The sequence below is a fragment of the Equus caballus genome, chromosome 29 (assembly GCF_041296265.1).
Source record: "Equus caballus isolate H_3958 breed thoroughbred chromosome 29, TB-T2T, whole genome shotgun sequence".
NCBI lineage: Eukaryota > Metazoa > Chordata > Mammalia > Perissodactyla > Equidae > Equus > Equus caballus.
The window spans coordinates 37,052,766-37,124,854 of record NC_091712.1 but is presented as its reverse complement, the minus strand read 5'-3'; the positions used below and the strand labels follow the sequence as shown (position 1 = coordinate 37,124,854).

At 39.8% G+C, this 72,089-nt stretch overlaps 2 long non-coding RNA genes across 2 annotated transcripts; both read right to left on the bottom strand.

Moving 5' to 3' along the window:
• Positions 1–17,447: 17,447 nt before the first annotated feature.
• On the bottom strand, positions 17,448–26,192 carry LOC111771211 (uncharacterized). Its single transcript, XR_011433828.1, has 4 exons — positions 25,966–26,192; positions 20,113–20,228; positions 19,316–19,462; positions 17,448–18,137 (listed from the first exon to the last, which is right to left on the bottom strand). It is a non-coding gene; the product is annotated as an uncharacterized lncRNA (long non-coding RNA).
• A 15,485-nt stretch (positions 26,193–41,677) lies between these two features.
• Positions 41,678–50,253, bottom strand: LOC102148311 (uncharacterized). The gene is made up of 3 exons (XR_289751.4): positions 49,778–50,253; positions 49,054–49,129; positions 41,678–42,445 (listed from the first exon to the last, which is right to left on the bottom strand). It is a non-coding gene; the product is annotated as an uncharacterized lncRNA (long non-coding RNA).
• Between the last annotated feature and the right edge of the window lie 21,836 nt (positions 50,254–72,089).

Here is a 72,089-nt window from a genome sequence, read left to right as displayed (position 1 = left end):
ATCTACCCAAATTATTTGTCTCTTCATTAATATACCTTGGAGCACACTTTGGAAAATGCTGAATCAGTGTGATTCTTTTTTTTTTTAACAGGAGAAAATCAAAGTTTAATAACATCTATACATGGAAGAAACCCAAGGAAAACTGAGTAACTCCTGAATCAGTGTGATTTTTAATTCTCCCTCTCTCCCAATAATCAGAGAAGTTTGTACTAATCCTCCATGGAATTGATTACATAGACGTGCAATAAATAAATTCCATAATTTACACAAAAACATATCAATCTGAGAAACCCAAGGGAACATACCTTGAATACCACCTGGTAATCTGATGTGTTCATTGGTCCAAAATGTTTTAACCTTTCTTCCTCTCCTCATTGTAAAGTTAATCAATTTATTTTAAACCAGATACACCTAAAGTAAATATCCAATCCTTACCCAAATTTTGCTCATTCATCATGACCTGTTACCAAATCTCTTACTCAGGAAAGAAAGATAGGAACTATTTTTATAGAAACGAGGAGCCCTTCATGGAAGAGACAGAGGCATTTAGATAGTCAAGGAAGCTAATAAAATACACGGACCTCTTTACTAGTCCTATGTGCTGATCGGGTGAAAATGCTGCCAAGCATTACAGTTACAATGATGGAATCATTGTTTCCTCTGGGTCAAGCATTCTGATGTGACAAACATGTGTATAGATGCAGTACACAGGGGTACCTTCCTGCTGTTTATTAGCTTTTGTAATCCAGTTTTTTGAGGGCAGTGGACTCAAGAATAAGAATCATAGAGACAGCGGACGTGCCTTTTTCTTCATGTGGGAAGGCTTATGGCAAAGGCGGTGAAGCAAGATCCGAACCAAGATTAGATCTGGGATTGCTATGTGGCTGAGGAGCAAGAACAGGATCAGGGATCAGTGTGTTGTGTGAGAAGAGAGTCTGGCCGTGGAACACAGCTGTGTGTCCAACAGGAGAAGGAGCTTCCTGAAGGGGATTTCTGTTCCGGGCTTGGCTCAGAGTCACTGTGGAGCACAGTGTAAGGCCTGGTTTTGGTGACCTAGGATGTCTGGGACAATCCTGATCGCAAACATCATCTCTATATGTACTCTTGAATATATTAGAACCGTATCCTGATCTTAAATTAAGGCCGTGTTCACTCAGCCCCGGGAAAGAGCTAGGAAAGCCAGTCCTGCCACTCACAAGCTGCGTGGCCTTGGGGGTTTATTGCTTCTCTGAGTTTCAGTTTGCTCATTTATAACATCAAGGCTTGGAGTAGATCATTTCTATGGTCTTTTCCAGAACAAAGATTTTGGCGCTGTACGACTTGAGGCAAAGCATTAGGTCATTACTCTAGCTTCAGGAATTGTTTCTATTTGTGAAGTACTCACTCTTTGCTCTGAGGTGATTTTTAATTTCTAGAATGGCATGTATTAATTTAAAGCTCAAAGCCCCACCCTTAACAATGATAGCTGCAACTAAAAGACGGGGTGATTTTTAACAACTTTAACTAGAAGTAGCTGTAGCAATTACTCCTTGTTTAGTCAATAGCACAGTTGGTAGTAAAATTGTCAACGATTTAACAACCCACCAGTACCTCTTCTAAGCTGCCCCAGAGGCAGACGCAGCCAATGCTATCAGTTTAGATCTTCCATCTAAACCTAAGATCTAACCCCAATCCTGGGGTTAGAACACGGCATGTGTTTGCATCTGGCAGAGGAGACAAGGTGGGAGGATGCAATTTTCTGTCAAAATGGGGCCAAATCTTGGGGGATCATATAAGGAGCTTTATCTTTTTTTCCTTCTTTCCCTGTGTGATGTTTGTTTGTCCTGCGGTCCTGCAAATAAATGCCAGGCAAAGGCTCATGTAAATGAAGACTGTGTGTTCTTTCAAGGAAGGCTGAGTTTACAAACAGAATCCTTAAGACAAACAGGCCTGCTGGAGCCATTGTGGGTGGGTGCCTGTGAATTCCAGCTGAAGAGCATGTTGGCCCCTGAGAGGTGAGTGCCTGAAGGTGTTTGTCTCCTGAGCAAGGAGGGGAATTTCTTATCTCTGCTCTCACAGTAATAATTGAGTTAAATATTCCACTTCCCCAGGTCTAAAATCTGGGTACAACAGGTCTCCTGTGAGAGAGGGTTCTAAAGCTGATCAGACTCAGGGCTGAGCCAGAGGTAAATGGACATTTACTTGGGGATTTACTCAACTTTTCTTCTTTTGAGATATATAACGTTATATTAGTTTTAGGTGTGCAACATAATGATTGATATTTGTGTATGTTGTGAAATGATCTCAACAAGTCTAGATAACATCCTTCACCAACAACTTTTTTTTTAAACTTTGGTTTCCAAGATTTTAAGAAAGTTATTTCCATTAGAATAGCCAGATACATTAATTTTTGTCATACTTCTCAGAAAAGTGTGAGTATAGAATTAAGTAAAATAATTTTTGAATGAATCCACGAATAAAGGAGTTATTGAATAAAGGGAGGGATGAATGATAATCTATGAAATGGGATGGGTCTTGCAAATGGTGGTCCAGACCCAGAAATCTTGAAGTGTTGATTTTGTCCTGAATCTCTTCATTGCAGCCTTTGACTCACGTCTACTATATTCGTACTTTAACCTCTGACCAACCTAGGGCAGTCATGAATTTCCTGCTTACGTCCCCCAGTTTCAAAATAATTCTTGTGAAACACAATTCAGAATGGGACAGAAGAGACACAAGCGGGGCATATTTTATTTCTTTCAGGCTTTCTGTCATGACTTTCTTTCTCTCCTAGCCTGATTTTTTTTCATCCCTGGTCATATAGTCCAGTGAGTTTTATCATGATTGGACTCAAAAGATTTCTTCTGTACTCCAAAATTCTATTACCATGATTCCAATTCTCCTGGTAGGCGTGTTCGACTAATCACGAGTGGAGAAGTAGAATTTCAGAGAAGGGGTAGAGTTTAATTCCCCACCCATCTTGAAATCCTCATTTGATTTAGGAAATTACTCATGTAACTCCCTCAGCGTGAAGGACACTGAGAAAGAAAACAAAATCTCCTAAATGGGATTGTGAGCTCAAGACACATACGCATATTGAAAGAGGATCTGATCCAAATGGTAGAATAAAGCTTTTGGAGGGCAGGAGTCAGATCCTTAAATAGGTGCTCAGTTAACACTTTGTATAAATCAATGAAGGATAAAATTTTAGGTAACTCATTTCTTTGGGTTTATAACAACCATCTAGATTCCTTAATATGTAAACATTTAAATATTTTTATTTAAAATTTATTTTTTAACTTAAATTATTTTAAACCTTGCTCAGCAAACATTGCTTGAGCGTGTACTATGTGCTGTGTTTGGTGGTGTGTAATGGACGTTCGGTGGAGAATAAAAGACGTGAGTCCCTTGTCCTTCATATTGCTACAGTGTAGTGGTGGAAATTGGCATAACACTGTATCCAGATATATAATTAAAAATTGTGAAAAGTCCTATGAAGGAAAAGAATAGGGTGCTATGGAGAAAATTATAGGGTGTGGAGAGGCAGGGCATACTTCAGATTTAGATAATCAGGAAAAGTCCCTAAGGAAGTGACATTTCAGTTGAAATCTCAAGAATGAGGTCAGCAAACCAAGGAAAGGAGAAAGGGCATTCCAAGCGCCCAGACCAGTAAAGGCTTTGGGGCATTTGGGACCTGAAACAGAGCAAGGGTGGCCTGATCATAGAGAACAAGGGGTGGAGGAGGAGAGTGCAAAAGGGGCCTGGAGAAGCAAAGCGGGGCATCCAGGAGGGGCCTCGTGGGCCAGGTGAAGGAGCTGGAATTTATTCTAAATGCATTGGGAAGTCTGGAGTGTTTTACATTGGTGACCAACCCCATCTAATTCATACGAAAATAATTTAAAAAATATTCCTTGGAGATGAGCAAAAATAGAAGGAAGACCACACTGAAGGCTGTGGCAGAGTACCTCCTCCTAGGTTTCTCATGTGGCAATGAATGAGGTGGTGCCATGACTGAGTGACAGTAGAATAGACTGACAGAGCATCGGAGGGAAGGTCTAAAGAAGTGAGTTGGAGTCCAGGCTCTGCCACTGATTCTTTGTAGACACCTAGACAAATTACCTATCTGAGTAACTTGACTGGCACTGACAATAATGAAAACAGTCATGAGTTTGTGGAAATTAAATTGCATACATGTATATAAAGAGAATCACACAGTGCCTGCCAGAACAGATACTTCTCTGCTTCTTCTTTAGAAGGCCTTTCTCCTCTTATCCTTCTGGCAAACTCTAAGATCTTAGTGTCCCTTAATAATAACCCATTACATTTGCTTATTGTTTTATAGATTACAAGGGGTTTCTACATTTCTTAGTGCTTTTGATCTGCACAAAAATAATGAGACATTGGGGTTTATCGATTTAGTCAACATTTATGGGCCATGAAATTAGGTTGGATTTGCAGGCATCTTATCAAACAGGCTTTCGTCTTGGAAGTGATTTAACTTAGGGACAAATTAGAAAGACAAATAGGAGTCTCAGGTGAAAATATTGTTATCATGACTTTCTTTATATCTACTACTTAGGACCCAGGATATTAACTGATGTGCCCAAAGTTACACAGCTGGTTAATGCTCTTTTGATTGGACCAGCATCACTCAACTCAAGCAGTAAGCTATCTGAAATGTCTAGAGGTTTATAAAAAGTATCTAGAAAATAATTCAGTTAATTTTGTTTACGGATTTTCATCCATTTATTGCAACAGAGAAGTAAAGAACACATCATGCTGATTGTATCAAGTGAAGCTGTAATTCAGTCTGTCAACATTGAGTTTAGCAAATTCTTAGAGCACGGGGTGAGCAAATTCTTAGAGCACGGGGAGTGAGTGCTGTTGGTGCTAAAGTGTTGTAGACCAGTAAAAACTTGAAACAGAATGGAAAGAGCCCCTGAGCAGTTGTTGGATTACACTGTTTCTTAGAGTACCTAATGCAGCACTTTTTATCATGTTATGACTCAAAGGCTGATGGATGATTTGATTTCTTCACAGGTCACCTTGCTAAGACAAAGAAGCAGGGACATGAAGACAGGCAGTGAGGGTGACAGCAAAGCAAAATATATGACAGAGGAGGAAGAATCATCAGGGGAAAAGATGGTGGGTGGGCAAAAAGACGAAATGAGCACGTTGGGGTCTTAAGGGGGGCAAAAGGACCATTTAAAGGATTTAGGGCTTGTGAAAAAAATGGAAGAAAGAAAAAGGATAATTAGTGAAACTAGGTTTAGCCAAAAGAAAGTGGTGTGGAAAGCAGAATGAGAATAAAATGAGAGATTCTTTTGGGTCTAGGTGACTTGTTAACTGTAATTTGAAAATACAAGGACTTTGAGATGCTGAGACTTAACAGACAGGGAATTTATTCCAGGAATATTTATTGAATTCTTACTCTGTGCAGAACCCTGGAAATTGAATGACGATAAGAAAGGTCAGGTAAGTGCCACCTTGAAGCTTATAGTTGAAGAGATAAAAGCATAGCAACATACCTATGTTCCTTCATTCCTCTCTTGCCTTGAGTAAATAGTAGCTCTGAAGATGAGGGCTGCCTTTCTTTCACCTTAGGGATTGGAATAGATCCAGCAACAGAGGATTAAAGAGTGGACACCGTAGAGTTTTCTTTCCAATCTCTCTCCAATTTAATTGCTTCGTGAAGAAGGTACTGGAATGACACCCCTAACTGGGTTTGAGATAGGGGCATGAAGTGGTCGTCTGTTTACCTCTGTCAGCTGAGTACAGAAGAGCCCTTAAGCATGGTTTGGCCTGACTTCTGTCGAGAAAGTGGCTCACAGATCATCACTATGGTTTCAATTGGTTTTGAAGTGTCGCTCAAAGAATTCTTTTGTTTTTACTTTAGGCTGGCGGGTTTGCACTGTAACTATATCTGCTTTTCTACATCTCTGTTTGACACTGGGTTGACCTCTGCTTACCTCATACTTGCTAAAAAGAAACATATCTAATACCATTCGCCTCTGTGATAAGAGCAAGAGAAAACAAACAGTGGAAAGACCCTTTAGAAGCGGATGACCTACTATTAGCTGTGGGAGGCACGCAACTAGACAGGAGGCTGTCCACCATGGGTCGTCCCTAGAGATACAGTATTTGGGTTCAGGGTCTTAGAACTGTGTTTAGGGCAGAGTTCTAGGCTTGACCGGCAATAGTTGCTGTGAGTGGTATGTTTAATGGATAAAGTGAAATATAATTTCTTAGCCTGTGATTCAGTTTCAAACCATGATTTCCATGTTCTAGCTAGGATGGGTGACCTCATCCAGAGAGTTAGGTCAAGTCATTAGAAAGAGTCTCCAGGGGTATCCTCAGTTAACCATTCCATCTTCCCCTTAGAGTCCCACACCTTCCTTCCCACCTCCATCTCCCTACTCTTGGTTTAAAACAAACTACTCAAAGGTCACCAAAACACTGTTTGGTTGTTCAAAGAATAGGATCCTGGGCCACCTCCGTGATGTGAGGTTAAAATACAGACTGTGTGCCCGTGAAATACCAAGCACCCAGGATATTTTTGGAAAGTGTTAACTGGTGATGATTGTCTTCATCTCTCCCTGTGCAAATACCACTGTATACAATCAGAAAGCAAAATAGATAAAAAATAACTTTGAGTTTAGGAAATAAAACCTATTTTAATTTACGTAATTTTTAAAATCTATATATCGTAACAAATTGACTGAGTTTAAAGACTTTTGAAAATGGTTTTAGGTATGGAAAGCCAAGTCTGAGGATCAGCAAATGCTTTGCAGGAAATAATGGTCAAGGAAGGAAATAAAAAATGACTGCAAATACACAGAAGGATGCTGGAGAAATGCAGATGTCTGAAAATAGGTGAAATCCAAAGATTTCAAGGAGAGGTACACCTCCATGAGGAAAGATTTCCAGATGTTGACATTTCCGTTTCTGACCTTCAGTCCTGCGCCCTCTTCGTCTCTCTTCTCCGTGTGTACATTTTCTTAGGTGATCTCATCTAGGCCTACGGTACCATACGCTATGACTCAGCCCTTCTTATCTCCAGCTTTGGCCTCTCCCCTGTGCACTAGGCTTCTTCAACGGCCTTCTTATACGTGTCTACTTGGATATCTTAAAGGCATCTCAAAATTTACATTTTAAAAACAAATATTTTGCTCCACCTTCTTTCAAAACTTGTCTACCCCTGCACTCCACAAACTTTCTGCCATTTTTTATCATATCAACATTCCTCTCTTTAAGGCTCAACTTTTAAATATCCATCCATTTCTCCTAACTTTTCCTGCTATCATCTTTTCCAAGTACATTATATATTGCTTAGACTAAGTACTAATCTCCCCAACATCCACTTTTCTCTTTCATCCATCCCCACATAACAGGCAAATGACTTTAAAGTATAAATCAGATTACATCATTTCGCTGTTTCAAACCCACCAAAGATAGTAAGCACAATGACCTACTTAGTTTAAATCTCCAAATTCCTATGATGGCCTACAAGTTCAGAGAAAATGATAAGTGTTATGGAAAAAAAGAAAAAGCTGAGTTAGGTAAGGGGGCTCAAGGTGCCAAGGGGAGGGTCTTGAGGCAGGCAGCAGGGTGGTTCCTGGTAGGCCACAGGTCCTAAGGTTGGAACGTGTGTCGGTTGTGTTCAGGAATCAGTGGCCTGGAAAGAAATAAGTGTAGGCCCTGGTAAGGATCTTAGCATTTGCTCTTTGTGAGATGGGCAACTATGGAAGGGTATTGAACAGGAGAGCGATATGATTTGCTTTACATTTAAAGAGAGTCCCTCTAATTGCTGTGTTGAGAATAGACTGTAGAGGGGCAGAGTTCTGAGGTTATTGCAATAACAGTGCCAGGGCTAGGGTGAAGTAAGATGGGCCCCTAGGGTGCAAAATTTAAGGAGGTGCTCACTCAGGGCCGTGTAAGTGACCCTGAACCTAAGTACCTCCTTAAATTTTGTATCCTATGAGTGGACCTTACTTCAGCCTCGCCCTTTGTGACAATCTGGGTTAGAGATAACAGTTGTTTGCACTGGAGGTGGTGAGAGAGATCCCATTCTGGACTCACTAGCAAAGTAGAGTCATGGTTTCCTGCTTGATTACATGAGGTGGGTGAGAGAAAGAGAGGCCTCAGGGATGACTCCCAGAGTTTTAGCCCGAGCAAGAATGGAGTTGCCATGATCTGGGATACGAGCGATTGCAGAGGAGCAGATTTTGGGGTAGGGGAGTAGAAGCAAGGAGTTCAGGTTCTGACACGAGAAGTTTGAAATATCTTAGACATCTAGTGGACGTGTGGAGGAGCAGCAGGATAGAGCAGGCTGGAGTTAAGGACTAACGACAGCCAACACTCATTCCAAAACATGTTCTTGTTCCCTCTGAGTCACACATTTTTTCTTCGCTATCTTCAGAGGCAACTGCTCCAAATGTGTTACAGTTCAAATCTCAGCTTTTTTGAAGTAAGGAGTCTTTCCAAATCACCCTAGATAATGTTGGTCCTTCTTTCTCCTGTTTTGTTTTCTTAATTGTGTCGTTCCCATCTGAAACCATTATTTATTTGCCTACTTGTTCATTGTCTACTTACTTTAGAATCATAGAAACTTCATGACAGCAGGGATTGTCTCCATGTTGTTGACTGACCCTCAGCATCCTCAGTACCTAGTAAAGTCCCTAGATACTCAATAAATATTCGTTGAATGAATAAATGAATATAAATCAATTTTGTGCCATCCCAAAGTCAACAAACCAAAAAACACTTAAGCTAAACTAGTGAAAAATTTTAAAATGTTTTTATTTATTGAGTAGCACAGCATATTTGCTTATCAAAGGATCCAGTGATTCCTTTTCACTAGAGTTATGCCACGGGATAAAGACCAACGTGCGAGCCTAAAAATTATCAGCCAAGAAGGAAAAAAAACTGACTGAACAACTCTCACATTCTTTAGTTATCTTTTAAATTTTATTGGTTAATGAAAAATGTATCAACTGTGGGCAGCATATTTTTGGCTTTTGTCATTAAAAATTGAACCCCAATTCTTTTTTTTTGTTTTTGACGAAGATCAGCCCTGAGCTAACATCTGCCGCCAATCCTCCACTTTTTGCTGAGAAAGATTGGCCCTAAGCTAACATCTGTGCCCATCTTCCTCTATTTTATATGTGGTTTTATAAGCCTCCCACGGCATGGCTTGGCAAGCAGTGCTAGGTCCACACCTGGGATCTGAACCAGTGAAGCCTGGGCCGCTGAAGTGGAATGTGCAAACTTAACTGCCATGCCACCGGCCGGCTCCTGAACCCATATTCTTATAGAACCATACAGTTCATCAAACATGCTGCTGAACTAGATTCTTTTTTTCGAGGCTCTACTAAGTAAAAAACTTCATATAAGTATTTCCACCAAGGTTTCAATATGACTTCACAGACAGTCAACAGTAACCTAAAGTAGATTAAGATCATTGTCAATAGCCAGTCTGGGAACATAGCTAAGAATAAGAATCCAGCAAATGTTGCATGGTCCAGTGGAAAGAGATCTGGACTTCAGCTCAGAAAAATCTAACTTCAAATCCTGGCTTTAATACTTCCAAATTGTATGATCTTAAGCAAATCACTTGATCTCTCTGGTTCTCCTTATCTATTAAAGGGAATGATACCTATCTTACATGGAATTATAGGAATTAAAAAATATAATGTATGTTAATGTGCTTGGTGGATAGTAGGCACTCAAATGTTACCTGAGTGATATTCAAATTGGCTTAAAAGAGTCCAGGTGCTTTCGGTTCCTAAAGAGATGAATCTCCAAAGCATGTCATTCATTTCAATGATATAAAAAGAGATGCCTTTTGAATTGGTTAGGATGCTTTTAGCTGCAAGTGTAAGAATGCTCAATCAAACTGATTTAAACAAGGAAGAAAAATTCTCTTATATAACAAGAGATGCACTGTAGGCTGGTTGCAGGTTTGGCTTGATAAATTCCTCAGGGTCCCAGTATCTTTCCTTCCTTTCATTCCATTGAACCCGTGTGTTAGCTCGGTCCTGTGGTTCTGCAACTCATGGTCCCAGGAGAGCTGCTCTGGTTCTAAAGTTCACATCTACACATAGTCTGGGGTATGTCGGGGAGGAAGACGTCTCCTGGAAAGCTCCTCTCAGACTTTCTCTTATGTCTCTTGGCCAGAGTTGCGTTTCATACCTGGGTGCAAGCATGCTGCTGGCAAAGGGGAAGTGGAATTGATGTTGGTGTCTTAGATTCAACACTTTTCTTGCTGGAGCTGGGGAGGGGACCAGGTTCCACAACACTTGATACTTGAACAAAAATAGTGTTCTGTTAGCAAGGAAGAAAGGTGGGGGGGAAGGAAATGGTTGTGGTGTAGGTAACCAACAGTGTTTTTCACACCATCCTCATCCTTTTCGAAGGGAGGAAGGAGTGAGTTAGTGGTTATTGCAAAATGCAGGGTGAAAGGACATCACGATGGCTAAAAGGTTGGAAGTTACAGTTGTATGGGCTTTACGCTCAGGCATTGACCATGTTTTCTTTTTTCAGTGTTGTTAGTTATGTAGCCAAAATACATAATGAGCACAAGAAAACTTCAATATTAAAGAAATGGCTTGATCACTCTTCCGTTTTTGTTTGTTTTTTAGAAAGACCCAGTTGTCATGCAAATTTGATTGGACGGACATAAAAACCAGATCTTGATCTCAGGAAGGAGAGAAAATTTAATATAGTGAATGGGAACCAGAGAAGAAGCAGATTCTTAGGAAAGAAATACACTAGAAGACATGGTCAAAAGAATTTAAAATATCTTTTTCAGAGTAGCTAGAGTGGAAAAAGCATGAGAAAAGATCATTCTGTGATTTTCCTATTAGCTAATATCATTTTTCTGTGCTTCTACTGTTAGTCCCTTATTCTTTTAGCATTACTTAATTTTATATTTGAAGAATAGCTTGTGTTTTATTCGTTTTTTTGTTCTTTTTTTTTTTGGTGAGGAAGATTGTCCCTGTGCTAACATCTGTTGCCAATCTTCCTCCACTTTGTATGTGGGATGCCACCACAGCCTGGCTTGACAAGCAGCATGTAGGTCCATGCCCAGGATATGAACCTGTGAACCCCGGGCTGCCGAAGCGGAGCACAGAAACTTTACTATGCTACTGGGCCGGCCCCTTGTTTGATGTTTTTAATAGTGATTTAATCCTTGTATATGATCATGCAATGCCCCAAGCACATTGGCTGGAAAATGGATTATAAATAAAATTATTATGATTATTATTATCTTTATCTCTTGTAACAATAGTCATTATATTAAGATTATATCTAGGGTAGAAATAGTTCAACATATGTGATTATATGTAATCAGTCTATTTTTTCTTCTTTTTTTAAATGCTGTTGCCCACACTCATCTTTGTTCTTATCGCTAAACAAACTATTGCTTATAAGTTGTAACTGACTCTGATTTGCTTTGAAGAGTAATTCTTTACAGGTTTCAACAAGAGTTTGCTCCCGGTAGGACTGGGATCCAAAGAAACTCCTTGTTCCCAGTGGACATGTATTGATAGCAGGTGTAGCAGTACATGGAGATCCTGTCGCCAGAACTTCCACCTGAAGCCCAGGACCCTGAGGGTGTCCAGAGACCAAAACTATGATTAAGAAGAAGAACTATCAGGGAGGTGTGTTTCAGCTTGACAATAGAAATCTTTATAAATATCAGCACTGTCTACATATAGAACAGGTTACACTGTGACGTTATGAGGTCCCCATCATTGCATCTAGTGGACTGTCAGGCCGCTAATTTGGGATGTTGTAAAGAGAATTCATATATTCCATAGAGGGTGGTTCAATGGCCTCTCCAGTGGCTTCCTTTTCTAAGACTCTTATGCTTCTATGTAGGTTGAAGTAGACTACTTGTCTCTGTGGTTGTGTAATAATCTTGACTCTGGGACCGACAGTCTAGTGTTTTTAGGTCGCATATCTAGAGTCCTTCCAGAGAAAAACACAGTGCACTCTCTAGTTAGCACATTTGATATGTTACAAGGAATATCATGATATTTATCAGTCTTAAACAAGGGGTAATAGTGGTCCGGAGGTGGTAGCTGGTTGGCTTTGGGGGTTAGAGGTTCGACTTGAGGAGATCGGGGTTTCCATATCTGATTCTCTATGTGGGTCAGAGCATTTCCCTCTTCTCTGTGCAGATTAACTGATCTACAGGATATAAAATTTTGGTAAGTGGAAAGGTAACTAGTTAAAGGTCTTTTTAAGGCCGGCACCTGTGCCCTTTGTACCTAATAGGTGATTTTGGCGAAGCATGCTGCTGTTGGTACCAAAATGGACCAGATAGGAGCGTCAACAGTACAAATGTCTCCCCACAGCTAAAACCAAAATGAACCAAAAACAAGCTGACACGGCATACATGGGAAATCTGAGGCCAAAGACTTTGCCAAACTCTCTACGGTAGGATGGAAATGCTGGTGGCTTTTGACAATATCATGATCAATAAAAAACAATGAAACGGGTAATTTTTTGCTGTCAGTTTTTCAAACTCAGCTCAACTCCAGCTTCTTCCATGAACTCTTCCTAGGCCGTGCCTTCACAAAGTTGGGATCTCCTCTGGGTTCCAGCCAATGAAGGATACCCATTTGGTCATGGAATATTTATATAACTAGTTAATATTTATTTATTTTATTGCTATTAAACTCTTGCAGGGGCTGGCCTGGTGGTGCAGCAGTTAAGTTCACATGTTCCGCTTTGGTGGCCCGGGGTTTGCCGGTTCAAATCCCGGATGCGGTCATGGCACCTCTTGGCAAGCCATGCTGTGGCAGGCATCCCACATATAAAATAGAGGAAGATGGGCACGGATGTGACCTCAGCAAAAAAGCAGATGTTAGCTCAGGGCTAATCTTCCTCAAAAATAAATAAATAAACTCTTGCAGTCTTAGAAGTCAGCTAGCTGTAAGTACCTTCAAAAAATCAAAACGTAATTTTTTTGTAGTTATTTTTATAATTGTCAAATTTTAAAAAGGACTATATATGCGTATATATGTGTATTTGTTTTGTTTCAAAGTCAAAGAAAATGTCTGCTAGTCCTCTCTATATAATTTTTTTTAACCTGAACTCTACTACTCTTATTTGAATTTGCTCACTCCTGTGAGATATGGTCTGATAAAGCTGACGAGTTCCTGAGTTCCTAACCTCTTGTGACAGCAGTCTTCTTTGCAAGACTGGTGCTGTCTGGGGTAGTCCTCTGCAGACCCGTGGTATACCAGATGTCCAGCCTCTTTTGTAGCTGTTCCTTTTTCCAGTCTAGCCGAAAGATGGCAATTGCTGAGTTCTGCTACTGTAAGTGTTTGCTGTCATGCCAGGTGTTGTTCCTGTTTTCAAGTACAGTATAACTGTGCAAACAAGAAGTGACTTTGGGCCAGGCAGCACTGACATGCTGACATGCACCTGGGAGACGCCACTGGGGCAGGGACGCAAAATGTAAAGCTGACCCTTCCAACCTGAATCAGCTGCAGACAAGTCGACAAAAGGATGGGAGCTGACGGAGGGCAAAGGGCTTCCTCCCCACAGATCTGCCATCTCAAGACTTTATTCTTCTCCTGCCCGATAGATGGGGAAACACGAATGGTAGATGGAAAAAACCCTTTCTTCACTCCAACACTGTTGCATGGCTCCTAGAACTTCTTGGATTTGGCTTATAATCTTGCACTTAACTGCCAGTGTCGAAGCAAAGGGGAAGCCACAAACCATTCTCTCTTCCAATTCTACAACCTGCCATCCGAGGAGCCGGGTCTTCTCTTGGGCAGCCGGGCTTGGCTTTGCTGAGTCAGAGCCTTTTCCAAGGGAAGCCTGCAGCTTCATTTCACCTGACTGAAGCTCGACCTGCTGTAAAATCCTTCCTTTGCCCGTGTTGAGCAATTGTAAGGTCTAGGTTTAGTAATGCAAGCAAGGAGTCAGGTGCAAATTGCTAAATGCTGTCTAGGCAAGTGTTTAGTATGTTCAATACGTTTGTTAGGCCATGCGAAATTCTTTTTCACTCAAATGGATTTTCTCCTTTTGGTCTAATTTTTACTTTTGAGTTCTTTCACTATTTTAAATTCAGATGATTTTAATGTTTCTTTTTCATTTTGAGCAAAATTAAGCTAAAAAGAGGGGTTGTATTTCTACAGTGAAAGACTTCCCTTTTGTCACCCATTTCGACAGTATTTTCTAGTATAATTACAGATCTTTAATTTTTTGAAGAATGACGTGTCAATTTACCCTAAGTTTGATAAATTCCTTTTCTGAGTATTGTCCTGGAACTATCACTTTGCTTTTAGGTAAACCTGGGCCAATTCAATCTCTCGGTGGCCTTCTAGTAGCTTTGAAAAAATCCTATTTATTGAATTTGAAAATTACAAATAATCCTGTCAGGCATTCACTGGTTTAATACCCCCCCCCAAAGCAAATTCATAAGCAGTTATTAAACTTGTTACTTGTCACTAAACTTTTCATTTCCTTAAAATGGTGACATATAACATAAATATTAACTTGCTAATTTTAATATTTAGCTAAATGAATGTTTAATTACATTTTCTTGTTAATGTTTTCTATACTGTATTTTAATTTTCCGTGTGTTTCTCTTTCTATTTTGACTCTAACTCCTGGCTAGATCTCTTTATACTCTCTACTGTAGCAAGCACTGCATGGAACATGAGGTAGGCATCTACCATGTTTGTTGGTGGGTTCATTGGAGAAGAATCTAGAGAAAGAAGTTGAAGCATATATTCAAAATATCCGATTTCTGCCAGTGGTGCTTATTGGCTAGTCTTTTTTGTTTGAGCAGCTGGTTTAGGTACTGGTGTACAGGGTAGGATGACAGAAAGAAGAGTTCAAATGCTGGGACATTCTCTTGCAGAGTTTTAAAAACCGAAAAAAAAAAATGACTTCTAGGAAAAAGTAGAAACTTTAATTTTCATTCCATCCTCCAGGGCAGAGTTTCTCAACCTTGGCAATATTGCCGTTAGGGCTAGGTAATTCCTGGTTGTAGAGGGGTGTCTGTGCATTGTAGGAATTTAAGAGTTTAGTGCATTGTAGCAATTTATCCCCGGGCTCTAGCCACCACATGCCAATAGCAGTTGTGATAACAGAAATGTTTCCAGACATTGCCAAATGACCCCTGGGGGGCAAAGTCACCCGTCTTGAGAACCACTGATCAAGAGAGTTGTGTACGCTGGAATTATTTTGATGTAAAGTGCCAATTGAAAGCACAGACTTGTACTGTCTGAATTAAATCTATCTGGCCTTTGAGGAAAGTGCTCTCAGGCTACCTAAATCCTAATCACGGGGCAGAATTAATGCAATCGATAGTAGTATAGCTGTATCTACTCTTCCCTCCTCCCTTCTGTCTGTCTCAAGGAGACACTGTTGACAGCTCTGTGCTGAGCACCAGCGAGACTTGTTCATTGTAAAAGCTGCTTTCCCAGAGCTTCAACTGCTGCAGGAGCCCTGGCTTCTGCCCAAGCAGGCTGCTGACATTGGGGTTTTGGTCAGGGGGCTCTTCCATGGGAAAGCATCCTGGGATCATTTTGTTTTGCTTCTCCTTTTTATATCCTGGAGGAATGGAAGAAGAAGCAGCAGATACAGCATCAAAACAATCACGAGCTCTTGAGATACTTTGGAGTTCCTTTCTCTCTACCTGCCAAATTCTACTTTTTTCTTTTTCTCCCTGCCCCCAAGTTCTCTACTGGTGAGGTTATAGTTTAACTCTTAGTGGGATGACACCACTCATCCACAGGACACTGGAACAGACCACTTCCCAGAGACCGAGTCTGATGAGCCCCTGAATTGGGGGTAGGAGGGGAAGCGTTCAGTTTGCAGCTGAAATTCTGAAGAGCTGCCAATGAAGAGCAGCTTCGCAGAAGCTTCCCACTGACCCAGATAACGTGTTATCTTGAAAGCTTTATCTTCTAAGACAATGTTGAGTAACTGCTTTTCTTTTATTCTCGTTTATGTTTTAAAAGAATAACAAATAAGCTTAATTCTTCACAAACTCTTCAGCAAATGCCTTTTAATCCAACACAATGGTAGTTATTTTAAGAAGCCTGGCGAAGGACTCACGGGCCCCGTGTCTGTTTTTCGGGCTGCGTTTTTTTCCTCATACAGAAGCACTCAATCACATTCATTCTTGGCTTGCACCAAGCCCCGTTCACTTTCTTTGTACAGAACTGATATAACTGCCTTTAGCTCCTCCAGCCTCTTTTTCATCTCCCCAGTAAGCCTTACAATTTAAGGAACAGATTAAAACACACACACACGTACACACACAGAAGAGATTCATAGATACCATGTGTCTTTGCTCACTGTAACTTCTGGGACGTGATTCCACACGCAAGCTGTGTTTGTAGAAGGAAAAGAACGGCTTGTCAAAACACCAGGTATAAATGGAGAGAAAGAGCTCAGGAAAGGACCTGATGTCCCAATGAAATGACCCTCAGAGAAGAGACCTTGAAGAGGCTGGAGACACGTGGTGCCATATGCAAAATGATGAAAGCCTGCCTTGCCCAGCAGAGGTGTTGGGGATTCTGTTCCCTAGAAGTAAGAACAATCTAGAGCTTGTTGGTCTAAGTTACCGAAGGGACAGGTCCTCTGTGCATCTCAGGTGGGGCTTCCTCTGGTTGTGATCTGCCATGTAAGACCACGGTTTTAAACCCACTCTTTGATCCTCCGGCAGCCCCAAGTTTATTCTTCCCTTCCAGCCCCACCCTATTTCTTTTAAATCTATTTTTATTGTGAAAGCGTTTTTGATGTAGAGAGAAGTTGAAAAGATAATGCAGGGTTCTGGTCTACCCCTCAGCCAGTTTCCCCTAATGTTAACATCTGCCGTTGCTTTGGAAGCCCCACCCCATTTTAAGAGCTCGTTTTCCTTTTCACTCTGAGGGAAACCACAGAATTGCCTACTGATACCAGTAATGCTTAGGAAAACTAAGATGCATAGTAGTCTGCCAACTGTTTAATAAGATCCCACAGGGGTTTGTTCTGTTCTTCATTTTAAGAAGCAAAACTTTGTTTTCAAACTTACTCTCAGATGAGCAACCTGAGATATGCAAGGGAGATGACTTTCTGAATGAAGTGTGACATTCAGGGATCCGACTATACCTCAGTCTCTTCTCCTGCTTTAGATCTGGGGTAATATTTATGCATGAGGCCATCTCTGCATTCTGAAAATCTTCGCGGTTTTCTTCAGTGTGACCCTAGCTGGTTTATTTCAGGTTGCCTTCTTGCATCAAATGTACATTGCTAAGACTAGTAAATGGTTGGATGGATTTAAGAGAACTCCTTTCCATAAAATGATTCAAAAGACTTGTTAGAGAAAGAAGCCACGAGAGGTGGGTAAAGCTTTGGCTAATGTCTGGTACACAGTAGTTATAAATAAGATTGCTTTATCAAGATCTATTTCTGGATGTGGAAGTATAAATAATGAAGCCTCTAGAGAACCCTGAGTGGCAGATTTATTTTATTAACAAAATAAAGTGATTACAAGGAATAGAGAAGACTGAACTGGAAAAGGCCTCTCTGCTGCAGATAGACTGCAAGGAGGTCATTCATTTCTCTGTCTTCTTGAAGTTGCAGATATAAGGGCTCAGGCAGGTGACAGATGGCAGTGACTGAGGAACTGTCTTCTTTTACCAAATTATACTGCTTTTTAGGACAAGGAGAGTGAGGGTCTCAGGAAGCATTTGGGTCATGACCATGATCAATTTCCATCCGAGTCCTCTCCCTATTTCAGATTGAGCACCAGAGATCAGAGCGGCAGAGGTTGTCTGCAATTTGCTTGCTCATGCACACCTTGTACCGGTGCATTGTTCCTCCTGTTTCTCTCCTTCTCTTTCGTCTTTCCACTCCTCAGTCCACCCTCTGAAAGATCTCATTTGTGCACTTAGGAAAAACTCTAGATGGAATAAGATAACGCCAAGAAGGAGGAAAGATGGAATTATGGATATCTGGTGGACTCAGATTTTCTTTATAACCCTTTGACTGTAGTTAATAAAATGATTGTTCCTTCTAATCCCAGGTAGGAGGCTTAAATCAATAGAAATAGTGCACAGACACTAACCATGTGGTCCCTTGTCATAAACCTTGTCTCACTCCAAGAGAAGAGTAGAACCAGCATCCTGTAGACATTTGTGCTTTTCAAAGAAAAACAAAACAGCAAACTTAGCTTATAATTCCTTTCAAGGAGCTTTCACTGAGGAACAAATTTTTACAGAACATTCTCATTTCATGTCATATAATGAAATCATTACACAGATCTTACATAATATAGAAATCAGTGGAGAAACAAAAGTTGGTATGGTGGCTAAATTTTGCTCAACTCAAAATGAAATAGAGGATTAGACATTAACTTATGAATTAGGGCTGTTAACTGAAATGGACAATTTAATTTCTAAAGTGGCTTGTTGTCCCAAAGGATCAAATTGGTCTTTCCTCAGGTGAAATGTACTCTATCTCTACCAGTTCTCCATTTTAGTTTCTGTTACATAAGTTAAGGGCTACAATCTAACGCTAATTCTCTGTTTTAACTTTTCATGGTCTCAAGTGCCTCTCCTGTTTAAACTTTCTGTAATCTGTGTTCTAGCTATTTCTGGTGCCGCGCTTGATTCTTGACATCATGGCCGTTTTATCCAGGTCATTGTGGTTATCATCACACTGCAGTTTGAATACTGGTGTTACTGGTTAGCCTGGGATAAAATGCAAGTGTTGTAACACTAATGAAGACGCACGTCTCAGCTTGTTCGGTGGTGGGTAGTGGGGTTGCTTAACACAGCACTTCAGTTCAAAGTGAAGGCAAGAGGGAGTGGAGATCGTAGATCATAGATCACAGAGCAGATGCTAACCCAGGAACGCCAGCGTTCCTCAGTCGCAGAGTGAACTTGCAGGCACACGAATTATTGATGGAACTCACCAACATGTGTGCAGAGAAAGTGAAGCCAACAGAGCAATTGGAGGAATCCATCCAACTAATAAGAAGCTTATAACTCTTTGGCAATTTGTTTAACTTGGGAGTTATTGCAAAGTCAGAAAGGTATTGGGCCCCCGGGATATTGGCAACGTTGCCGGGAGTCTCCCACTGTGAAAAGCAAGCTTTGCCAATGGGATTTTTTTTTTCTTCAGGCGTTCAGTGTTGAGTTTTTCAGGCCAAGACTTTTGGAAAAAGCAACATTAATCACTGTGGTGTGTTAAGTTAATGGGACTGGTGGCTGCACAAACTCCCCCATTCAAATATGTGCTTCTAAGATCTTCCAATTTAGATGATCTGATTCATTCATTCATTTACTCATTCAACAAATACTTATTGAGGTCTTACCATGTGTCAGGAGTCACACCAAATGTCAGAAGGCAGACTTAGTTAAGATCTCTCTCCAAGTCTGTGATTGTATATCCTGCATTTCTATATTCTAATTCAATGTCCTCACGTCCTTTATTTCTTTTCTTAACTCCTGATCCTGGAGTTCTGATTAGAAAGAAACATATGAAGAAAATCCCCACAAAGAGAAAGAAGTTAAAGGTACTGTAGTTTATTTACTTATTCATTTAAAATATGTTAATTAAGTACCTCTTATGTGCAGTGTTCTCCAAAAACAAGTGATTGGAGCAGACTTTCTATAAAGGACAGTTTTGCCTATCGACATTCCACATAATAAACTTTCTTACTCTGAATTTCCTTAACCTTATAGAAATAATAGTTGATTGCTATCCACATTCTAGGGTCCAAGAGGAATATGAATTTGTAAGATTTATACTTTGGAGCAAAGAAAAAATTCAGAAAACTCTCTTTCGCTTGTGTATGGGTCTGGGAAGCTGGATGGAGGCAAATGACACTGGCTTAGCAGTGGTCCCCAGGGGCCAAACACACTATCTCCAAGCTCCTTATTCTCACCTTTTTCACCATAAGCGATCGCACACCAGGTCCTAATGATTCAGTCTCCAGAATGTTTTTTCCCATGCATCTTTCTTTCCTTTCTTTTTCGACTGCTATTGCTTCAGTCCAGAACCTCTTATTACTCTTGCATATACATCATTACAGAGCATTCAGATCAAAGATCTCCCTATCTGCGGTCTCTCCCTGCTCCAGATCATTTTCCCTACTGCTGCCAGACTTACCCACTGTATTATATTAGTCCTCTCTTTAAAAACAACGTTTTTTCTATTGCCTCTTCGGTTAGGCATCCATTCCCCAGCAGGGCATCCAATACCACATGGTGTTAAGAATGTAGACTCTGGAATCAGAAACACCTGTGTTAAAATCCCAGCTTGGCCAGTTAAGCCAGTTTTCTCATCTGAAAAATGGGAATGATACCCGTACCCCAGTTGGCGGTAAAGGGAAAGAGGATGTTTGAATTCTTGGCACCCTAAGTAGGCACTCAATGAGTAATATTTATAAAAACATTAACAATAAGTATTATTATATTACATAGCTCTGGTTTCATTATGATTTCCTAAAATGCCTTTATTTCTCCACCTTTGCTCACGTCATTTGTTCTCCCAGAATGTTCTTCCTTTTTTTGTGTTATCTCTTTGCCATTTGATAGTCTTTTCAGTTGGAAGCTTGTATGTCATGGAGACTTTTTTTGATTCCTTTGGAAGCAGACATTTCCCTCCCTTTAATTAACTCCTTCCTTGCCCCTGTCCCTAGGGCCTCTGTATTGTGCCTGGGTTTGTAGTCAGAGCTGCCCGGTCTCCTCTTTGCCCTTTCGTCTCTTTCTGGCTGGGGGCTTCTCAAGGGCAAATAGCATGGTACCCTGTCTTCTCCTCCGAGCACATGGAGGACTCTGGGAGTTGATTTCTTCACTTGTCAAAATGTTGTCATGCACATGACAAGAGTTCGAGAGAGACTGGGTGGGACAGTTACCTGACTTTGAGGCTCTGCCCAGCAGCTTGCCATTAATTTGTGTAGCTTCCCAATCCCACAAGCCCCCAGTCCCCTCAGAAACCTCTTGACTCTGGATGTTCCTGGTTTTCAGGATTTCTTGGGTTTATCCATAAAGCTACTGAATTTCAGAGCTGTAAGAAGGCTGGAAGAGACATGACATCTTTTACTTTAGCCTCTTCGTTCCTCATATGAGGCTCTGCGAGGTTTCACCTTCCTTAAGAAAAATTCCCTAAAACCCATCCTGGATGGAATGAGCCATTCCATCTGGCACTTCCCAGTGCACTGTACATCCTTCTGTTGAGGTCTGGGCATCCAGTATCACAATTGTTTTTGTACATGGCTGTCTCCCATAGTGGACCTCAGCTTCTTTGAAGGCAAGGTAGTGGCTTATTTGTCTTTGTGTCTCTAGCACTCAACACAATGCTCAGTCCGTATGAAAGAGTCAATATATATTAGCCAATTGAATGGAACCCAAAGAGGTTGAGTGAGTGAGGTAGTGAGTTGCCTCTGGCTCCCAGGTCCATGATCTTTTCAGGGTACCAGCTGGTTTACATCATCAAATTCTACAATCCTCATTCTGGAGGTCTAAGGAAAATGCTGGTTGATAATTTGATAGTTACAATATTCAGTATTGACTCCTGAAAGAAACAGAAAGAGCTCTGAGCAGGAGAAATCACTTACCCCTGGCAGAAAAAAAAATCAAGAAAAAAGTGATGACATTGATTTCATTGGTAGGTAGCAAAAGCCACATGAGACATATACAGGTGTGCTAACAGCTTTTCCTTCCTACATATCAGCTCTGCGGTACTCAAGAGGCGAGGGAAACCAGGTCCCATTGCTGTATCCTGAAGGTAGTGGTTAGAATCACTTGCAGAGTTAATAAAGACTGTTGAAGGGGAGCTTCCGTTGGTGGTTAACCCCTGCCTTCTTCAGGTTCCTGTGAGACACCTGACTGATACTATGAGCTCTAAATGTGTTCAAGCTCATTAATACTGTACATGGTGTCTATAGTCTGGGCCAGGCTGGTGAGTTGAGGAAAGAACAAAATTCATGGTAAGATCGTTTCAGTCTCTTGTATAATTTAGGACTCAGCTATGCATGAGAATAAGGCTTACCCCTGAATATGAAATGCTGAAGATGGGCCAAATGTAGGAATTCATAGCAACTGGAGAAGGGAAGGGTGAATGAAGTGGAGGGGGAAATGGGCTCAGACCTTTAGCCTGAGAATTGCCTGAGTGTGGTTAAGCCATCGTTTGGAATGGTATTTTTTCTAGGTCTTGGCATTTGTGAAGTCATTGAGTGCCTTTGTGTCCAGTGCTCCTTCCTAAACAACATGGGCTAGGCCACTCTAGAAACAGGACCACATAATTGCCACAGCCTCAGAATTCTGGAAATTCTGTTTGCCCCTCCAGTCAAATGTTGCCCCATGACATTCCTAAAAAGCTTTGAATGCCTCAAATGGGCCTAAATGGCTTGTCGAAGCACACAGTGGATTTGGAGGTAAGAAAGACCTAGATTTGAATAAATGAGAGACCTGGGGGGAGTTAGTGAGGAAGTCACCAGGAGGTCACCAGGGATGGTAAACTCTGCAAAGCTTTCTTATCTAGAAGATGGGGTCAGCGACACCTTCCTTGCTGGGCAGTTGTGAACAGTACTTCAAATACTGGATTAGTCAGGATTCTCCAGAGAAATAGGACCAATAGGAGGTATATATATAAACAGAGAGAGATTTATTTTAGGGAATTGGCTTATTTGACTGTACGGGCCGGCAAGTCTGAAATTTGTAGGGCTGGTGGGCTAGAAATGGAAACTGAGGCAGGGTTTCTATGCTGCAATCTTGAGGCAGAATTCTTTCTTCTGGGGGAGACCTGTGTCTTTGGTCTTATGGCTTTCAACAGATTAGATGATGCCCACCCACATTTTGGAGGATAATCTTCTTTCCTCAAAGTCTACTAGTTTAAATGTTAATTACATCTAAAAAAAAAAAAAAAAAAAAAAGAAAGAGAGGGAGACAGAGACAGAGACAGACAGAGAGAGAACATGAGGAGCCAGAGCAGACGAATGCTCTCTGGGGTCCCTGCTCTGTTTTGGGCAATTTCATAATTTTTTGTGTCAGCTCTACTCGGCTATGGAGCGAGTTGCTTGGTCAAACACCAGTCTAGACTGTCTCTGTCTGTCTGCCTGTCTGTCTGTCTGTCTTTTCCCCTCCCCCTCCCTTTCTCTCTCTCTGTCTCTTCCCATCACATTCATTCATTCTTCTACTATTTCAGTTTCACTTCCCTGATCGCAGTCACTTCTTTCTTCTCATGATTTTCTGCCTCATTATCACTCTCTGACTTTTTCTTTTCTGCTAGCCTCCTTCCCATCCACCCCTCACCACAGGCAAATCTTCTTTGCACCCTTCTAAAAGTACTATCATAAGCCTCCCCCTCCTCTCTTCTGTGACAGCCTGGACTCTCCTTCTTCAGCTTCCAAATGCCTTTCCTCCTCTGTCCTGGACCTGTGTGGTGACAGCTCCTGGAACTTGAGTGAGGTTTCATGTTGGGGAGAGTCACCCCTTCCTGAGCTGGTTAATTCCCCAGCCTCCCAGTGGATTCCAATCTCAAGTCCAACTCTTGGCTGCCATCCTGCTTGGCCTGCCATGGGGCGAGGATCAGGCACGCTACATCACTGATGGGGTCAAGTGCACACATAGGCAGCCCGCTTGGCCAAGGCCATGGCACCGGGCCCAGAGTGTGCATGGAAGCCACTGATGGCACTTGTAACTCATGTGTGGGAAAGGGACCCAGAGCTGCCAAAGGGGAGTGAGTTCTCGGAAGAGCAGGAGCCAGCAGGTACTCTTCTTTGATTTAAAAGGAATATTTCTGGGACTGGCCCAGGGTGTAGTGGTTAAGTTTGAGCTCTCCACTTCGGCAGCCCAGGGTTTGTGGGTTTGGATCCCAGGCGCGGACCTACACACTGTTCATCAAGCCATGCTGTGGCAGTGTCTCACATATAAAATAGAGGGAGATTGGCACAGATGTTAGCTCAGCGACAATCTTCCTCAAGCAAAAAGAGCAAGATTGGCAACAGAGGTTAGATCAGGGCCAATCTTCCTCAACAACAAAAAAGAGGGAGGGGAGGATATTCCTTTCAGAGCTTTGGGTGCTTCTAATCTAACTTTACATTGGAGGAAAATGGCTGGGAAAGAATAAGGAAAGACATCTTGACGTGTGTCATGGAAGCGGTTGCTCCAGAGCCAGAAATGACTGGAGAGTCTTTAAGCCTGATGCGGACATTTTCATGTAATGAATCAGAAAAACTAGCTCAGAGTCGCACAGCGAGTGTTGTCGTGGCACACACTAGAACTAGATCTCCTGACTTTTTTTCTGCATAATCATCATCTTTTTCTCAGTGAGAGGCAGAAACTCATGTGTCTGGTAGCCAGGGAACAATTCCACTGGTAAGTCTGTGCAGCTCATTCCCCTTTGCAAACAAAATGTATAAAACCTGCAAGTCATCTTTCAAGAGAGGGACGTGGGTTCTGGTGCTTAGAGCCTGGGGCTGCTTTTGAAGGACTCGCCTTTCTGACCCCAGAACACCACTCCTCACTGGTGTATTATCTTCTTAGTGCCAGATTCGAGGGGGCAAGGATATCCATTCATTTATTAAATCAGACATTGCCTCTCCCAATTTTCCGGTACAGAATTTAACAGCAATCAGTTAAAAAATAACTTGTAATAAGCTCCATTGTTACGTTCCTATTTTCCCAGAATTATTTTTTACTCTTTCTCCCTCGGCATTTCTCCCTTGAGAACTGTCAGGACTGTAATAATTTTCTCTGGAGACTGCGTTCTCCTCTTCTCTCACTTCTTCTGCCCTCAGACTACCGTGTACAGCTCTCAAAATCCACTTGGGTTGTTAAGAGAATATTCCACCTGCATCTATTGCCTGTGTCTTGCTCTCCCTATGAACAAAAATTCCAAGAAAATCCAATCAATACAAGAAAACAAAAATCGCAGAACATTATTTTTGCTCAAATTTCTTCAGACATTTTGCTTGATTTCACCTAGGCTTGAGTAAATAATAGGATGGCAAGGTTATTTGATCAAATCTGTACAATTTCTAGCTGTGCAGTCTTGAACATTTGTTTCCCTGGAAATCCCAGACTTAATTTTATTTTCCAGGACTACATAGGATAATTTCTCCAGAATATAACTTTTTTTTTTTTTCTAATGAACACCTAATGATTACTCTACTTGCTCTTTCCACGAAATTATGAGTTCAATGTCCAGGTGTGATGTCCGAATCTATTTTTTGTGATGCTCATTTTATTATTGGAAATGAATGAAAGCAGTGTGATAATACAAATCAGTTACAGCAATAATATAAGCAAGTATGTTTGTTGAGCACCTGCTGTGTGGCAAGTTTTTACTTCGATTCTTTGCACTCGTTTTTAGAGCCAATCGTAAGCATGATTCCCATCTTCAGGCACAAAGACTGAGGCTCGGAAAGCTGTGAACAATTGCCAAGACCATGTAACTAGACAGAGAGCCTGCACTGGTCTCTGTTCCAATGTGCTCTGTTCAACAGCCCATTGCTCCTTCGTGGTCACCACCATTTTCATCATGAAGGACCACTTGGTGCGTGATTGTGTGTGCCATCCTTTATAGCGTGGGGCACTGACTTCTAGGGTCCACTAAAGGAGGGTGCTGTGAAAACACAGTCAGGGAAGGAGAAGGGACAGGTAGAAGGATGTGATGAAGGGCCCAGACTTTGGATCTGACCACTCCCCACGGTGAATTTCTCATTTGGAGTCTCGGTCTGACCAAGTTCTGTTATCATCACACATCAGGGCACTTCTAGGGAAAGAAAATGAAAGAGCATCTACAGAATGGAAGGACTTTGAAGAAAGAGGCCTCCTTGCTTCCCCCAGGCCCCCTTGAAGAACACAGTGTTCCAGTTATCTATTGCTGGTGACAAACCAACTCCAAACTTAATGGCTTAAAAATAAATAACTACATTTTATTATTATCTCTCATGGTTCTGGGTTCTACTAGGAAGTTCTCCTTCAGGGAATCTCTCATGAAAGCTCTGTCACTTACGTCTTTGACTCCTGAGCTGGGAAGATGCAAACAGCTGGAGGCTGGCCAGCGGGGCTCTCCGATGCCTCTCTTTGGTCTCTCTACGTGGTCTCTCTAGTTTGTTGGCTTCTGGAAAACCAGAATTCTTATGTGGTGGTTCAGGGCTCCAAAGATGTGCAGAGAGATGAATGAGACAGAGAGAGGGAGCCATGTGCCACGTGGCCTATTATGATCTAGCCTCGGAACTCACACAGCATCACTTCTGCTGCATTCTCTTCCTGGAAGCTGTCACCAGGAGAGGGGAGACAGACCCTACTTCTTGATGGAGGTGTGGCAAGGGTCTCTAAGACCAGGTGGGATCAGAAATCGTGCTGCTAACGTTTTTGGAAAATAAGTATGCTACACACAGTGTTGCTCGTGAACAAGTGACTTGGCACCTGGATCTCTTTTCCACTCAGTAAAAAGAGTGAGTTGGACCCGAAGAGCTAAGAGCCTTTGTAGGTCACGCATCTGGTGACCTTGTAAATGAATCCGTCCATCTGTCACACTAGACAACATACGACCTCTGTTCCTGACAAATTCTCTAGAAACCACATCCTTTACGGTGGTTGCCACGCAATCCTAATCTCTTTTCAACATGTCTGATGTGAAGACAGTGCTCTCGGAGGATATTGCATAGATGCGTAGACCTATGGGAGCGGAAGTTTGTTCAAATCAGTTTTTTTAATGATAGGAGGATACAATCTTATTAATCTAGCCTAACTCTGCCATTTCACAGATAAGAAGGTAGAGTTTCATAGAGTGAAGGCATAGAGCCAGATCATATTAAGAATGATGCTTAAAATGGGAGAGTATTTAGAGATAATTAAGATGGGGCATGATTTAAAAAATCTTATCATATGAGAAACAGTTAAAAAAATTTTAGCCTGGAACAAAGAAGACAATATGTATATTATCTTTAAATATTTGAATGTTCTCTATATGGAAAAAAAAGTTTAAATTTGTTTGGAGATTTAAAAGCATGTCTGAAATTTGGGCTACAGATAGAGTCCAGCTTTTATTTCCAATGATTCTATGTATGTTAGTTTTGCCTAGAGTATATACTTAAAAGTTTTTATTAAGCGAATTACGTATGCCTTAAATATAAAAAGGGTAGGGAAAATGTCTTGTTTTTATCTTACATCCCTTTCTAGCAAAGAATAGATAATAAATGTTGATCAATTGATACTTGATGATTACTAGATTATTGATTGATGCTTAGTGTTGATACTTGATTGTTGGTTGAAATCTACAAGACAATACCTAAAGGAGTAGGAGTGTGGCATCAACATACCCTGATGAGTTTTTTATCCATCCACTTCTCTCATTTGAACGAGTGCATTTTCGCAGATTAATAGAAATCATACCCTTGTTGTTTCCAGCACCAGGAAGCTCCTCCCAGAGACTGTGCTCTGCTTTCAGACATGGTTTCTTACAGGGCATTCTCAGTCCGTCTCAGAAGAGATGCTTAGCACTCTCCAGGAATGAATACGCATAAGGAGGACTTGGTCTTCTCTGGATGGAACCTTGTTTATTCAATTCCATACTCCACATGGGGCTTGAGAGACTGTGAGAAGGGATGCGAGGGGCGTGGGGCTACCAATAAGTGGGACCTTAGTACCAGAAGCAGCGCTTTCGAGAACCTCCTAACGCAGCCAACTTCCTGGTGTGGTAACACCTGCGTTTTCAGAGCAGAGAAAATACAGCAGCCCTACATGTGGTTAACTGGATACGATCAGGACACTTCAGCTTTCAAAACCAAGTTGGACCCCAGGAACATGCTTTTATTTGACCTGTTCATCGTCATCGATTGTCCTCTGGCTGCAGGCCTCTCTACTGCTGGGAGTCGGCTCTCGGCACGCCAATCAGTGCACTCACTGGCAAGGAGTTTTACTTCTCAGTTAGCGCAGTTCAGCAGTGGCTGGCAGATGCTGGCAGTGGAATGCCACCATGCGTGTAAGTGATGCAGCTGCTGCCCCCACTCCTAAGGAACAGAGCCATAGAGAGCCTCGCCTGGTCCCAGAGCTGTCCTTCTCACACTGTATATAGAGGAGCTGTGGACCACGGAGGCCAGTGAAGACCTTTCTCTCTTTCTTTAGACTTGGGGTTTTTAAAATTATTTTTATTTTTTAATTTTCTTATGGAAGATTCACCCTGAGTGTACATCAGTGCCAATCTTCCTCTACTTTTTAGTATGTGGGCTGCCAGCACAGCATGGCCACTAACAGAGTGGTGTAGGTCTGCGCCCAGGAACTGAACCCGAGCCACCAAAAAAAGCAGAGCGTGCTGAACTTAACCACTGGGCTACCCAGGCTGGCCCTTGATCTGGGATTTTATAAAAGACACACCTGCCAATTGTGGAAAGCTCAATAGCCTGAATGTGCCTCAATCAATTACCTCGCGAAGATGCAGTACTTCATCATTTATGACGCTTGTCACGACCATCATCGCTGTCCTTGAGTATTAATATAATGAGAGCAGTATTAAGAAAGAGTTGATGAGCACTGGAGCCACATTTATACTGCCTTGTTTTGTGACAGTTGAACAGGCTCTCTAAAGGGACAATGGAGGAATAATATGGCCCCAGATGATCCTGTCTGTCCTCTGTCCCTGAACGGTCATTTTAGTAAGTTAATTTACAAAATGGCCATTTGACAAAATTTTAAACAAAATAGTTGTAATTTAAAGGCATGCCTGAAATTTGGGCTATAGATGGAGTCAAGTTTTTACTTCCAACGATTCTGCGTATGTTAGTTTTGCTTACAGTAAACACTCAAAAGATTTTATTAAGTGAATGATGTACTAAATATTGACTGACTATTTGACTTTGCTCCTTGTAGGGTTGATGCAAGGTAGACGTAATACAAAACTCGAGCTCAGTCTTCTTAATGTGGTGAAAATGGCCATTCTGTTATTTCCAATTTGCCAAGCGTGTTTTATGGGCACACAGTGGGGTACACTCTGTTGGCTGTATGTAAAAACCATATTTTGTTAATTAGAGGCCTATAATAAACCACTCATTTTTATGGCATGTGAGTCCACTTGATTCAGAAAGCTTGGCATCTGGCTCTGATTATGTCTCCTGGTGTGGCTGTGGGACTTCCTTCATGCCTCTTCCCTCACCTGTTTGGGGAGAGTTAGGATGGAAACTTGACTTCTGCAGAGAAAAGGTGAAAAGGGAGATTTTGATCATTTTAAACATGGTTATACGGGATGAACACAGCAAGATGGACAAATCTGCACGGCATCAGGACCCTGTGGAAGATTTTCAGGGCTTGCAAGATTTGACTATTTCTTTTTTTTTCTATTTGTGGAAAATATCAAACTATAAGCTACCTCAAATTCTTTATGGAATGAGGCAGAGTATAAATAAAATATACTATGTGTACAGGGAAGTTGGGGGAAAGTGTTATTTCTGTTTAGGGAGGTCCAATTATAGCAATAAATTGTATTTTATATGCTGACCTTCTTTATCCTTTGTCCGAAGCAAGCTGATGGCTGGCATATCACAGATTATATTTGACTGTTTCCAGACAGAGCATGACCTTCGGATTTGTAGGACCTCAGATGCCTCAGGTTACCTTTCTGGAACCTGGGGTGGCGGATGATCATAGGTTGTGAGAACAGGTTCTTTGTTTGAAGCTTGTCTTGGTGTGGCTTGCAGATCTCAAAATGAAAAAATCTATTGTTCTTATAAAGCATAAGGACAGGCTATTTTCCTGACCAGGCTGGGGACTTGAGTCTCCAAATACACAAGAATGCATAATGGAGCCTAAAAGGCTTCCCTCGGTCATTTCTTATTAGCCAAATATCTATTTAGTGCTACTAGGTATGAGCCTCTGTGCTCAGTGTGCCTAGAGGTAGGATGCTATTCAACACTGCCGTAACTACGAGATGCTTGTAAGTCTGATTTATGTGGCCTCAAGATGGGAGGGGCAGGAATCTGCCCTGTTTCTGTGTGTTCAGTGCTTCACGTCATCACTATTCCACAAATATTTATCAGGCGTTTTTGCTAGGTGCTGGAAGTTTGAAAATGATTAAGAGATGTGTATTTTAAGAGTTTAAGATGCAGTGAAGGAGGTAAGATGAACACCTAACCTGAATACAGTTTGTGTGTGTGTGTGTGTGTGTGTGAAGGGTTGGGAGACTGGAGCATGAACCAAGCTCACTGGTTTCCCTTTAACTTCACAACCTCAAGGGGGCGCGCCAGGGAGCCCTGCTCCATTTCTTTAGTTCCTTCACTTTCCCACTCTCTCTTAGATCACTATTATTTCACACCTTCTCCTCTTTGACTCAACACCTTGGCTAGTAATCTGGCTTCCTAAATCATTAAGAAAATAAAAACAATCATAAAAGCACTTCCCAGTGTCACCACCAGCACAATTGCTACCGTACCACAAGCACCTTCGTCTGGACAAAATGAGTGAACTGTTTCTTTCTCAAGCTAAGGCCAATCTCTCTTTCATGCTCTACATCCCATTCTGTCCAACCTACTCCAGGACACCACTTGAGCATCTCTCCTGCATTATCAAATTTTTCTCTCTTCTGAAGGATCTTTTCCATCATCATCAAACTTGCCGAATATCTCATCTAAACAATTCCTTCCATTCACTCCTCTCCATTTCCCTGCATTCCTTTATAGCAACAGTCTTTGAAAACATCTTTTACAATCATTGTCTCTTATTCCTTCTTGATTCACTTCTAGGCAGGATTTGCCTCCACCACTGGACCAAAATGTGTTCTCAAGGTTGTCGATGACCTTCATGGAACTAAATCCAGTGGTTAATTCTCAGTTCTCCTTTTACTTGACAGCTCTTGGCCCATTTGACACAGTTGATCTGCCTTCTTGCTTCATGCGGTCTTGGAGACCACCTTCAGTTCCTCTTTATTAACCCAACTTTAAATTTTGGAGTGTCCCAGGGCTTGGTCCTTTGATTTCTCCTCTCTGTATACTCACTGCCTAAGTGATGTCATTCAGTATTACAGCTTTAAATGCCTATATAACCTGACAACCCCCACATTTATATCTTTCAAGTAGACGTCTCCCTTAGACTCCAAACTTGAATATCCAACTACCTAGTTCTTCTGTCCACTAGGATGTCTAACAGATACTTCAAATATATCGTGTACAGAAAGGAACTGATTTTCCCCTCCTCCTCCCATGCCAACCTGCTTCTCCCAGTCTTCATCATCTCAGGGACTGAGCCCTTCACTCTCCATGTTAATGGAGCAAAGACTCTTGGAGTCATGTGTTCTCCTCTGTTTCTTTCACTTACATCTATCTTGATTCTGGCGCTTTTCATCATCTCCATTCTTCCCTCCTTTATTTAAGCCACCAGCATGCCTCATCTGTGTAATTGGAGTAACTTTCTTCTCAACTGGCAACCATGCATCTGCCAATGTCTTCTCTTCCATCCGTTCTCTGTAGAGTAATTCTTTTATATAAATCTGATCACGTCACTCTTCTGCTCAAAGAGCTCCAAAGGCTTTTCATCTCGCAGAAAGGAAAAGCTCAGGTCCTCTGCCTGTTTTGTAAGCCCCTACCTTATCTTCACCTCCTCCCCCCACCATTTCCTTTCTAACCTCATCTCCTATCACTTTCTCCCTTGCTCACTCCACTCAGCCACTGCCTTCCTGGAGGGCTTTTGAACATGTCAAGGAAGTTCTCACCTCAGGGCCTTTGCATGAAGTTTTCCTCTTTCTGGAAAGCTGTTTATCAGATGTCTTATATGATTCACTCTCGCTTCCTTCAAGTCTCTGCTCAGTCTCACCTCTTCATGAAGGCTCCCACATCAGCCTAGTTTAAACCACAATGCCCCCATTCTACCCCTGTGCTCTCCTTACCTCCCTTACATGACTTAACTTTTCCCTATAATACTTACTGCCCTCTGATATATATTTTCTTACATATTTGTTTATTATTTGTTTTCTACTCAAATGCAAGCTCCCTAAAGGTAGGGACTTTGCTAATTTTGTTGAATGCTGTATCCTCAGTGCTTAGAACAGTGCGTGGCCCATGGCAGATGTTCAATTAATAATTGTTAAATGCATGAATAAATCAATGGTCGAGGTACGAGGGGAACATAGAGGACCCTATGATTATTTTTGTCTGAAGACTAAAGACTTCAAAGAAAAGATGACTGATAAGCTGGACTTTTAATACTGCAAGAGATGGAAGGAGGTGTGTTTCTTTGCTGGTACATGGGGAGGAATGTTCAAAGCAAATCGTGACATAGACTGCGATGACAAATTGATAGGCCGTCAGCTTTGTCGAGCACAGGGCCCATTTTCCAGTAGGCCACCCAAGCCAGCAGACCCCTCATTTCTGCAGAGGAGTGAGGCAATCCGATTTAGATTTCAGAAGGCCACTTTGGTGTGCGTGTGGAGGATTAGTGGTACAGTGGGGAGGAGTGGGGAAAGTAAAGGCTTGGAACACATTAGGAGACTAACACAACTGTCCAGGAAAATAGACCTCAAAGACTTGGGGTAAAGCATACACGTAGCTTTCATGTCCAGCACATGTGCTGATAACAGCTCTGCTTGAGGGTAACAGCTCCAGGTCCCGAGAAAGCATCCAGCCATCTGAAGTGAGAAAACCCAGTTTACAGCTGAGGGGTGTTTTGATAATCTGCCATCTAGGTAGGCAAGTCTGGGATGGGGGGGCCAAGGTTTGGGGGGCATCTCAGTTCTTCTTAATTGGGGCGGAGGTGGTGGTGGTGTGCAGCTAGCTACGGATGGGGTTTTGAGGGAAAGCACATCCCCCTAACATATTTTAGAACGTGTGCAACTGTTGAATCCTGGGTTGGATGGATCCTTGGGCTGACTGAATATGGTACTTTGTATATTCTGTGAACTCTATGTTTATTCTTGTGCTCCGTATTTCTAAATTATAAAGGAACCAATATACAATTCTTTGTGAAATATCCTGTCAATATCTTTTACTTCCTCAACAGATTGCCACACAACAGATAGGATCACTTGTCTACCTTGATGATTGATTCTGATTGCCATTGTAGGATTGATCCATGGTGATCTGCATGGATCCCTAAAATGGCTGAAACTGCTGGTCCACCTGGGACACTGTCCAAAAATTCAGTTAGAGTTTCAAATCTCTGAATATATATAATATTAATTAATACATAATATTTTATATCATTTATATATTTATTATATTATATATAATTAATAACATAATAACATTTTATGTTTTATATATAATTATATAACACTAATTATTATATATAATTATATAAATATAAACTAATAAAGTATATTAATAATAATGTATCTGATATACTGGAGCCCTTGGTACATTTCTACCAAGAAAGTGTTTTATAAACAGTAAAATAGCTGAAAAAATTAGAAAGTTATTCCACAGATTTCAATCCTAAATTCTATATAGGAAGTAATGTTTTCACCAGTAAAAGAAAGAAAAGGAAAAAGGCAAATAGGCATGATGTAGAGAGGACAGTTATTTTTTTCCCAATCTGGTAAAACTGAAATTCATATCAACACGTTTGAATCTAAACTGTGGTTTTCCTATAGTAAAATGATGACTGGTGTTGTGGTGGATTTGACATACGTGCAACCAGTTCAGCACCTTTTTCTTGTTCAATTTTCCTTGAAGTCAGTCTAGCACTGTCTTCCACTTTACCTGGCCGACTCAAAGACCACTCTTGACTTTTCGTTTTCCTTTGAAAGCCAGGAGTTTTTTTGGTTTTGGTTTTGGTTTTTTCCCTCTCTCTCTAACTTCCTGGTTTGGGTCGTTTTCTTTTCCCCTACTGGCAAAGAGGAGGTTTCTTCAGCGGTTAAAGCTGTTCGTAACTTTGGTAGGTGGCTATGTTCTGAGGGCTTCAAGCTGCTGCTTCTCTTCTTGAATTAACTTGGCTTCTTTATTTTCATTTTAGCTTCACCCAGAGAAACTGGCATTTCGATATCGCCTGTTGTTTTTGTTGTCTTCTTTCTGTTTTTCTTTTTATTTAGACAAAATATCTTACTCATAGAGGACATATTGGAAACAAGATGATGTTTCTTCCAATCCCTTCTTTTACTTACGCTTCCATCTTTCCTATATATGCCTGAAATATTGGAAACAAAATGCAGTTCTGGAACTGTGGTGTGCCTTTCAATACAGCTTAAAAAGGGGAAACCTACCTGATTGTTTCCTGCTGAGATGAGAGCAGGATTGCAGAGGAGGCACCTGCTCCTAGGAAAATATTTCTCTTGAAAATATTCCACAAATATTCAGGCTACATTAAAGCCCCAGTCAGTAAATGCAGTGAAGTGGCCAAGAGCATGACTCTGAAACCAGAATGCTGGCTTTGCAGCCTGACTCTGCCATTAGCCAGCAGTGTAACCTCAGGCACATCACTCAAACTCTCTGAACCTTGGTTTTTTCTAAAGTGCAAAATGGTGATTACCTACTCAGTAACATTGCTGGGAGGGTTGAGTGAGCTTATATACATGAGACACTTACCCCTGATACACATTGAAAGAAATGTTTGCTATTATTCCCACTCTTTAGATTTCGCATGGTAGCTATGAACCTTAACGGCTTTGCTACTTGCTCCCAATTCCAGTGGCTTTTCAAATCGGTGCCTCCAAATATCATCTGTTGTCTCTCCCTTGCTGTTGTTCTCTATCTGTATGTCCGTTTCCCCTTTCTTTGGTAAAGCCCTGCCCATTCTCTTCATACGCCACCTCTCTCTCTTACTTCCATACCCCCAAGAATGGCAGTCTGGATTAACACCTGTGGTTATTTCCGATTCTCTCCACACATCATGTTCTGCCTGTTAGACCAGACTTTCTTCCAGCACCTGATTCTGACTCTGCTTTCCCAGTAGCTGCTCCACCCCAGCTGGCATGTCCAATTCTGGGTCTTGGCTGATCACAGGCTACCCTGCCATGCCATAGGGAACCGAGCATGCTCAGCCATGTCTGAGATATGAGATTACTTCTTCCCTCTTTTTTCCCCTCATCTCTTTTGATATAAAATAATTTATTCCTTCTCTGAACCACTTGTGCAATCCCTTCCCTTAACACTTGTAGAATTATATCTTGTATTAGTTGTTTGCCAGTCCTTTCCTGATAGATTATGAATTTCATGAAGGTATAGACTTTGTCTTAAACTCTGTGTTCCCCTAAATACCTTAAGTATTGTGGACCCCAGAAATTTCAGGACGTATTTAAGCCTCCCTTTCTGAGAATGTTCGACTTTATGGGCCAACATAATATCTGACCACTTTAGCAATCCAGAACCCAAATATTCATTGTCAACTTTCAACGTGACCCCAGGAATCTGCCCATAGAATTTGGTACATATCAAAACTAAGGTTGTAATAATAAGCTCCTAAAACTGTCACACTTTGGACTCCTCAATTTAAAAGGAAGCCAAAGTTGGAGAAAAAATGTTAAAGGAGCGAGGTAGCAACGTTACATGTGTTGGAAAATTGGATTATTAAATAAAAGTGAAATGAATGGGAACTGTTTACATCAAAGAAAAGACTGTTGAGAAGGGGCTTAGCTCCGCTGAACTTAAGGCAAGTTGCAGTGTAGAGAATGGCGGACAAAAGTCTGTTTTCTCCACTGAAGACACGTAAAAAAATTTGCTTAAATTAAATTTGCTTTGCTTAAAGGGAGAATTAAAATTAGCTATAAACCAACATGAGCAGTAAGTGGCTCTAATTACTAGCACGTGTTGCTGGTGGAGTGGAAATGATGCAGCCACCTTAGGAGACTTAGCCACAGTGTAGATTCCAACGCTCCAGAACAGAGTAAGGGCAGCATTCCTCAAGACAGGAGAGTGGATCAGATGCATTTTGGAGACTCCTTTCAATCCTATTTTCTTTCACTTTATTACAGGTTTCTTAAATTTCATCCAATGCCTGTAGATTTAAAGACACTTCCTACCTAGTGGGTCCACATTTGGACTGACTCTTAGAGGCCTTGAGTATTCCCAACAGTGTTCTAATGTCTGGAGGAACCCCTCCGCCACCAAGTCATTGGGCTTTCTTTTTTTAATATCTTACCAATAACACTTGCCTTATTAACAATATTTATTGTAAAGAAGAATTCCCAGAGTTGTCTTAAAATCATTGCTTCCTCTGCTCCTAGACCCCTTCCCCCATCAAACACCAAACAAAACCCCGAAACCTACCTCGACTTTTGATGACTAGCGCACTAAGAATAGAAACATCCAAAAAGTCATTTGATAAATTTCTGACGAAATGTCGGAGTAGAGTACTGAATAAGTCTCATTCAAAGTCCGCACTTGGTATATTTTCTGCTTTGGCTTTGGGTGATTTTCACAAGTCTCCTCTTAGCGTGTTGTGTCCTTTTGCACTGGGCTGTTGGCCTAAAGTCATGACATAAGCTATGTTCAAGATCTGTTACTGTCAATAATTAATTAGCTCCAGTTTCAATTATAAAGAGGAAATGGGTGGTGATATATAGTTTTTTATGTTTGTGTTGGTTCATACTAAGTCTTAGTCAGTTAATGTTTCAACTCCTTGATGGTAGAATGGATGACATAATTATTTCATTTCCTTCTTAGTAATGAGGATAAAAAGTTTCTCAATGGACACTCAATTAGTAGAGATAAAAATGGGAATGCCTCTAATAATATAGAGGATGTATTTTACTGATTTTCTCTGATACCCAAAGTTTTAACTATAGAAGTGGGAAAAATAGAAATGTCATAGGGATTGTTATAGAGTATCAGAAAAGGGAAGGATTATGGTAAAAAAATTATAATTTAATGCAAACTGGAAACATTAATTGTGATAGAAAACAGAATAATTTTCTGGAAAGCTGATGACAGAGAAAGGATGTAAAAGTCAAGAAAGTATATCGTAAAAAAAGATAGAATTGAGAAGGTTGTTCTGGAGGGTATACCAGGTGAGCCAGACACACTTTCTACCTGGAAAACTTTTGGGATTTGGCTTACTGGGGCCAATCAGGTGGGGTGTCTTCATTAGGAGGAAAGAGAAGAGATTGTAGGCCGTTCTTTCTGGTTTCCATCTCCTGCATATCCCCTAACAAAAGGCAAATCAGTTCACCTTAAGAGTTAGACTTATGGTAACTGTTGTGTTAGGAGTTCCTCAGATCCACTCCTGGTGTCTGTCTATCTGCTGGTTGTCAGAAATGCCTTTGATGGAGCATAAAACCTTTTAATTCCACACTTAGAAATTGGAGGCAAACATCTGGCGGAGAGAGAGTTCTTTGACACTCATCCATGCTGAAGCATAATGAACCCATGAGGGAATGAATGAGTGAATGAAGTAATACACTTAAATAATTGATAACTCTTTTCTCTGTTGACTCAGAGTGGCAGGTAAGCCAAGGTGGAGAAGGAGAAAAAGTGGCTGAGACAGTGAGGAAGGAAAAGTCCGGTAACAGTGTAACAGTTTTGCCTGGAGTCAATTCTTTGTGCTTTTCAAATGGAAGCTGCATGTGGAAGTATATTGCTGTCCAGCTGCACACGTATAGAGGTCTTAGTAGGACTATTTCCCCTAATCTATAGCATATCCACACCCCCTCCATACTTGACATGATTTATGAGGTCTTATTTTATGAGGCTAAATCTATTGTAGAGGGGTTTCATTAATTAAGGCATTGCTAGATTCACTAACACCTGTGGGCTCCCTTAACTTACACCCTGCAGGTTTCCCCCCCTACGAAGCATACGGCCACAGAGGAGCAGAGAGTTACATGACTTGGGCAAAAAACAACAAACAAACGCAGTTAGAGAAGGATCAGGCTGGGACTGCAGTCCAGGTCTCCTGATTCCTCATACACCCTAGAGTCCTGGTATCTTAACGATCATTTAATAGTCATGCCACAATATCAGCGTGCTTCTTTTACACTTCCTTTCAACAAACACTTTATCCCATTTAAGTCACTTTGAATTCTGAACCCTTCATGTTGTCATTCAAGTTGACTTTTGCCTCCATTTTGGCATTTTCTGTCATTTCATGAACATACGGCACTTAGTCTATTAACAGACCAATTCTTCTTCCCTTTGTACATTTTCCCATGACCTTTTATTCTTTGTTCCAAATCATATTAATGTTGGTATATCCTTCAATTTAGCTACTTCAGGGGGGAGACTGGACAACCAGTCAAAGGTTTACACAGTTCAAGAGGGAATCACTGGGATCTGTGAGTCAAAGGATATTTTAGGATATTTTAGGCTTTGAGTTTTTTGCATGTTTCAGTGTTTTTCATTCAAGAGTGAAATGCGAACTTCACAATGGCCTGGTTAGTCATAATCATGAAGACAAGGGAGAGCAAATGAATTTCATCTTAAATTCCCAACTCACCTTGGGTACTGGGCGGGGGCCTGTGGCATTAAGGCAGAGCTGGGAGGAGATGCGTGTAGTGCTAGTGCTGGTACCACCACCCTAATGTAGAGAAACTGTTAGTTGAAACAGTATATCTTTGGCTACTCTTCAGCACCACACTATCACGGACAAATGAACTCTTCAAATAGGGATTCCATCGAAGTCAACAGTCCTCATGCATTTTCCTTTCCTTCCCATAGTTCATCTTGGACTCACACACACCCTCTCATACTTTCCATGGGGGAAAATGTGCCTAGAATCAATGGAACAAACGGCATCAAGTTGTAAGTGAAAAACATCTTATTTTTTATTCAGGGTAAAGGTATGTTATTAATTCATATCAATAAAATGATATAATCACACTTATAAACATGAATCTTGTAAGAGACAAGACAAAGGAGCATTGGAGGACCTTGACGGTCCTCTAGCGGGAGGGCTGTCACTTTATAGATCAAATTACTTGGGTAATAGGACTATCAAAAGGGTCTTTAGTAGCTATAACATGAAAACATAAGATTATGCTGTCAATACCTTTATGAAAAGATTGAATAGGTTTTACCAGGTCTTTAAAAGTTCTCATGACGTTTTTGAGTCTAATACATACACTCTGAATTTCTCTCCTTCTAATCGACTATCTCAGATATGTTCCTTCCTATAAAGCACCAATAAAATATAAAAGTGATAATGGTAGTTACCAGAAAGAATATCACAACCTGCTCCAAGTTTGTGTAGAGAAACTCAATGGTTTTTCTAGGTGAGTCAATGAACACACTAGGGACATTTCCTAAGAGTATTCTAAGTAGGTCTTGGTTATCAAATTGGCAATTTTATTGTTAGAGAATTTTAAGGTTTGATAGATAAAGTATGAGGATTCATTCCTATAGAGAACAGTCTTAAAATCTAGTAAGTAATGGAAAAGACATAATAAATGAAGAAAAAATCAAACTTTTGTTGAGATAAGCCAGATGATCTGAAATTAAGTCCTTTTTCAGTCCCTCAGGATCTTATTTTGATAAAAAATATGGAATATATAAAATGTATAAAGAAGGAAGCAAAAATCACATATTTTTTCACCCAGAGATAACATCAGTTAATTTGGTTTACTACCTTTTAATTCTTTATCTTCTTTTATTGTTTTGAAATTTTAAATTTTGTATAGAACAATATGAGTTGTTAATAAACTCAGTTCAACATCAGAAGATTAATCAGATTCATGCTCCATCAAACCTGTCACCTTTTGAATATGGAAGGACATCTTTTTGTGTGTGTGTGTTTGAGGAAGATTGGCCCTGAACTAACATACCTTGCCAATCTCCCTCTTTTTGCTTGAGGAAGATTGTCGCTAACATCTGTGCCAATCTTCTTCTATTTTGTATTTGGGGCACTGCCACAGCGTGGCTTGAAGAGTGGTGTGTAGGTCTACACCTGGGACCCAAACCCGCAAATGCCAGGCTGTTGAAGCAGAGCATGCAAACTTAACCCCTACGCCACTGGGCTGGCCCTGGAAGGACCTCTTTGAGAAGACCTGACTCCTCTAGTCCAGTGTCACTCTTAAAGAGCCAATGATACACAGGGATTTTCTCAGCTTCCTCAAGAGTCTCATTGAGGAACCATTGAATAGCATCTAATGGTCTTCTATAGAACATAAATTGCAGCAACACTAAATAGGATGGTTACTAGTTTGTTGTTGTTAGTGCCTTTGAGTCAATTCCGACTCCCAGCAACCCTGTGGACAGTAGAGCTGAGCCCTGCCCAGCCTCTTTGCACCATCCTCTCACCTTCCAGTCCTGTATCAGCCAATGCTTCTCTGCTATTTAGAGTTTTCATGGCCAATGTTCTTGGAAGTGGGTGGCCAGGTCCTTCTTCCCAGTCTGTCTTAATCTGGGGGCTCTGCTGAAACCTGCCCACCATGGGTGACTGTGCTGCTGGCAGAGCATCACAGCAACATGCAGCCACCACAGGACGATGACCCACAGATGGCTGGTGTCGGTCCCTGATTGGGAAACGAACGTGGCCACCAAATCTTAACCACTAGACCACCAGGGCTGGCCAATTATTACAATAAGAACTGTATTTGTTGACTGCTTACTATATGTCATCGTGCTGGATCCTCACAAAAATCAAATGAGAGAGGAGCACATATTTCATCTGAATTGACCGGGGACAGAGAAATTAAGAGACTTTTGCAAAGTCATTCACTAGAAAGTGGCAGACCTGCGATTTGAATGTGGGTTGCCTGATTCCCAGAGTCTGTACTCATCACAAACTATATAAAACAGCATCTTAGGGAACTTTCAATCCTGCATTCTTAGGGGGACTTCCAATATAGCTCTTGTGACGAACCTCACTGTTTCCATTTGTGGAGGTCCTGGCATATCTATTTGCAAATGCCACCACAGTATTTATATCTGGTACCAAAAGATCATTAAGTTCTGTCTGTTTTATTTGATTTCAGTAAAATCCAAAATTTGTGCATAGACGAACTTTAGTACATACATTATATTCCAATAAAAATCCTCACGCTTCTACTTTTAACCTTTTCAATTTTTCTCATTGGTTCACTCCCTATGACAATCCATCCCTTTACTGGAGAAACTCAGGTCCCTTTCCTTTTGTCCCCACAGTGTCCCCAGAGGAAGGCCCCTAAGCATGTGTAGAAGTTGGTAAGCCCCTGATCTGAGCCTGGTCTCACAGAGCATCTCTCTCTTGTTAGTTATTTTTACATGGTTCTTCCCTGCTTCTGAGAAGTAAAAGAAATAATTATCTCACATTTTCCTATAACCATTTCTAATATTTTACCCCTCAGGGACTAGTTTTTATTCCAGCATCTTTCTATTTTACCATAGTTTCGTTTTGTCTTTCATCTTTATATAAATATGTGTTTCAATGCCTGTACGTCGAAAAGCACATAATCACATCTCTTGCTCATTCCACCGACATTTATTGAGTAGTGTCCTAGGCAATGGAAATACAGAGATGAATGAGACAGTTCCTGTCCTAAAGGAGATGCACGTCTAGTGGGAACGAGCCAGGCAAGGACAAAAATGACAGTGCAGCATCACAGATGCAATGATTGGATCAAGCACGGTGCAGACACAGCTCAGAGGATTTGCTCTCCAACGCGGAAGGTGTCAGGAAGGCTGGTTTCTGTGCGTGAAAAAACTCACCCCATAAATTTTATTCATAACATGACTTCCCCTTCTATTCTTGAATTCTTTTTTTCTCTCAAGCTCTGTAACCTCAATGACAATAGTGTACACGGGGGAAAAACACAGAAGGGATTGAAAATCGTGCTCCAGAAAAGCAATTCAATGTTTCTTTTGAAAATAATGAAAAGAAATATATCCCCAACCTCAGCAAAACACATTTTATTAATAGAAATGGCCACATACAACCCTGGGTGATTCAATATCAAAAAGAAACAAAAATCCTACAAAGATCGGACATCACTAGAAGATAATAATTTGCCCTGGCCTGCACACCCTGACAGGCCCCAAATTGAAAATGAAAACACTGACACACAACCCTTGGGAGGGCGATCCATGCCTTTTTCGTAAGGCACTGGGCCATGGAATAATTTCATATTGCTAGGCATCGCATGCCATGCGGTGTACCATCTCTGCTGGAGTCTTTCTGCTTTCTGCAGAAACTCAGTGGAAACTGCCATTCTGGAAACTTCTTCATCCTAGGAGGGGCAGTCCAGAATGACTTCATGTAATGGTAATGATCTGTAAAATGAATCCCAAACAACTAATAATTTCTGTTTTCCCTATAGATGTTCAAATCACAAAGTGCTCAAGTCATATGCTTCATGATATTATATGCTTCGTGGGTCTTGACTGTCTTTGCTGGGATGGAGCTCCACTCGAGGGAGATGCACTCTTCTTTAATTTTCAGTCTTTTTTTTTTTTCACTGTATTTTCAGGAGGAACTGCCTTTCCACGGCTCAATTATTCTGGAGCATTGCTCGCTCTCATTTCCTGCTCCTCTGAATTTCCTTGGAATGAACAGCCTTTGAAGTCCATGAGACTCACTGAATCTGGGTGAGCAGAACTGGACATACGTAGGTGGTTCCAGTGGCCATGGGTGTCAAATCCAGTTTGCCTTCGTGGATGCTCAATCTGTCTCAAACAGAAAATGAAGTTTATAATTTCCTTGACGGGACTAGTCATCTAAACAGTAACTTCAGCCTATTTCAGTTCTTGCACTGAACTACAAAACAAGGGCACTTTGTGACAGTGGCTTTTATATTGACCTTATTGGCATTTAAGCATGGGTAGGATTTGGGCAAGCAGAGAGTGGAGAAATTCAAGGCACCAATGACGAAATAAAGGAAGAAATGCTTATGGATGTGGTCAGGAATGTAAGATTTGAAGAGCAGCATAGATTGATGGATGATGTGTCTTGAAAAAAAAGGTTTAGTTTAGAAGTGGTAGGAAATAGGGAGTCAGGGAAGGCTTATGGATGGGAAAGTGACAAGAGGAAAACTACACTCAAATGAGTTTAGTGTGTTGGTGATGTCTAAGACAGTGAAGAGGGCAAGTGTGGGAGTGTTAGGGCGACAATATTCGATAGTTCATCTCTGGAAGACAATGAGGGACTAGTATAGTGCAGCTCGTGGGGATGCAGAGGAAAGGATGACTATTAGGCCCATGAGGGGAAGAGCTTACACCGTGCAACAGCTAACTCCACCCAGGAGAGAAGGAAGCCTTTCAACGGGACTCCAAGCTTTGAGTTCAGGCAGAGAAAGAAATCGTGGTGCCTCTCCTGGAGCCAGTGAAATTGGAAGCTTGAAGTGACTCAGTGTGAGCAGAGCACAATTTCAGCATTGGACGTGCTGAATATTAGGGGTTAATGGAACATCAGAACGTAAATATCAGCTGGCTGCTCAATAATAGGATCTGTCCACATAGAGGAGAAACAGGAAGCAAAAAATATAAGGAGGGCCAAAAAAATCCTGTTTTCCCTCTAGCCTGAGCAAGATTTCAAGGAAAATTTTTTGAATGCTTGTTATTTCTGAACCTGAAAATTCTGAGTAACAGAGAACTTACTCAAAGTTTCTCCATAAATGTCTAATTTGTGCTCAGTCTTAGTTTATGTAGTATAATTTGTCTAATTGTTCTAAAAACACATTTGACTCAGAAAGCCCTGGTCAAAAGATGAACTCCTCTTCTCCTTTACAATCTTGGGGGCAACTTTAGGACTTCGGTTTTGGGGTTTCATATTAACAAGAGTCTGACTATAATTTTTCAATCAACATTTTCCTCATAAAGAACTGCATGACTATGGTGACAGATACGGAATTCGTACCAACAACAGTTCTCAACCTTGGGTACCTGTTAGAGTCCTGGGGAGTTTTTAAATATTGCTGATCCCAGACCAATGGACTCAGTCTCTCTGTGGATGGCATCTGAGCATCATTGTTTTGTAAAAGCAGCCCCAGGTAATTCTAATGTACATGCAGGATTGAAACCACCTGAAAAATGGAAGCAGCGATTCTGGACCTTAACCGCATGTTGGAACCATATTGGGAGTTTTAAGAAATGTATAGATGCCTGAGTCCTATTTCTGGAGATTCTGAGCATCAGGAATCTTAAAAGGTTCCCAGGTGATTTGAGGTGATGGCGTGCAGTCAAAATCAAGAACCACTGAGCCAGTCCCTGGTCGTCTTAAGGCACACTTTCCAACTTCACTATCTCAAACAACTCTTTAGTCCTGTCTAGGTGGGCAGACCTGTGGGAGAGTCCGCTTGATATTTTTGCCATGGGCGTAATGAACTCAATTGTCAGCTAACTTTTAATCGCAGTCTTTCTTGCTGGTAATAATGATGTAAGAAGTCGAAAAACATCACCAGGATTTTCAGATCCCAGGTTGAGTTTGCATTGTTGGCAGTTGGAAAGTTCATGACTTAAGTTGCAAAACTGAACCCATTTTGAACTAAAGTCATGGAGACAATGTAATGTCATTTACAGGTGCTTCTCTGGAGAAAAACTCGTCCTGAAACTCTGTGACAAAATGAAATTTACACATCTGCAAGTCATAGTCAGCAACTCCAGTTTACTCCAGGAAAATCTTGGATTTAACAAAGATTCTCCTCCAGGATAACAGAAAGAGGGCTACACTTGGTCCTATCTCATGCATTCATTTCTCTAGCTTACACGGATACATTATTTCCACCTCCCTAAATCTAGGTATGTTGTAGGTTTATTCTGAATATCTTTAAAAAGAAACACAGATTATTTGTTTCTCTTAAGTTTTCCCCCCCTTAAATCCAGTTTTACCTGGAGCTTGTTTAATATGCTATAAATCTATGAACTGATGTTTGCTAAAAGGAAACACCCCTCCTGCCTAAAATGCCCCTTCATCTATTAAAAGGCTACTTCTCCTTAAGGTTTGCTCAAAATAGAGTTTGTCTGTTGTCTTAGTCTGCTCAGGGTGCAATAACAAAATACCATGCGCCAGGCAGCTAAAACAACACGCATTTATTTCTCCCAGTTCTGGAGGCCGGGAAGTCCATGATCTAGGTGCTGGCTGATTTGGTGCCTGGTCAGGGCTCTCTTCTCGGCTTGCAGATGGCCTCCTTCTCACTATGTCATTACATGGTGGAGAGTGTGAGAGAGAGAGAGCAAGTGCTCTGATCTCTTTTCACAAGGACACTAATTCCATTTTGAAGACCCCATCCTCATGACCTCATCCAAACCTAATTACCTCCCAAAGGTCTCATCTCCTGATTCTATCATGTAGTGGGTCAGAACTTCAATGTATGAACTGGGGGGGACACAAACATTCAGTCCATAACGTCTGTGAAATCTTCCTGCTTCCATTTTACTGTGATTCCTCCCTCCTGGGCATCCTTACAGTTCTCCTCTCTTCCTTTCTCTTATTGCATGTTGTAAACAATCTTGGTCTGGCTTTTCTTCTCAACTAGATTGGAAGTTCTTTGAGAGTAGAGGCAAAGGATGTTCATTTATATATCCTCAGCCAATACAATGCCTTCCACATAGTAGATGCTCAGTTAATAAATGTTGGTTGGTGATGGATCGCCTGGATTTGCCCTGTGATTTGAGGCAGGATACCTAAGCTCTTAGGAGTCATTTCCTCATCTGTACCTGGAGATGATACAGATTTTCTAGGTGAAGATTTAGAGATAAAATGTGCAGAAATTGCTTAGCGAGTCTCACACATAGGGGGCATTTGGTGAGTGATTCCTAACTATTAAATAATCTGGAAGCACCTGAGGGAGTCAGGTTTCTCTATCACCACAGAGTAGGCAAGGTGAGCAAGGAGTGCTGCGCAAGGATGGGAAAGTGGAATCTGTACCCTCAGGTGAGTGGTCAAGGTAGGCCTCCATGATAATTTCATCTGAGAGGGGACCGGAAGGAAGTGAAGATACAAGCTATGCAAAGATCTGGGGACCAACTCTCCAGATGCGGGGACAGCATGTGCAAAGGTCCTGAGGTAGGAATGGTCTTGGCACACTAAACTAAAGGATTAGGGATTAATAAGAGAATATGAAACTATTTAGACTATTTCCTGGCTCTTGGAGCACTTCAGTAGAGAGGAAGGACCATCTGCAATGGGTGGGACATAAAACATCTCCTCTTCTATGGATGAAACTTTAAGTTTTGAGAACGGGGACATTTTTTCCCCAATGTTTTGCATATAGATGATACTTTGAGACTTTTCAAAGTGCTAGCGATTGGAGGCCGGAGCATGTGAGAGCAATCTGAATTCAGTGTCTGCCTCCATGTTAACGGTTGTACCTGACTGATTTTGCTCACTTCTAGGCATATGTCACTTCCTTCTCTCTCAATAGTAGGTGTCTTCCTCTGGAAACTGGTCCTAGCTTGAGGATGGTAGCCTCATCAGATTCAGAAAAGACGAATTTGAATGAAGAGTGTTTGCACAGCTTTTTTTCCCTTTTTTCTGTGCTTTAATTTCCAAGTAAGCTCTCCTAATGCAAATGAGTTGGGTAGAGCTGCTCCTATTGTCTCTACTTTATAGATGAGAGAATCAAGACAGACTTCACGATGTTTCTCCCAAGTCAACCCAAGTATAAATGTTTTTAGGTAAATGCTTTATAGACAAGTGATTTGTGTACACGACAAATATGGGTGAAACCATTGAGCTTTTGTCATGGGCTTCTATAATTTCAGAAAGCTCTTTCAAGAGTTATTTTGGCTATTGAAAGATTGACCCTTTGCAATCTTTTTAGGATGCTTTATCAAGCTCATATGTGAAGACAGCCTAAGGTGAATTTGACACAAGTTTGAGAAAATGCATTTGTAAAACTGTGGTGGTGTGGCATATAGATAGATCATTCTGAAAAACAATGTTAAAAAGTATATAACGTTAGGATTTATTTTACCTATGTCCCCTATAGAAAGTTAACTGTCACAGTTCAGTTACCATGCACTTTCAAAATTAATGTTAGACCTATTATTTTAGAGCTGAGCCACATATGTTTTTTCTCACCACAAGGAGCATATCCAGAGACGATGTCACCAATCGTAGATGTGGCAAGAATTGCCATGCTGGATGACACAAAGCAAAGGGATGCTTCCTGAGAGATTGTATTTGCAAAATCAACCCCCCCAGAATGAGCAACTACTCCTAATGGCGCTGATTTTTTCTTCGTAGCTCATTATAACCGTGTTATCCGTATCTGTGCATCTTAGGATATTTGGGGCCGTTTTATGAAAAGCAACGTATTCTACCTATCTATATAATTTGTGTTTTTTATGCATTTCTGTTGTATCTTTCTTTTCTTTCTCATCTTTTCCACCTTTGCCATAGAGTCCTATTTATTTTTATTTCTAAAATAAAAGGGAGCCCTTTCCTGTTGGCTAAATAAGGATGTATGTAGTGGGCGTATTGGGGCCATTCAGGATGCTTTAAGATTGGCCAGCACTGCAGAAGGCAAAGAGAAGGGGAGGACACGACACTAGCTTTGAGGTTCATCTCTGAGCTACTGAGTCAAGCTTGACTTGAGTCAGACTTCTTCTGGACTTTTTCAGAGGAAGCTTCCAGAAAGCAAAAATTCCATTCATCACTGTTGACAGAATAGCAGCAAAAGCAGCAGCAGCAAATTTTCCTTGCTGTCTTTAAAATTGGTGCTATCCTTCCAGTTTTCTTAAGTTGAATCTGCATGGAATTTTATATAAAGACTGGAAGCATCTTTTTTCCGATGCATATTTTATGAAGTCTAGCAATTTATGGACTTTTTCTTTTTGCTTACAGTTATAACTAAAATTATCTTTACAAAGCAATTTATGGTGATTGCTATGATTTTTAATGACAGGTCAGAGTCCAGAAGCTTTAGATTATTTTTCTTGGTTATTGATCCTATTCTACATTGGAAACAAAAAATCTAAATCAATATTTGTGTTCTGGTCTTATTGGAGGAGGCCACAAGATAATTCGATGATATATTTAAATATCACGTATCATGGTTGATGGTCAAAAATGTGAATAGGATCAATAGTTCTATCAAGGATTAAAATCCTTAAGGTGATAGTACAGTGGTGATATTCACAGGCATTCTGAAATTGTGTGTGCTCACTTCTCTCTGTTCACTTGCCAATAAGATCCATCACCTAAACAATTGTCCTGAGGCCAAACTCCCCACCTGGGAAGAAAAGTACAAAGACTTGGTGTTGTCATTATCTCCAGGAAACTTCATCCAGGAGTTCTAAAGCCAATAATCTATCTCTCACTCCTCCTCCCTCCCTGAGCTGTTCCCCACACAGACACTCCCTGAATTAATAAGGAAAGAAAACAAGAACATCGCTCAGAAGTTTAGCAATAGTAGAATAGATACGTATGTGTGTAAACAAAATAATTATTATACGAACAACATAACTCGAGCTTTTTTTTAAGAGAAAATAATCCCAAGATATCACCACCCTAACAAATTTCTGCTTACACGCAATCAAAATTTCCCATGGTTTTTTTCATAGAAGAACTGTAAATTGTGTGTTCTGTGCTCAAAATAAAATGATGGTAAGCGTTTTCTCATGGTGACGAGGTGATGTGAAGGCAGTTCAGGAGGGAGTAAAGCTTAGGGAATTGAGAGGTGGGGTTTGGGTTCAGACAACTTGGGTTCAAATATGTGGCTCCACAGTTTACATACTGTGTGATCTTGGACAAATTACTTAATATCTCTTTTCCTCGTTTTTCCATGTGTAAAGTGAAATTTTAGAAAGCCCTTCAGTTAGAGATGTGCCCAAGCCAAACAGTTCACTGCAGATGCGAAGAGCCTGTATCTAGCATCTTCTTGTTACCCAAGAAATTGGGATACAGGGATTGGCAAATTCAGTGAAGAAGAATGAGAAGCTGGACAGAGATTCAGCTTTCAATAAATTGTTCCAGCAGATCTATTCAGAGGGTTCTTCTTTTTTGTTTTCAAGGTATGCTTTTTGGTGAGGAAGATTGGCCCTGAGCCCCTGAGCTAACATCCATTGCCAATCTTCCTCTTTTTTTCTTTTTCTTTTTCTTTTTCTCCCCAAAGCCCCAGTACATAGTGGTATATCCTAGTTGTAGGTCATTCTAGCTCTTCTATGTGGGATGCTGCCACAACATGGCTTTATGAGCCTTGTGTAGGTTTGCGCCCAGGATTTGAACCAGTGAACCCTGGGCCACCTAAGCAGAGCACTTGAATTTAACCACTTGGCCAGGGGCTGGCCCCTCAGAGGGTCTGATGAAATGAAACATGCCATGAACAAATTACCTATGGAGTCTGGTGGCTCAATTTTGAGTATCTACTGGTCCAAAGGTAGGTAAAAGGAAAGTTGAACTCAATCCACCTGATGAAACAAGATAGAAACAAAAAAGCACTAAATGAATGAATTTTCTATTGGCATTAAAAAAAAGGACTGTTGAGTGGATTTAATGAAATAATACCAGACAATTAAATAGTAGCTAGCTAAGTGCTCCATGCATATTGGCTATTATTATATTTTGTTCTATTTATATATTTACATAAATATATTTTATTTGTATATTTTTATATAATAAATATAAATTTACATATTTATTTTATTTATTTATTAATATAGTATTTATATGTTAAAAAATATACTGGAAAATATATACTTGATGACATAGTATATTATTTAGGGAGCCAATTGTCAAAGCTTGTGCAAATGATATTCGAATCATAATCAAATATAACTATAGCCTCCTTAACTCTTCCCTGTGCTGGAGAAAGTGCTAGTGGATAGTGTAGTTTTAACAACCAAGATAAAAAGATGTCAAGATGGTCCCTCAAACCTAGCTAGGATTCATTATAGATCCAGAGGGAAGAACGCCACCTACTGAACATCAGATTTCAAAGTTTATCTCTTCATCACGAGAACTTAATGATCATAATAAACTTAACAGGATGTAACACTTTATAATCATTAATTGGTTAATCTGCAAAGCATCTTTGTGAAGTAGAAAAGGGTCATTACCCGGATTGTTACGACTCATCGGATTCGCAGATGAAGCAGTCAAGACGGAAGCCGTGACAGGCCAACAGCAAACGTTTGTCTTCCTTGGATGACTCAGGAAAAATTTCGTCTGGTAATAAAGATTGGAATTCGGTGTTTGTGATGAAGTCCTCGGACACCTCACTTGCTTCCATGTTCTCTTTCTATCTGCCACAGAGATCTGCAGCGCCAACGGTCTCAGTTCAAACGGCGTTCCTCCAGCCAGTTCTTCAGAGAAACACCACCACGGAGGACGCTTTCCTTTTCGTTGTTTGAGTGGAGAATCCAAGAAATTGTGGACGTCTTCAGCTATTTTTTGCAACTTCTTCTAGCTTTATGAAGGTAGTCGACCTCATGCTTCTCTTTCTTGAAGGTGAAAGGAATTTGATCACTTTCCAAATTTCTTGATATTTTGCCAAAATTCATGATCATAAGACAAGTTTACTCTGGGTTGCTCTGCGTTTCAGATAAATTCTCCTGGAATAGGTCTGACTGAGAGGACTTAAAACACTCGTTCCCACCACTCCCGTCTTCATTTATGACCTTACATGTTGTAATAAATAGAGAGAAACATTTGACCCATGGCGCTATTGCTCTGAGATTGAAATCACTGGGTAAAATTTACTTTATATCAGCTGACCTGACACAAACTCTGCTTTCTCTGGGCTATTTTTAAGCCCGAACTGTAAAGCAATTTTACAACATGTACCAAAATCAAAGCAAAAACATTCAGGAACAGAGTATATTCAGTAAGTTTAAAGTATCCTAGTTTTTTTTCAGCCTTTTGTCAATTATTTATTCACTCACTAAACATATATTAAAGCCTTAGTACCAAAATATGTACCAAATATGGAAAAATCATATAGTGACTTCAGCTAATAAATATTTTCACAAGGGTAATCAGTAGTTTCAGGTGGATAAAGCAGAGTAATGGTTAAGGAAAATGGTTTAAGCCTCATTCTAGTCTGAATTCAAATCTCCACTTTGTTACATACCAGATGTGTGGAATGGGAAAAGTTATTTTGCCTCCCTGAACTTAAGTCAGCTGTAAAAAGGAAAGAGTAACCTCTGGGTCATGCTGCTATTAGAAGGATAAAATAAAATAATAGATGTAAAGCAATTAATGTGTTGTTTGAAGCACTGCCACGTCAATAAAGACTAGCTAGATTTTTTCTTAAATTACAAATTCCCTTTAGATTGGAATTTACTTAGAGACAAAGCCTTTTTTTTTTTTTTTTTTTTTGGTGAGGAAGATTGGCCCTCAGCTAACATCTGTTGCTAATCTTCCTCTTTTTGTTTGAGGAAGACTGTCGCTGAGCTAACATCTGTGCCAATCTTCCACTATTTTTTATGTGGGACTCTGCCATAGCATGACTGGAGGAGCAGTGTGTAGGTCCACGCCTGGGATCTGAACCCGTGAACCCTGGGCCGCTGAAGCACAGTGCGCGAACTTAATGACTATGCTACCAGGCCAGCTCAGAAACAAATCTTTTAACCTGACCTGGTACATCTGCAGCCTAAGAAGTCAAGCACCCTTTCTATCTGTGATGCAGTGAACAAAACTGCCTGAAAGTGACTCTGGGTGTTTGTTCTGGATTTGCTAGATAGTTGCCTGAGACCTGGAGATGTTCCCTCTCCTAGGGGGAACGAGTGCACCCAAGTTCAGCTTCCCACTAGGCCTGAGGTGCCTCCCAAAGTAAGGGTACTACAAAATCCTATTTGCCCTATGGAATTCAGGTGCTGGGCAGCTGGCATTACCAGACAAGTCTAGTAAACAGCTGGTACCCATTTCTAAACTACTGATTTCCAAGTAGCCTGTGTATGGCCCCATTGACAAGCCTCCTTTCTCATGTTTGCCCTATAAAAAGCTTAAATGGCAGGACGCAATAGCCCTATGGTGGAACCGAGACCCACACTACAGGAGCAGAAGCCCTCTGGACCTAGTATGCTTCTCTGCGGGATGATGGCAGCCAGAGGACTCGGGCCTTCTCTGCCTTTGCTGATCCAGGCTCATAAGTTTTTCTTTTCCCAATAAAGCCCATGCCACGTGATGATGTGGACTTCACGATGATACATACATGGCGGAGTCTCTTGATTAAAAGAATGCAAATAATTTAGTAGATTACGAATATAGCCTGTTTCTAGTTCTGTTATTCCTATATTAATGTGATTAACTTGCTTTGCCTCACTATTCTTATGAGTAAAATAAAGAATATAATTCTAATCAAGTTCACTATTTTGTTTGGAGACATAAATAATCAAAGGTATTGTAACATTTTTCTCGTGTTAGAAAGTTAAAAACAATAATCTCTTTAACTCGATGAAATATTTGTATCATTTGTGTACATGTTTTCTTAAGTAGATAAGAGAAACAGCATAGCATTGTGTAAAGAGGATAGGCCCTGGAGCTACAGTATATAGTCGTAAATCATGTCTTCGCCAGTTTCCAGCTCAGTGAACTTTGGCAATTTACTTAATCTCTTTTGCCTCACTTTCCTCATCTATAGAATGGGGATAGAAGAAATGTGAGAATTAAATAACTAACATTTGTAAAGTGCTTAAAATCAATGTTGTGTATTATCAAAAAAAAAAGAAAATAAATGTGGAGTTTGAATTCAGATTCCTTACTTCAAATTGGAACATCAGGCCCAGTATCTTCCTTTTTTAACTTGCTATTACTAGTATCTAGGAAATCTATTAATTCCTGCATCTTTTATTACAAGCCACATTAATAAACTTTCTTAGTAAGCTTAATAATTTTGCAGTTGGTTCTCTTAGGTTATCTAGGCAGGTAGTAATCATCTGTTAACAATGATAGTTGTATGCTTTTTCCAAAATTTACACTCCTTATTTATTTTTCTTGTCTTACTACAGTGTCTAGAACTTCCATAACAGAGTAGATCACTGTGGCATCAGGCGTCTGGGGTAGTGTGTATGTTGACAAATATTTGCTGCTTCTCCCTAGCCAGAATTATACTTTTCCACTCCAATGATTCCAAGTTAACCATATGACTGTTCTGGTCAATGACATATGAGACATTTTTTGAAAGAAGTTCTAAAAGCCAGATTTGATTGACCGTGTTCTTTTTTGCTTTCCTCAAGCAATTATCAATACTCCAAACAGAGGCTACTGCATTAGCCTAACTCTGGAAATGAAATCATGTAGAGCAAAATTGCAGCTGACCCTTGATAGGTGTGTAACATCAGGAAGAAGCAAATCTCTGTTGTAAGCCATTGAGATTTGGGGTCATGTGTTACTGATGCATACATCCTTGATTTAATTATCCTAATAAGCAATCTCAATTCTATTCTCCTTAGTGTCTTTTAACCAACATTTTTCTTGACTTTCTTCCTTCTCTCCAGATTAAAACTATTCCCAAATTATAAAGCAATGTTATTCTTATTTCAAACAAGTAGGACCACATTTAGAATATATACATAATTGACGTGATGAGAAATTGGAGCATAATTTAACATAAAATTATAATTCCTGCAGCAGGAAAGAATGAAATACTCTCTGTCCCAAACTTATATTTTAATCTAAATTAGATGAGCCAAGTTATAGAACATTGCAGAACAATCGGTCACATCTGCAGTCACTATTTAGCCATCTCCATAGTGTTGGGTTTAAAGAGATTTAAAAAATTCAGCGATTATCTTTGGAGGGTGTAACTCGGGGATTTTTAAATTTTCTTCATGTCCTTGTATTACTCTCAAATTTTCTACAGTAGTGTATACATTACTTTTATGATTAGAATTTTAGAATCTTTAAAAATGGTGCCAAGAAGAGTAAGGTACGAGAAGGGTAAAATGGTGGGGTTTAGGGATGAACTAACAACAAAAGAAAAGCGAAGAGGACAGTTAATTAGGAAGTTATGGCAATCCTACGGGTGAGAGATGGCGGGCTAAGGCAGGGGCAGTGGGACCAGAGTGTGAGCAGGAATAGGGTGGAGTGGATCGGATATGTGCTTGTGAGGTGGAATCAAATGTGACAGAATTTGGTGATGGATATGGGGTGCTTTATCCAAAGATAAAGGGTTTAAGGGAGAGGGAAGAGTTCAAGATAACACCCGTGTTTTGATTGAGGTTTCTAGGTAGATAGCGCCATCCCTGATGTAAGGAGAGAGAAATTCAAAGAAGGGAAGAATAACCACTTTGCAATGGGACAATTTTAGTTTGAGATGCCTGTGGGAAATATGTACGTCAAACTGGATAAATTTCTTCCACATCAGATTACTTGGTGGAATTTCTACAGGTGGTAGGTCATCGCTACTCCTTGCTTTTAACCATGGCATTGGAAAAACTGGAGTTTGCTCTAGCAGGACATTTTTGAAAATTTTCTGGGGTAAACTTTTCCTGTTGTCCAGCCCTTTCTAAAAAGATTAGTTTCATATCTCTATAGGCCTACAGACCTCTGGATATATTTTAATATTCCAACATTTTATTGACATGGATAGTAGGGAAAAGATTGGAATTTATTGGTTACTGGTTTTGGCCCTGGTGTTTTCTTCTGTGGAATTCTATGCAGAATACATATTTTGGCCATATAGGCATTTTCTTATTCAGGGTGGAGCTCTCACCCTTCATTTTGCAATATCCAAGGGGATTTCCCTCTATAAGGGGTTGAGCTAGAGTTTTCAAAGCTATCAAAATGAAATTGGTTTTAGTTCATTTGAGTACAACAATAAAGTTCTGTATGGCATATATTTAAAATATAATATTTTCTCAGACTTGGCTTGGTAATTATAAGGCAGGCGATTGTTGATCTAAAGCTCATATGTCAACTCAATGTGGAATCGTAGAGAAGGCGGGGAATCAAAGACCTCTCCCAGGGTCGGTCACCTAAACTCTTTGTTTCCTAGTTCTTTCATCTACACAAAATGTGACATACATTGGTCCTCCCCAACTGCACTATGCAGTTGGCATTAAATTTAAATGTGACTGTGTACGTGAAACTGTGTAAAAACTAAAAGCACTATACACACGTTGGTAATTCTTACCGTTTCTCAGTTACCTCCGTGTTCCTTCTCTCGTTTCTGGCCTGTTTTAGTATGTATAGGAATTACTTCCTGAAATGGAGAAGCACCATCCACTTATAGCAAAAATTAGGGAACAAGAGAGATGTATTTCTGTTACCGGTTTGTGTAATAATTAAATATCTAGTGAAAATCAGAGCTAAATAGGATCATTGTTATGAATCTGTTCAGAGAAGAGATTGCTTTCTTATGTGCTAGAAGTTATATTATGTATATTATATAACATTAATACTTAATATGTAATTTAAATTTAATTTATTTCAATAATATAATTAAGATAAAATTATATATTATATAATTTAGTTAATATTATAATATGCTTAATAATTTATTGATATCTATTAATATATTAATTAATTAAATATACTATACAATCTTTAGGCCATCATATACAAAGATCTCCATGACTTGTAATTTACTCATTGTTAATATGTTAACTTTATTACCTATGTCCTTCTACCCAGTGATAACATTAATATTTTGGTATAGAGATATGCAGTCTTAGTTTTTTTCTAGCCATATTATTGTTATTCTATACATAAATTGTGGATTTTTTTCTTAAACATAATTGGAATTATACCCTATATACTATTTTGTAACTTAAAAAATATCGTTTGCAATTAATTACAGCCATTTTCCAAATTATTAAGTATGAATGATATGATTGCAAGTAGCTTTGGCATGCTGTTAAGTGATTATTTAATCAACTTCCTAATATTGAAAATTTGGATTACTTATCATTTTATGTAAATTCACACCATATGTGTATGTGCATACACATAGTTCAGATATAGATGCACATACGTTGCTGCCAAACCACTTTGCAATTCAGATCTTACTTAGAATGTCAACATATTAAATGAGTACAAGTTTATCTGCTCTGATTGGCATTAAAATCTCACACAGGCTTTCCTACCCGTCTCCTCCCTTCCTCCTCTCATGCCTCATCTTGAACTAGGTGACTCTGGAGATATTGTAAGAAAACTTCAACATCCTCATTTGAGAATCTCAGTTTGCATACATAATGATTTCCTTAGGACACATGTGTTCGTGTTGTCAATTCGCCCACCGGGCTCTCTCCTGCCCAATAGCGGTATTTGAAGTGTTTATTTTCTGCCCTACATTATTTTAAAGATTTTATTTTTTCCTTTTTCTCCCCAAAGCCCCCCGGTACATAGTTGTATATTCTTCGTTGTGGATTCTTCTAGTTGTGGTATGTGGGACGCTGCCTCGGCGTGGTTTGATGAGCAGTGCCATGTCCGCGCCCAGGATTCGAACCAACGAAACACTGGGCAGCCTGCAGCGGAGCGCGCGAACTTAACCACTCGGCCACGGGGCCAGCCCCTGCCCTACATTATTTTAAAAAATTCTTTGTCAACTCGAAAGGCAAATGATGGCATATCAACACTGTTTTAATTTTCATTTCTTTGGCACGTTAGGTTGAACCTTTTTTTGTCTTTATTTCTTCTTTTGTGAATTGCTTCTTAATAATATCTGAAATTTTGGATAACATTATTATCTGAAAATATTTTTTAATTGAAAATTCTTTATATGTTGACATTTTAAATCCATGTATTCAAATATCTTATTTTGTCATTTCTCCGTTTATTTTGTTTACAGGGCTTTCAAGCATGCAATTTTACATTTTTTGTATAATTTTGCCTTTTCTTTAGAGTTTCTGTCTTGCTTGGATGTTTAACGCATCCTTCCCTAATCTAAGATTACATAAATGTTTACCTATATTTCTTCAGTTAAGGAATGTCTATTTTTACATTGAACTAATTTAAGCCATCTGGACTTAACTTTGCTTTAAAAAGTAATATAAAGATCTGTTTTCTCCTCCAAAATAATTAGGACTTTTTTTCCAGGGCAATTTGTTGAATAATCTCTGTATAATCTTTTTATATTTGTGGAACTCCCTTCTAGCTTCATCTGCTCAGAAATCTCCTTTCAGAGGGGTGCTCCTGTCTGTCATAATTCCCCCAATCGCTTTCTATCCTTTTTCTTGTTTTTTCCCTACATCCCACTTTTTATTACTTGATCTTATACTTGACACTTTGTCTCTCTCTGTGTCTATTGTCTGTTGCGATCACGAGAATGTAAGTCCCTTGAGAGCAGGTACTTTTACCTCTGTTCGCTCCTGCATCTCAATGCTTTAAAAAGTCCTGCATAGAAAAAGCATTTCATATATAGTTATCGAATAAATGGATACTTAATACAGTGTAAATTTTCTGCCTTTATCCTATCTGACCTTGTAAAGACTTTCTCCCTTATGCTTCATCCTTCTTCATACAATGGATCTGATAAGAGCTAGAATAAATGATTCACTTTCCTGTCTGTGCCACTGTTGCGTAACTGAGTTCAATTGTTATTACTTCTGGATTTCTCAGTTTTTAAAAAAGTTTTAGTGATAAAAGCTCTGAAGAAGTTATATATTTCAGTTAAATTATGATTGGATGTTCTTTTTATATAGATTGGTAAAGTAAAGCATATTAAGTAACTTTACTATTTCAGATGCTCTTAAGAAAACAAAAGTAGCAAACGTTGATTCTTCTGTAAAAGGCAGTTTCGCTTATTTACCTGTTTTTTTGTGTGTTTTTAAACTCCTTAGAATATAATGTTATCCTAGGAGGGCTTGATCTTATTTATTTTTAATTTTATTTTCCATGGAAGCTTTCTGTCCTTAGAAACAATTTGGCAGTTACTGGCACTTTTTTCTACGAGTGTTCAGACATGTAAAATCACGATTGAGCAAGAAAAGGAAATTGGTCTGGTCCTCTCTGCAGTGTGAACTGTTGCTCATCAGAGGCCTAAATCTATCCTGAGTTTCTATTGGCTCTCTCGGAGTGGCTTGCTAAGCTGTAAGGAGTTTGCAGTTGGAATTCCATTTCACTGCCGTCTCAGGCTAATTGGCTCTATATTATCACAAAGCCACGTGGTCACAACTGAACGCCACTTAGGAAAGGGTGGCGTACACAATGCTGCAAAGAACTGTGTATAATTTATTAAGGGTAAGGTCTTCGTGCCAACTATATAGATCTTTCAATTCTCTTCTAGGTGATTTGAGGATTGAATTTCTAATTCTTCCTACTAATTATGGATTTAGCTTAATTATTGTAAGTTTAGATTTTCTGCAAGAGCCCAAAGACCTTAAGGTACGCTATATGTCATAAATCAATTATGCATGGAAGTCATCCTGGCCAATCCACCTGGGCCATCGTGTCAAAATAAAGTGACTGTGTCATTAGAGGAAGGGTTCATTTATTCTCTCCCAAGAAAGATACCTCAACTTAAAATAAAAACTGATTGAATCACAGGGCGAATCTGTGCACACCCCAGACAATTTCTTCTCCTTTTCATCTGTTTTAAAAATTGTTTTAACCTTGCTGTGGCAAGTTTTGGGCAACGTTCATAAATCTTGCCCTATTTCCTCATTGGCACACAGCCAAGGAAATGGAGACAAGGCTTTATTGTGGAAGGCTTTCAAGCTTTGAGTTCAGGAGCAATAAAGTTTCTTTTCATGTGTGAGGTCTGGGAGCCCTTCAGCATTTCCTGCTCTGTGGATGCCAACAGTCATCTCCAGTGGGCCACCGCAGCTGTGATCCTGCAAAGCTGTACAGGAAGCCAGGAGATAATCAGGCCTCTGCAAGGTAGGCCAGACCAGTTCCCAAGATGGCGGGGCCCATGGCAGATTGCTCAGAGCTGAAGCATACTGCTGCACCCTCACCGCCTTGGAGAAGAAATATCCCAAGTTCTTTCCGAATCAGGCTTTGAAGAGGGGAGCAGGAAAATACTAAGAAGTTAGTTCTCCACTTTCTGCCTTTTTTTTCTGTGTCCACATCACTCTTTTCCTTCCAGAAAGAGACAATAATGGAGAGAGACAGTATAAATGGGGCACTTTTTCTATGCTCTAAAGTAGGGGGAAAAATGGAGAACCTCAAAAGTTGGACAATATCTTTACTCTGCTGTAGTTCAGAGGTCAGTGGGGACACGTCCAGTTTCCATTTGAGGTAATCCGAAAAAAGAGGGGAAAAAAGTACTTCTGCATAGAGTAGATGCTTACCCTATATTGCTGATTGAAGAACACTATTTTCTCAGCTCCTTTAGCTCACTGGGGGTGTGAGAATACGATTTATGGTTAGGGAAGATAAGTTCTCAACATAAGTTAGAAAGATGATTCCCTTGATGGTACAATTGAACCAAGCAAATATTCTCTCAGCACTTTAGAAAGTACTGAATAAATATTTTGGTGTACACGTCTATGAATTTTAACATATGCCTAGATTCTTGTAACTAGCACTACAAACAGGATACAGAACCATTCCAACACCCCCCCCCCCCAAATATTCCATCATGCCGATCCTTTGAAGATAGATGCGCCCCCCCCCCGCCCCCATTAATCTCTGGATTTGGCAAAGAATTCTTAGATATATCTGACACCAGAAACACTGTCTATGAAAGAAAAAAATTAATAAATTAGACTTCATCAAAGTTACAAAGTTTGCTCCTTGAAGAACACAGTGAAGAATGAAAAGACAGGAAGCCACAGACTGGAAGAAAAGACTTGCAAATCACCTATCAAACAAAGGACTCAATGTTTAAGGCACTTTGAGAGAGAGAATTGAATGAGACATAATCTTTTTCTACAAGAAACTGTACTTGAATGGAGAGCAAGATCAATTCATAACATTATATATGAAGAAGGATGTGATTAATACTAAAGTAACAGTAATATACCAACAATGCAGCAGCATTTAAGAGAGGAGGAAGCTTTGTTCTATATTGTGGAATTAAGAATGGCTTCATAGGGGCATGGAAACTGGCACGAGAAGGTATTCCAGAGGAGGAAATCATGTCAAAAAAGCCATAGAAGAGAGAAAAAGCAGGGCATAAACAAGAAAATGCAAGCAGTCCACTCTGGTTAGCTCCCAGAATCACTTCTGCATCACTGATGGCAGGAATGAACACGAGAATGAACATACACCTTCTCACAGGTGAATGAACCCATACTGCTATATTTATACCTTCTGAGGCCATAAGAAAAGAAAGCAGTCCCCTTGTAATTAAAGGTTACTCCCTAAGAATGGACTCATTTGTTATGCTGAAACATAGAAAACCAACTCGTTTACAACCAACTGAAATGTCAGGATGATCAATTAGAAATGAAAATGTTAACTGCACTCTGATAGGCACAATAAACAAAACAATGAAACCAACTAGAAGGTGCTTTTGAGCCATTCGGGCTTTGATCAGCTATAGATGTAGAGAAAAAGTCCAAAGTGTTGGATCTCATTTATCTGCAGGTGGAGTCAATCATCCGAATAGTTTTGAAAGGTCGTAATACTTGGGTCACTCAGACCCCTGCCATTAGCTCACTTGTTAGGTAACCCACAGTTGGTTTCCCCATGTACCATCAGGCTTGATTGTATGTGAAGCATCAGCATCCATGATACTTAAGTACCTTTTCTACTGGGCAAAATTCCTGAAAGAACTGATGTTTTGCTATTGGTCAATGGTTGAAATTACCATATAATTAGCATATAAATTATGCTAAACAATGGAGGCATATCAGAATATAAACTTATGCCACTTTGATGCTTATTGATATATGTCAGGGTTAAAGGCTACTTTTTTTATTTGGTTTTATATCTTCTTTAATAAAAATAAGATTGTATGCATCAGAAAGCTCTGATTCATGTCATTTACATTCCTCCCCTCCTACCCAGACATATTAGTTAGGTGTGAAAGAGATTTTTTAAGAATTTACATTCACATGTTTTGGTGTATATTTCTATGTGTCTAAATATGTGCATAGATTCTTGTAACTCCCACGACAAACAGGATACAGAACAGAGGCAACACCCTCAAAGAGTTCCCTCCTTCTGACTCTTTGTACATAAGCCCTCCTCCCTGGGTTTGGCAAACACTATCAATAAAGGAAAAATTGGTAAATTAGATTTCAGCAAAGTTAAAAAATTGAGCTCTTTGAAGAACACAGTTAAGAGACTGAAAAGATGAGCTATGGAGTGGGAGAAAACATTTGCAAATCACATACCAACCCATACCAACTTTACATTGTAGGGGAGGAAGAATATTCCTCTATTCTCTAGGTTCTTCTGGCTGGTCTAAGAATTAAACTGACATGAGATGGAATAACAGGAGAAAATAAAGCAAACTTAATAACATGTATACATAGGATAAACCCAGGAAAACTAAGTAACTCCCCAAAAGGGCTGAAGCCACCACCTTAAATACCATCTTCAGCTAAAGATGAAGATGTTGGGGGTAGAGGTTTGATACTTCAAAGGGGAGAAGGAAATTCACAAGGAGATGGGAAAGCAAATGTTTGGTAAACACATGTTTGCCATACCTTGCAAAGACAATGGGACATGGGGAAGACTTTGATTAAATGGGTCTTTGTAGGTTCCTCCCTGTTCACCACCCCCAGTTCATATTATACCATAGTTTTCTGTGGTATTATCTCTTTCCTGGAACAGGCCTTCTATCTTAAATTCTTTTAGGCAGTTCGGGGGAACATCAACGTTTCTTCCTGAGTCTTTTGTTCTTAAAAATAATCAAGCCAAAGAAACACATTTTGGGGTGGCCAATTCTGATCCCCCATAATATACAGAATAATGAACTCTCGTAACTCACCAGGAAATGAACAAACAACCCAATTAAAAATGGGCATGAGATTTGAACACAGACTTCACCAAGAAGATAAAGGGTGAACAAATAAGCAAATGAAAAGAGCATTAATCATGAGAAACATGCAAATTAAAACCTCAATGAGATACCATTACACAACTATTAGAGCTGCTAAAGTTAAAAATACTGATGACACCAAGTGATGATGGATGTGGAGCAACTGGAACTCTCTTATATTGCTGGTGAGAACACAAAATGGCCTGGCTACTGTGGACAATAGTCTGAGTTTCTTACAAAGGTAAACATATGCATCCCATATGACTCAGCAGTTGCACTACTAGGAATTTATGTTAGAGAAATGAAAAGTTAGATTCACACAAAAACCTGTACATGAATGTTTACAGCAGCATTATTTATCATTACCAAAATCTGGAAACAACTCAAATGTCTTTCAAAAGATTAATGGATAACCAAATTGTGGTACATCCATAGAATAGAATATGAGAAATAACATGCCTGAATCTCTAAATAGCTGTGCTGAGAGTGTCAAATTAATAAACAGAAATTTGATTAAATTGGAGTCAGGAGACCAAAAAGAGGAGCTCCCACTCGCTATGTCAACAGCAGAACCCAACAGGAAGAAGAAAGACTTCCTCTTTTTGACGGGCAAGAAGTTCAGCCAATCAAAGACTGTCACAACTCAGCCAATGAAATGCCACTATACGTGGAACTCTCAATTCCTCTAGTGAACTCTTTGTTTACAATAGCCCCCCCAAACTTCTCTTCGCTGCCGGGGACTTGCAGGCGGCTTGCCATGGTTGCAGACCCTGAATTGCAATTCTTTGCTGATCCTGAACGAACCCATTTTTGCTGCAGAAATAATAGGCTGTCTCTCTGTTTAAGGTCAAAAATTGAAAGAAATTATATTCCATTTAGCACGAATGAGCAATCTCTTCCTTTAAGGAATGTTTCTTCTCATTATTCTTATGACATATCTTCCCCAAACTTAGTGGCATATGACAACCACCATTTTATTACTCTCATAGGTTCTGTAGGTTAAGAATTATCTTGACCCTGAGACCACATTTTCCTGACAGCACCTAGGATTTGATCCTTGCCCCAAAGCCATTTCTTATTTTGAGGTCACTTTGCTAGCTGGTACACTCCCTCCAAAGTACACATTTCCTCCAAATTATAGTCAAAAACAGAGTAATTCATTCTTTTTTTTTTTTTTTTGAGGAAGATCAGCTCTGAGCTAACATCTGCTGCCAATCCTTCTCTTTTTGCTGAGGAAGCCTGGCCCTGAGCTAACATCCGTGCCCATCTTCCTCTATAGGTGAGACATCTACCACAGCATGGCTTGCCAAGTGGTGCCATGTCCACACCCAAGATCTGAATCGGCGAACCCTAGGCTGCTGAGAAGTGGAACATGTGAACTTAACCGCTGCACCACCGGGCTGGCCCCAGTAATTCATTCTTTAGTTTATCTCTCGTACTCTTTCATTTTATTTGAGGGCATTAAAAGCTAGATGATACCTTGAACACTTCTTAAAATTCCCCTTACCTTGATCGTTGAGTTCATTATATCTTTCCTTTTCTTCAAGCCCTCACTGATAGCCTCCATGTGGCCCATTAGGCTTTTGTCTCTCACTGGGCTCCAAAACCAATGCCACGAGTTTCAAATTTTGTTACAACAGAGCCCGCTTCTAGGTACCAAATGCTGTTCCGGTTATCGCTGTATACCAAATTGCCCTAAATTGCGAGTTGTGAAGCATCAACCTTTTTATTATGCGCATGGGTTGTGTGGGGCAGGAATTTGAACAGGACATGGTGAGGATGGCTTGGCTCTGTTCCATGTTACCTTATCAGGGACATGTCCATGGCTGAGGTACGATGTGAACAATGGGAGGCTGGGATCATCCGAAGGCTTCTTCACTCATGTGATCTTGGGCTGGGCTGCCTTGAAGGCTGGTTTTGTCTGAGCCTCAACCAGAGCACTTAGATGTGTCCTCGCTATGTGGCTAGGGCTTCTCACTGCATGGCAGCTGGGGACATCCAGGGAATGAGTATGCCAAGAGAAGCAGGGGGAAGCTGCATAAGCTTTTATGACTTAGCCTTGGATATTCCATAGTGTTGTCTGCTCCCTGCCATTTGAGCCACCCCTTTCCCCCCAAGCCATTAAAGTCTTTCCTTCAAAGCAATTTCTAGTCCTTCCAGACTCATGGGTAGGGAACATAGATCTCACCTCTTGTTGGAAGAAGTGTCAAAGATTTAGGGATCATGTTTGAAAACTCCCACGGCACCCATCTCCCATATCTGCATCTCTCTTCCCAGATCTGTATCTCTAGCCTTGACTTGCCTCCTGAATGGTTGACTCACGATTCAGGTCTAATCAATGTTTTACTTGAATTCACCAGCATCAAACCAAACAGAAATGGACCCACCCAGGATCATATTTCAGAGCATCTATCCTAAGAAGCGTACCTAAATTTATTCAGCACAAGATGATTTCAAACACCAAAAAGTCAAAAGTAAGCAAAGTGCCCAACAATAAAAGAAACTGTGAAGTCAGCTATAGTGTATCCACTGGATAGGACAGAGGCATCCATGAGAAATAATAAGTATGAAGATTAGGTAGCAATGTCTTTGAAATATCACATCATGAAAAGAAAAAAGCATCTCGTGATGTGCATTTCCACTACAATTAAAAGCAAAAAGATGTACATAAAAATATTGGAAGAAGAAAAATTGGGGATAATTGTGTTGGAATGGTGACATTATGGATGATTTATTATTCCTCCCCTCTTCTCCTCCCAATTTTCTTTTCTGTTATTACATTACTTTAATAACCTAAAAATGTATTTAAAAAAATGAAAAACAAACTGTCCCAAACTGAGCTCGTCATTTCACACCTCCTGCTAGTTCCTTGTTTGTTTTCTTTCTTTCCCAGACTCTCAGTTAAAGCCATCTTGTCCTCTTAGCGGTCCAGGCTAGAAACTTCAGAGGCATCTTTCTGTTTTCTTTTTTTTCTTAACAGTCTTTACTTACAATTAACTCTTGAATATCCTGAATTCTACTTCTCCAGTATCTTTTCTGTAAATAATTGTTGAATAATTAATGGAATAGATGTAAAATTACTTGTGGAATTGTAAAGAACTATACTAATATATACTGGGTTCCAATTCTCTCTTCACCACTAATTATCCGAGTGAGCTCAGGCAAGTTTCCCAATCTTTCTTGACATCAGTTTCCTCATCTGAAGTGCGAGGATAGTGTACCTGCTTGGGTATAATTTTGTGAGAGTTGAATTATGTTGAATATTAGTACAGTGCCTGGAATATAGTAGGTACTTAGTAAATGATAGTTATTATACGGAATATAAGAATCTTTGGCTATAACCATTTATGCTCGCAGAGTCTGCTAACACTTCAGGGAGAAAAATAAATACGCAAAAGGACACAGATATTTAAAAGCAGGATTATGTATTGAAATAATTGTATCTCAATACATTCTCACTCACTCTTGGATACAATGACAAACCAACCAACCAGCCGACCTCAGGTGGCTACAGAACAAATTTACCATCAGAAATAAGAAGCAGAGAAAAATCAATGGCCTTGTGGTCAATTTTAATCTCCCATCAGTAAAGGCCCATATCTTTCACTCTTTATGGTAATTGTCCCAGTGATCTGCTTAAAGTGCTTGAAGTCTTTACAGGGGCCCGCTGTAGCATCTTATCAGGGCTCTGAGCAGCAGTGTCAAAGAGCACCCAGGCGCTGGAGCTGCTTCTCCTGAAGCTGGTTTAATTTGACAAAGGGTCCTGGGGTGTCATGGCCACTGGATTGGGTTGGCCCATGGGTCGGACTTGCCTCCCTGCTGTCTGAGGTGAGGATGGCTGTCCTTTCTTCTTCCAGGCTTTCAAGGTTCACTGAGGTAGAATAGGCTCGGCTCGCCACTTAAGCCAGCGATGTGAGGAATCTCATTGTATGTGCTCTACAAGGCCTTTGACATTAAACAAATTACTCTGCTGGCAGCAAACGAGCCCCCTCTTCTCCTCAGAAGTCTATTCATATCCACGCTTAGAGCTTATTGGCATTGAGGGCTGTTGTCCAAATAGCCCAGTTTCACTTCCAATAAAAGCCCACTATCCCCACAGAAATCTCACTTCCATCAAGTGTTCTCCAAGTTAACATCAATTCTAGGAATTTATAAATCCTCTGTCAATAGGTTAACGTTAGTTCAAGGTGCTTTGCGGAGCATGAAGATCCGGCATGTGAGGGGCAATCTGTCCTGTCCTAGCTACTCCTTGCCTTCACTTTCTTTCTCTGCAGCTCACTCCCACCCGCACTTTAGTACCACTTCAGCGTTTTGGAGGTTATGGGGGCAGGAATCCTTCCTGAGCTCAGTGCTTCCAGTAATGAAAAAGTATACTTATTGTTGAAGCTGAGAATCTATATGAGGCATTTTTAATTGAACAGTGATGCCCCAACTTTAAAACACACACACACACGTAGTCATGCAAGAATTTCATGTCCAATGGGCTTGTTCATTTTCAAAATTGTCCTTTAGACTTTTTATGGCAGAGTAATTCGGAAATTTACAGGATATCTCACTTTCTGAATGCCTATATTCTATTTCAGCTGGTCGACCACATCCTGTTTTATATTTTACCCAAACCTTTCCAAGTGGCACATGCTGTCTGAAATCATAATGACAGACATTACTTTGATGTTACTTTTTATTCTTAACTTCGCCATCATTCACAGCTGCTTCTGCTTCAATCGAACAAGGCACTTAAAAAAGGGAGGATGTTATATAAATTACATTTTCATTACTCTGTAACATATCAAAAGATTGCACCATTTCTGATTTACAGTTAGGATTGGAAATTAACTTCAAAAGGCGAGAAATGGAGAAGTGAAGGCTTATTCTTTCATGGCTTATTATTGAAAAGGGAGAAGTGATGTAATGATAACAAAAAGGTTTCTCCTCTTAAACAAAAGAAGGACTCTCCATTCCTCTTGTACCTGTATATTTATATCCATTCTTTGTCTACCTCTTAACCCTTTGGACTCGTGACTATGATACAAACAACTACCATAATGCAATCAATATTGCACCCAGGGTAGAACTATGGAGCAACAGAAATTAGAGCTCGGAGATACATCAAGAGATCAAGAATGTCCAGACTATTGCTTTCAGGCAAATGGAGTATTAATAGAACCAATTCTAGACATGACACATATCAGAGTTTATCATCTGTCCAATTTACATCTGCTTAGTGATAAAGCAACCTGGAACCAAGTCATCTCATTCACCCTAGTTCAGTACTCTTCCTGTTACCATACAAGGACCTAATGTTGCAATATCAGTGCAAGAGTCTCATTGGGAAATCGTTGATTTGGTGCCCCCTCTGCCCCCACAACCCCCATATTTTGAGACCTTCTGGATTCTTTGTTTATCTAATGGTTGCTTCCACGCTTCACACTTCCTTTTCCTCTCTAGCTTAACCTCATTACCTGAATCATTGGCTCACACCAGCACAACTTCTTTAGCCTTGTTATCATAAATTACCTTTCTAAGTAATGCTCCCATTGCGTTTCATGCTCCCAATCTCCAAACCCACCCTTTCACTTGTCATCTCTTGTGCTTCTCTGCACCCACTCACTTTCTCACTTCTTCTCAGCCTTGTCCCCTTTCAATTCTTCTCTCTTGACTAGGTTTCCCTGTCTCAAAATCCACACCATGAGCCACTTATGTGACACCCTCACTGAAATTCTAGACTCTTCCATCCTCTTTTCTTTTGCATACTGTTTCTATCTCCTGATGGTCTCCACCGCTGACGTTATCATTTGCTGCCCCAAAGGCATGCATCTTCATAATTCCATGGCCTCTGGGTGATTTTGCCTTTGTGAATCCTTTCCTTCATTAAGAAATATTAAAACATATTTTATGATTGCTTTTGTATAAAGACGAATATAATCTTTCACCCTAAAAGTTCATTTTTTCCCCTTTAATTAAAAAAAAAAGTTGAAACATTTTCCTGGACTCCTAAAAGTATTATAAGCAGTAGGCTCTGTAAGTATGAATGGATGTCAGGCCTGAGGTCAAGTCACAGAAAGGTACAGATTTGGCCTGTTCCGAATTAACTTGAACTGGGCTTTGAGAGCATTCAGATGATCATCTGATGTTTATTCGCTAACACTCGCTGCTGATATTGAACTTTCTCTGTGCTCCGTGTCTATAGGTATGTGTGTTCATGGAGCGAGCAAGATTCACTACCTTCTTACATTTCTATTCACAGAGACAATTAAATCCACTCGACAAGGTCTATTATCTCCTCCGATTCTTACAGTTTTTCTTTCTTTGTATCCATCCTCTTACCTTCCCCATGTTTCGCGCAGGAGGTGTCTGTTCATTTATTTCTGAGTCATTCCTGATGCTTTTGCCTCACTTTTATCCCCTCCTGCATCCTTTGGAAGCTGGCCCCTTGCAAGGGTCCCTATTCTCTTTCATCGCTTATCCCTGGGCTCCTCCCTTCTGTTTTCAAACCATTATGGATCCTTCTTTGCCGACAGGTGTCCTTCTTGCCTACTATTTCTTCACATTTCCTCTCTTACTTTCATAGTTAAACTTCTGGTTTATTCCATTTGTTTCCATGTCTTCTTCACCACTTCTTTTCTTGGAGTGAATTTATTGATTCTAAAAATTATAATGCATGTTTACTCTAACAATCAGAAAACGCTGAAAGCATAATGAAGAAAGCGCAGATTGGCTGTCATTTCATAATTGTATTCTCTCTTGAACCCTTGAAACTGTGTTTCATCACTTATTAGTCTATTCATAATTTGTTTTCAGTCAATATTGACTCTTTGTTTTCAAAGAATAGAGACTGGCAAATTTTGTGTAAGTCTGTCTGTCTGTTTTCACTGTGTGTATTGTCAAGAAATGTGGATGAGAAATAGACTGGAAAGCCTAGAGGGACTGAAATAGCTACAATCTGTTTTGCTCATAGATTTAATAGAATCTTATATATTGTTACCACTTCCCCTCTTCCTCCCTACTCCCTTCACAATCTTCTGTTCTCCAGGATTCTCTTTCTTCATATTTGCCAGTTACAAAAGTCCCATCATGACTATTGGCTTCAGATTCCACTATTGACTGAGTAATTCTTGCTCTGGGTCCCAATGCGTGTTCTTGAGAAAGACAATCTGATTGATTCCACTCAGCTTTTTCTTTGTTTCTTCTTTTTTGGGGGGGAGGAGGGGAAGTCCAAGTCACAGCATGAGCCATTGGTTTCCTTTTCACTCTTTGATTTTCCCTTACTCCATCTATGGGATTGCCCCAGATTCAGTCTCTGGGATTCTCCTATTTCCTCTTTATTCTCTTTTCCTACAGAATTCTTTACATCTGACTTCTCATTTCACATTTTTCTATTTTCCAAATAGTTTTCTGGATATTGAGACAGAACTATAATTCTCAAGTAACCCAAACTTGAAACTTGGGCATCATCTTTGATAGTTTCCTTTCATTTTCCTTTACATTGCACTCTTTTTCCTTATCAGTGTCTCTGGCATTTCTCTCTCACACTTACATATAAACACATAAACATATTTTATTGGATGACAGGACTTGGGAAAGGAAACCAGCAGAAACTATATTTTTATTTTCTGTACTTGGCAAGTGAGTGCATCGAATTCTTCACGGTTTAGCAGGAAGAGCATTTTGTTTGGAGCTAGGAAAATTTGATTTCAGTTCTAAGTCTCCCATTAACTAATTGAGCAACCTTGGGGAAGTCATGTCCTCTCTGGTTCTCAGTTTTATTGACTGAAATGAGCCCACTGATACTTCATTTGCCTAAAGGGAAGATGTTAAACAACATAATCTCTTGAAAGCACATTGAACATCCAATGGAACATATGCACATCTGATGCAACAATGGAAGGGAATGGGTGAATATTTTTAATTCACCAAGGTGATTTATTAACTGCTAAGTTATCACTTGAAAATGTATCATTTCCACATGATGTTACCTGTGGGGTAATTATAATTCCAGTATGGGTACATAAATATATACACACTCATATATTCTATGACAACTTTTTTGTATATCATATATTAACTTTTGGTTCATATTATATATTTTTTAAGTTACTAAAATCTATTAAACATAAATGTTAGAAATAGTAATGCTCAGTTTATAGACATTTGAAAAATGTGATCTGTATCAAAATCTTAGGTCAATTGTAATGTGCTTTGGTTATCAGTTGTAAATATCAGGTTGTTCCAATTTTCTATAATTTGAAATTCAATTGTAAGAACATTTAGTAAGTATCTACAATGTACAAAGTACTTTCTAGGAGCTGAACATAGCAAGTTAAGTAAAACACTGATCTAGCAGAAAAACAAGATGCAAGGCACCATGAAACCAGACCATATATAAATACTAAAAGGAGAAAAGTGACCCGGGAGTTCAAGGATTGGAGAAAATCCATTCTTTTGGAAGTAAAGACAGGTGCATTATGTGGTATTTGTTGATTTCTGATTAAAAATTTAATTTATAGTTATTGTGAAGAAGGTATAGTTGAAACACATTGTCAAAAGTACTTTCTGAACTGGTTATATGACTCTTTACCACCATTGCTTATGTATAGAATTGTTAATTTCCTCTTGCTCTTTCACCATTGACAACTATCAAATTTTTATAATTTCCAAATGATACTTTAGTTGGATAGAAGAAAAACGGCATCTAATTTTGGTATTTTTTTTTATATCTTTATTAGTGATGTTCAAAATTATACATAAGTTAGGCATTCATGTTTTTTCTTTTGTAAATTGCCTGCTCATGCTCTTTGTCCATTTTTCTATTGGAATATTGATCTTTCATTTATTGATTTATGACTATTTTGTATCTGAGGTTGCTGTTGTGAATGGGAAGTTCTTTCCTTTATATTTTCTAACTGGTATTTATAAGCCACACGAAGGCTTTTGGTTTTTTTTTTTTTTAAGACTTTACTTTTTTAGAGCAGTTTTAGGTTTACAACAAAATTGATAGGGAGGTACAGAGATTTCCCATATACCCACTGCCCCCACACATGTATAGTCTCCCCCATTATCAGCATCACTCTCCAAAATGGCACATTTTTTACCTACATTGACACATCATAATCACCCCAAGTCCATAGTTTACCTTTGGGTGCACTCTTGGTGTTGTGCCTTGGGTTTGAACAAATGCATAATGACGTGTATCCATCATTATAGTATCATACAGAGTAACTTCACTGCCCTAAAGTCCTCTATACTCTGCCTATTCATATCCGCATCCATGGTGGCAACCACTGATCTTTTTACCATCTCCACAGTTTTGTCTTGTGGTCCATATTTTTAACCATTCATCTTACTCAGTGTTTTCATTTGGTCTAACAGTTTTTGAGTTGATTCTGGGTAGAGAAACATCCATCTCTGGATAAAAATTTTATCCTTTCCTTAATATACATATCTCATTTATTTTTCTTGTCCTATTTACTTGTCTGAAACTTTCAGAAAAATATTAAATAACTGTCATTCAATGAGACTTCTTCCAATATTTCACTATTTGGTATATTAAAGAATTTTTCCACTATTCGTATATAAAATCAGAAATAGATATTAATTTTAACCAAATATCTTTCAGGTATCTATTCACAATAGAACATTATGTGAAAAAAACAGGATACACAATAGTATGTAAAACGGTTATCTGTGTAATATGTCTTATTTATCATTGTATCCCCAGGACTTGGCAATGTGTTTGGCCCATCACAAAAACTCAATGCATACTTATTGAAAAAATAAATTATAATATATAATACTTGTGTTTATATTATCATTATTTACTATTTATAAATATACTATAATATTTGCTATATCACAAGGTGTTCATATGAGCAACTGAAACAAAAATAGTTAAATTGTGCAGAATTTTTTAAGCAAGTGTAAAAATAAAAAATAGTTATAAGTAAATTTCTGATGCAAGTGGTTAAAATAATATAAAGGGATAGACTTCAATTATCTAGAAAATTTCTTAACAATATTGGCTAGCTAAGTTATTGTATAATAATTCATATGATTACTCTCTTTTGTAGTGGACATCATATTAACTCTTTCTTTATTGCCCCTTAAAAAACAAGGAAACCAAACAAGGATTTCTGTGGGGGAAAATGCTATATCTAAGAAGTACTTGGCTATTGGAAAAAACTTTCTTACTGCCAAAATTCTATTGAAAACTGTTTTTACGCATTTTGAGATTTAGTTATTTCTGTGATTTAGCTGCAGTGCTTTTCTAGGTCAAATTCTGTTTTGGAAACTCATGGCCTACCTAGTTGGTGAAATTCGGTGATCTTTAGCTGATTAACTGAATCACATTTGCATTCTTCAGCTATTTTTTTTTTTAAATTCTGCTTTGTGTTGGTCAATCAAACCTTTCTTTGGGAGGCAGGCAAGCTTGAGTGGAATGATCTCTTAACTTTTTGGAGTGACTTTCAAGGTAGCACGGAATTAAGTACATTGATCTATATGGTAATGAAATCAATGACAATGGGGATAAGCACCATCTAACAACAACCAGTAAC